At 44.1% G+C, this 72,089-nt stretch overlaps 2 protein-coding genes and 1 long non-coding RNA gene across 6 annotated transcripts in view; all 3 read right to left on the bottom strand.

Moving 5' to 3' along the window:
• LOC109765433 (NDR1/HIN1-like protein 12) overlaps positions 1-806 on the bottom strand; it is a 1,162-nt gene extending 356 nt beyond the window's left edge. The window contains exon 1 of the mRNA XM_020324219.4: positions 1-806. This exon is cut by the window's left edge and continues 356 nt beyond it. Coding sequence (XP_020179808.1) covers positions 1-489 — 489 coding nt within the window. The 5' untranslated portion in view covers positions 490-806.
• Positions 807-26,736: 25,930 nt separating this feature from the next.
• Positions 26,737-34,405, bottom strand: LOC109782394 (exocyst complex component EXO70A1). Of its 4 annotated transcripts, XM_020341022.4 has the most exons (13): positions 34,121-34,398; positions 33,933-34,028; positions 32,663-32,868; positions 32,364-32,564; positions 32,120-32,258; positions 31,825-32,037; positions 30,871-31,076; positions 30,555-30,755; positions 30,371-30,470; positions 30,126-30,253; positions 29,880-30,026; positions 29,008-29,154; positions 26,737-27,324 (listed from the first exon to the last, which is right to left on the bottom strand). In XM_020341022.4, the coding sequence occupies exons 1-12, from the start codon at positions 34,289-34,291 to the stop codon at positions 29,049-29,051; spliced, it is 1,914 nt and encodes a 637-aa protein (XP_020196611.1). In that variant the 5' UTR covers positions 34,292-34,398; the 3' UTR covers positions 26,737-27,324; positions 29,008-29,048. The 4 variants fall into 4 exon arrangements, with proteins under 4 accessions (XP_020196611.1, XP_073365476.1, XP_020196610.1 ...); XM_073509375.1 differs by having other exon boundaries at positions 32,120-32,564; XM_020341021.4 differs by lacking the exon at positions 26,737-27,324 and having other exon boundaries at positions 28,753-29,154; positions 34,121-34,404.
• Positions 34,406-41,462: 7,057 nt separating this feature from the next.
• LOC141042142 (uncharacterized) lies at positions 41,463-42,321 on the bottom strand. Its single transcript, XR_012203958.1, has 3 exons — positions 42,028-42,321; positions 41,824-41,937; positions 41,463-41,732 (listed from the first exon to the last, which is right to left on the bottom strand). It is a non-coding gene; the product is annotated as an uncharacterized lncRNA (long non-coding RNA).
• Positions 42,322-72,089: the final 29,768 nt, after the last annotated feature.

Below are 72,089 nucleotides of genomic sequence, written 5' to 3'. Positions count from 1 at the left end.
CACGCGCACGTCCACCAGCACGTACCCGGCCGTCTCGTCCTGCGCCAGCGCCACGGCGAGCTGCGGCGGGAGCACGACGCTGTCCATGGACCTCAGATACGGCGACCACACGGACTGGTCGCGGTGGCCCTGGTAGGCGACGGGGAGGCGGGTGGGGACGGTGATGGCGACGCCCTTGTACTGCGCGTACATGTCCGCCTCGTCGTAGTAGACGCCGACGCGGTCGTTGGGGTTGCGCGCCGCGACCGTGGCCTGCATGGTGGTGAAGAGGTAGGCGGAGGTGGGCGGCGTGACGTTGAGGCAGAGCACCGCCAGGTCCTGCAGGTAGAAGCGGGGCTTGTGGGGGCGGAGCACCAGGTAGACGATGAGGATGATGAAGAGGGCGAGGAGGACGAGGGCGAGCAGCGCGCCGCAGCACTTGCGGTAGAGCCGCCGGCGGTGGCACTCGCAGCCCCCGCCCTTGTGCCCGCCGCAGTCCTTCACCGCCATGGATGGCCGGTCGGTCGCCCCAGCAGCAGCAGCAGCTAGCGTGTGATCGGTGCTGGCTGCGGGCACGAAGCTAGCTGCAGGGTGGTCGATCAGGGGAGGAGGTGTGAGGCTGTGATTCGAGGATGTGTGGGAGCTAGCTAGGAGAACGGAGAAGAAATGGCAGTTGGGGACGAGGTGGGTTATATATCGGGGCGGGGGAGGCAGCGGCAGAACGGAGGTTGGTGATTGATTGGGGGGTCAGGAGGAGGAGGAGGAGGAGGAGCAGAGGATCAGCATTGGTCAGTGTGCGGAAACCACTGGCGCAGCTGTACTTGTGCAGACTGCAGAGCGTGTGGGTCACAGTGGGTGCTGTTAATTACTCCCTGGTGGTACTTGAAGTTTCTTTTCATCCATGTTAGTAGTTGATACGCCACTGTCATCAGAGTAATTAGCAGTGGTGGAAGCGTAAGGCCTGAGGGGCAGATGAGAGGTGGTTAATGGTGATGGTGGTGGGGGTGAGAGCTCAGTTCCAAGCTAGCTAGAGCAGCAATGATTCGCGGCGAAAAAAGAGCGCCTTTAGTTCCTCCGATATACGATACAAAAAAGCGGAAAAGCCAAGGAAGCAACCAAAGCGAAATTTCGCATGTTGCGCAAGTGTGAGCGGCCGCCCATGAATCCGCACTACGCGAGCAAGAAGAACACTTCGTTTTTTTTCTTAGCCATGTCAAGCCATGATTGGTGGATACTAGCAGGGTTTCTTTTTGCATGCGCGTCTCGGCTCTCGACACGAACACGGTTGTGAGGCTGGGTTGTGTGGCAGTCAAGAACAGCACCGAGAAGGGATTGCGCGTGAACTATTCGGCGGTGATGGCAGTAAGTAACATCAGAGCTACTCCCTCCGTAAACAAATATAAGAGCGTTTAGATATTTGTTTACGGAGGGAGTAGCTTGCAGTGCAAAGTTGAAAGGGAAAACGTCGAAAGTCCAAAGGGAGAGAAAAGTGTGCTGCCGGCTCTACGTACGTGGGCCTTGAGAAGTTACGCCGTCACTTTGTAGAGATCAGATGCTATACTCCCGCTGAGCCTGAAGATACTCCACTTTATATATGTTATTTTTTTTCTCTTTGGGGATGATGATGCATGAATTCATGAAACAGCCAGGAAATTAACGTTGGCCTTCCTTGGCAACATACATGTGCGTGTGTGTGTGAGGGAGCGGATCAGTTTTCTTTTTTCTGATCAGTTTGCAACGCAAGTGGGTGGCGAACGGAGGGTGAGGCGTCCACATCAGGAGAGCCAACATACATAATCCCAACGGAAAGCACGCTTAAAGCAGAGGAATAAGAAGTACGTACAAGAGGAATCGTACGCACACTAGTGTATATAGGCCCCCGTCAGCGTCAGCGTCATCTTCATTCCGTGTGGGCTACCGATCGACGGGAAGATTAACTCACCGTGCCAGCACGCATACAGTATAGGTATAGCAGACAGAGCGACGAAATATTAACCGCAGTATTCTCAGAGAACTTAAAAAAAACCTTGCTGCCAAACGCAGCCTTAGTATGATGATACGTCATACACCGGCGTGGGATCTCATAGGTGAGAAAAGCGAGCAATTCAAAGCCACGTCTTCTACTTATCCACTCCTCCGTATGCATGCATGCATGCATGTGCCAACAGGCAACAGGGGAGGGTCGAGTCGATCATTATTATTATTATTATTATCAAAACTACCAATCATAGGAGGACGAGACGCCGATGATGATATGTACGCTACGTCCGTCCGTCCGCCGGATTCAAGGACGCACGGAATCGGAAGCTTCTCCTTCTCCTCCTCCACCAACACGTTTGTGCATGCGAATCATCCGTCAATGGTGCCAAAAATGAGATAGGGGAAAATTGGTGCCAGCAACTTGCTCGGTTTAATTGGGTTGGGTCGTGGTTGTTGGCACATGGACTACTAGTCCAAGTTAAGGACGATTCGGAGAGAGAGCAGACGCTGACAGAGAGGGGATCAGCTGGCTAGCATGTTAATCAGGGACGGATGTCTCCTAACGCTATATTACGGGTGGGCTCCATGCGGAAGCACATGCCACGATGCATGCAATTTGATCAGCAAACGACATGCATGTGTACCGAACGCAGAAGCAAACATGCAATGCAAGCCACACGTTCCACAACCATATCAAATGATCTAATGAAATTGTGTGCCTCGGAGAGAGAGAAAAAAAGAACCGGGGAGTTGTTCACAGTGGACTGGAGAATCATGCCCACACGCGCACAAATTCACACGGAAAATGGATAGAGAAAAGAATAATATCCATCTGTTATGGTCATTTTTCATGGCCTTTAGCAACTGTCCTAGACTTGAATAACCAATCTCTTGCCATATGAGGTTCATGGGTGGGATGCAGGCGAAGAGGTAATCATACCTATATAGACAGATAGATGGTAAAGCAGAGAACATGAATTCAGGTACTATATATAGTTGTGATTGTTTCAATAAGGAAATCTCAAGGATGTCTAGGAGAAACTGATCACGGAGGCCAAGGATGACAAAGTAAAAAACAGGCAGCGAAATAGCTAGTCTGCTGGGGAGGAGCCAGACAAATCTGCCGTCCATGTGGTGCCCACACTAGGCCAGCCCTGGGGAACTCGGCAAACAAACGGTCGTTTACAGGGTTAATTAGTTGACGAGAAGAAATGGACAGACCTCGCACAACCTATTTTGTACTTTCTCAAAAGTGAAAAAGTAGTAGTAGTAGTATGATTTTCCAATGACAGGCCGTGTGGCAAAAAGTATGCAGAAGCTTTCATGGACCAACGAATCCTATCGGCAGAAAAATGACAGCCAAAGCCAAAGTAGTACTAGCAGCAGTCAATAACATTAGAGCTAAGGATGACGGGTGAACTAGATACTTGGCGGCGACGGTAACGTTGGAGCTTCCCGTGTCAAAGGAATAAAGGCAAATGCTTCTAGTGCAAAGTTGAACGGGAGAAAAAGAATTAATGGTGTCGGCTGTACGTGGGCCTTGACAAGTTACACTGTCACTTTGTACTTTGTAAAGATGCTACTACCCCAAGATACACTGTACTTCACTGTAAAGACACTGTGTTAGTAGAGTCGTAAGCCTGTTAAATACTCTCTCTGTAAAGTAATATAAGATCTTTTAGATCATTAAAGTACTTAAATCTGAGGCGGTCAATTGATGAATGGTGTTGGAGCTATCGGTGATGGAGCTGGTGGTGGGGGGGTGGGGGGGGGGGGGGGGGGGGTAGATAGATATTCCCTTCGTTCGCAATTATAAGATGTTTAAATAGTTCAATATGATCTACATATACAGACTAAAATGAATGAACAAACACAGTAAAACGTTTTCATATATATCCAATCCAAAAAAAGTTAGAACAAGTTTTATATTTGTGAATAGAGGGAGTAGGCTCCAAAACTGGCAATGATTGGGGCAGAGGTCGAGAGGATCAGATTAGGGAGAGAAAAAGCACAACTTTAAGTTCCTCAGATATGTTTGTTGCAAACAAAATATGGGGATAAAATGATGATCCATGGAGAGGAGGAAGGAAGTTAATGTTAGCCTTCCTTCGCACCATGTGCATGGGGGTGGCAATAGGAGGGTGGGGCGTCTATGTCAAATCACATGGGATGAAGCCAACATGATCCCAACGGGGAGCTCAAGAGGAGGGATACAAGGAGCAAAATCGTACGCACTACTCCATAGATCACCGCCACCGGATCGCTTCCGCAACACAGGCTCCGATGCCACACGTTAGAGCAAGCTTTCAATCATTCGCACTCATCAGAGGACGAAGATAACATCGTGGGGAAGGAGAACACACACGAGCACATAGTGGACAAAGATTTTTTTGTTTGTTTGCGAAACGGTTCAACTTGCGTCGAACAACCTAGGGACTGATTGTGGCCAACAACTAATGAACACAGAAAGGTAAACACTAGACCTATTCTGCTGTAGCATGGGCGCATCGTGCTTCAAGCTGTTATTTAGAAACTGTAAAACTGAAAAACCACATGGCAAGTTCAACTGCTTCAGGGTTTATCGATAAGAATAAGCTCGATCTCACTCCTTTCAGGGTAAGGTGGTCGGCCAGTGAGTTTTAGGAAGGTGTCTGCGTCTTGGTTGGCCATCATCATCAACTGGTTGCTATAGTGGAAGTCGTCTTGGCGGCCCTCGCCGGTCGAGAAGAGTGGCAACGTCTCGGCCTCCTGTGTCGAATGGGACGCTGCACCTCAACATGAGGTATCACGGGTGCCATTTGAACTTGCTTTTACCACGCTTACCGCGCGGTCATCATAGGTGTTGTTAGTTCATAGTGACTTGGAGCTCCCGCCCTAGCATTATGGAGGCCTAAGTGCGAATGAGGTACAATGGACATAGTTATTATAGTGACATAAATACTTTCAAAACATGAAAATCATTATAAAAGGCATAAACATTGAAAATGTAATTTTTAATAAGCAAATAAAGTCTTAATACACCATGTATATATGATATAAATGATGATTACGAAATACATGCAACCAACGATAAATGCGCGCGGGGGCGGGGGGGGGGGGGGACACACTTGCTACGATTATATTTTGTAAATCATTTTTTTGTAATTTATTTAGGTATGTACATGTATTGGCCCTTATTTGAGATGGGCCACTGCACCTTTTTCCATGGTTTACGACCGGTCGTGGAGAGAGAGGAGACCGAGGTGGCCTACATCGTCAGATAATCACGCGCAATACACTTTAAATTTGAAATGCATTTATAATGAAAGTTACATTACTTTTTTTAATATATTGCGCCTAACAGGGAGATTCAAACCCAATCCCCACACATATGAGAAAAATTAGAAAACGGAAAGTGCACGCTTTAACAGGTTAATTTATTTGTGATACTCTCATGGACTACTTATTTTCATGTTGCAGCCAATCAGGGGAGGAGGAAAAACCATTTGGCTATGTTAGTGGGAGAGGGTGGTCCTGTGACCACAAATAATGATATAAGTGGCTACTGATTTTTACAAAACCCTTTTTGGTTTAGAGATAAACGATAACATCCATTTGGACCCTGCCTTCTTGTTTGAGCAGGAAAAACTCACTCCTGCTAAGGTAGAGGCTTTAGAAAAACCTATCTCAGAGGAGAAAATAAAGAATGCCATTATGGGATCTTATTCTTGTGGTGCCCCTAGTTCTGATGGTCTTTCTTTTCTTTTCTATCAAACCTTTTAGGATGTTATAAAAACATGATTTCATGGCTTTAGTTAGGGACTTTGAGAGAGGTGTTCGAGATACTTCCAGACTTAACTATGCCATTATTACTTTGATTCCTAAAGAACCCGATGCTAAGATTATGAAACAATTTAGACCGATCAGTTTGGGTAATGTCTCTATAAAAATCTTTAGTAAGGCTATGAGTAACAGGGTTTCCCCTATTAGTGATAGACTACTCTCCTCTTGCAATTCTGCTTTTGTCAAGAGGAGGTATATTTTGGAGAGTTTGGTGACTTCCCATGAAACTATTCATGAACTTCATCAATATAAAAAGCCCGGGGTTATACTAAAACCAGGCTATGAAAAAGCATATGATAGAGTCAACTGGGATTTCCTTGTGGAGATGCTCACTTCTAGGGGTTTTGGTAATAAATGAGTTAAGTGTGTGATGAGTACTATTCAACACTGCTCTTTTTGTGTCAGGTTGAATGATTGTAATGGATCTTTGTTTGCTAGTGGTAAAGGTATGAAACAAGGAGATCCATGTCTCCCATCCTTTTTTAATGTAGTAGCTGATATTTTCTCCAAAATACTAATTAAGGCTTCTAAGGAAGATGTGATTGCTGGGGTTCACCCAGCTATTGTCCCTGGTGATATCATTAGCTTGCAGTATGCTGATGATACATTATTGTTTCTAGAACCTAGTGTGGTAAATGCTAGGAATGTCAAGTGGTTACCTTCCTGTTTTGATAGGCTTTTTAGTATGAAGATCAATTTCAATAAATGTGATTTGATTACCATGAATGTTGAAGAAGAAGAGTTTTCCAAAACTTTAGCACGTATTTTCTGTTGCAAGCAAAGTTTTTTTCCTTTGAAATACTTGGGTGTCCCTCTACATTTTGCTAAACTGAGAAGAGAGGACAGTCAACCTATTATTGACCAAATCATTAAAAGGATCTGTGGTTGGAGAGGAAGACTACTTAGTTATGAAGCTAAACTTGTGCTTCTGCGTGCATGCATTGCTAGTATTCCTACTTATCTGATGTCTATTGTTAAATTTCCCAAGTGGGCTATTAAAGCTATCACATCTCAGATGGCACATTTCCTATGGAAGTAATTTTGGAGATAACCATAAACACCATCTGGCCAACTCGGGGCTTGTTTCTCAGAAAAAAGATGTTGGTGGTCCGAATATCCCTAATTTGAGAGAAGTTAATATGTCTCTGCTTGCTTCCTGGGCTAGGAGATATTTATCTAGCAAGGAAAAAAACTGGGTGGCCTTTGTAGATTATAAGTATCAAACTGGGAAACCTAATCTGCTTTGGTGTAAAGAGGGGGTGGGATCTCCTTTCTGGAAAGGTTTTACACGGGCTTTAGCTGGGGTTAGGCCTTTTTATAGGAGGATTCTAGGAGATGGCAACAACATCTATTTTTGGCATGATATTTGGGTGGGAGAGTGTTCTCTTAAGACTCAGTTTTGGGTTTTGTTTGATTTGTGCCAGTAGCAGAATTGTACTTTTAGGCAGGTGTGGGATGGGCATACTTTGAAATTAACCTTTAGGATGTGTGGAACCAGAGATTATGCAAATGTGGAGTGATTTGCAAATGACTATTGCCAAGTTCATTCCCACTGCTGGTAATGATGAACGTGTGTGGATGTTGGAAGCTTCTGGTGTTTATTCCACCAAGTCTTTTTATAAACAGATTAACTAGGGGGGGAGTTTGTATTCCGGGGTGGCACCAATTTTGGAAAATTAAAGTCCCTCGTAGGTATTTAGTTTTTGTGTGGCTAGCCATTCATAATAAGTTTTTTAACCAGAGACCATCTTATTAAAAGTCAGCACCTAGACGACACTTCCTGCCTTTTTGTGCTGAATGGGAATCTGTTCAACATCTATTCTTTGATTGCATTGTTGCTAGGATTATATGGATTGATATTGCTGATATTTTTGGCTTTTCTGCCGATTCCATTCTTTCTGCTACCTCCAATTTTTGGAATGGAAATAAATAAAGAAAATATGATTGGCATGGTTGAGGTTGCTACCATATGGAGCTTATGGACTTCTCGCAATGATCTTTGTTTTAAGGGGGTAGTGTGGAAGGATGTCCGGACTGTTCTAGGAAATTAAGTCTTCTTCTTCATTAGTGGATTGTCTTGTGCTCGGACCGCCAATAAAAGTTGCTAAAGAAATTTCTTCAGCTACTGGACCGAAAAAGAGGGGAGCTTCCGAGGATTGATTGGTAAGGAGGAAGAGCAAGGGCCGCCGAGGGGGACACCAAGGCTTCTGTGTGAGCACTCATTCTGGGTGATAGCTGCTACTTCTCGAGCTTGCGTTTGGTTTTCCATTGAAGAGGTAATGGTGATGCAGCAAAATAGAGATAATTATTTCCCTCAGTTAAGAACCAAGGTACCAATCCAGTAGGAGGAACACACAAGTCCCCAATGATCACACCTACACAAACAAACAAATACTTGCACCCAACGCGAAAAAGGGGTTGTCAATCCATTCGCGGTTACTTGCAAGGATGAGACCTGATAGAGATAGATATAAAAGATAAATAAAAGTGCAAAATAAGATAAAGGTAAATAAATTGCAACAAGGTATTTTTGTGTTTTTGATTTTGTAGATCTGAAAAATAATATGATAAAAGATTGACTCGGTGGCCATAGTTTTCACGAGAGGCTTCTCTCTTGAAAGAAAGCATATGGTGGGTAAACAAATTACTATTGAGTAATTGATAGAAAAGCGAATAATTATGTAGATATCCAAGGCAATGATCATGTATATAGGCATCACGCCCGAGACAAGTAGACCAACTCCTGCCTGCATCTACTACTATTACTCCACACATCGACCGCTATCAGAAATCCTTCTTGCTACCTCTTGAGCATGCGTTGGTTTTCCCTTGAAGAGGAAAGGGTGATGCAGCAAAGTAGCGTAAGTATTTCCCTCAGTTTTGAGAACCAAGGTATCAATCCAGTAGGATACAACACACAAGTCACCTAGTACCTACACAAACAATCAAGAACCTTGCAACCAACGCGGTAAAGGGGTTGTCAATCTCTTCACGGTCACTCGCAAAAGTGATATCTAATAGAGATAGTAAAGTAAATATTTTTGGTATTTTTGTTGTATAGATTGGAAAGTAAAGATTGCAAAATAGTAAACGAGATGCGATGTAAATAAAAGAGATGCAATATAATAGGAAAGAGACCCGGGGGCCATAGGTTTCACTAGTGGCTTCTCTCAAGATAGCATGTATTACGGTGGGTGAACAAATTACTGCCGAGCAATTGATAGAAAAGCGCATAGTTATGAAGATATCTAAGGCAATGATCATGAATATAGGCATCACGTCCGTGTCAAGTAGACCGAAACGATTCTGCATCTACTACTATTACTCCACACATTGACCGTTACCCAGCATGCATCTAGAATATTAAGTTCATAAAGAACGGAGTAACGCATTAAGCAAGATGACATGATGTAGAGGGATAAACTCAAGCAATATGATATAAACCCCATCTTTTTATCCTCGATGGCAACAATACAATACGTGCCTTGCTGCCCCTACTGTCACCTGGAAAGGACACCGCAAGATTGAACCCAAAGCTAAGAACTTCTCCCATTGCAAGAAAGATCAATCTAGTAGGCCAAACTAAACCGATAATTCGAAGAGACTTGCAAAGATATCAAATCACGCATATAAGAATTCAGAGAAGAACCAAATAATATTCATAGATAATCTTGTTCATAAATCCACAATTCATCGGATCTCGGCAAACACACCGCAAAAGAGTATTACATCGAATAGATCTCCAAGAACATCGAGGAGAACTTTGTATTGAGAATCAAAGAGAGTGAAGAAGGCATCTAGCTAATAACAATGGACCCGAATGTCTGTGGTAAACTACTCACACTTCATCGGAGAGGCAATGGTGTTGATGTAGAAGCCCTCCGTGATCGATTCCCCCTCTGGCAGATCGCCGGAAAAGGCCCCAAGATGGGATCTCACGGGTACAGAAGGTTGCGGCGGTGGAAAAGTGGTTTCGTGGCTCTCCCTGATGTTTCTAGGGTATAAGAGTATATATAGGCGAAAGAAGTATGACGGTGGAGCTACGAGGGGCCCACGAGGGTGGGGGCGCGCCCTCCTGCCTCGTAGACGCATCGTGGCGGTTCTGACTTCAACTCCAAGTCTTCTAGTTTTCTTTCGGTCCAAGAAAGATCATTGTGAAGGTTTCATTCCGTTTGGACTCCGTTTGGTATTCTTTTTCTGCAATACTCTAAAATAGGCAAAAAAACATAAACTGGCACTGGGCCTCCGGTTAATAGGTTAGTCCCAAAAATAATATAAAACAGCATACTAAAGCCCATTAAACATCCAAAACAGATAATATAATAGCATGGAACAATCAAAAATTATAGATACGTTGGAGACGTATCAAGCATCCCCAAGCTTAATTCTTGCTCGTCCTCGAGTAGGTAAATGATAAAAACAGAATTTTTGATGTGGAATGCTACCTAACATAATTATCAATGTAATTTTCTTTATTGTGGCATGAATGTTCAGATCCGAAAGATTCAAGACAAAAGTTTAATATTGACATAAAAATAATAATACTTCAAGCATATTAACAAAGCAATCATGTCTTCTCAAAATAACATGGCCAAAGAAAGTTATCCCTACAAAATCATATAGTCTAGCTATGCTCTATCTTCATCACACAAAGTATTTAAATCATGCACAACCCCGATGAGAAGCCAAGCAATTGTTTCATACTTTTGATATTCTCAAACTTTTTCAATCTTCACGCAATACATGAGCGTGAGCCATGGACATAGCACTATAGGCGGAATAGAATGGTGGTTGTGAAGAAGACAAAAAGGAGAAGATAGTCTCACATCAACTAGGCGTATCAACGGGCTATGGAGATGCCCATCAATAGATATCAATGTGAGTGAGTAGGGATTGCCATGCAACAGATGCACTAGAGCTATAAGTGTATGAAAGCTCAACAAAAGAAACTAAGTGGGTGTGCATCCAACTCGCTTGCTCACGAAGACCTAGGGCAATTTGAGGAAGCCATCATTGGAATATACAAGCCAATTTCTATAATGAAAAATTCCCACTAGTATATGAAAATGAAATCATAGGAGACTCTCTATCATGAAGATCATGGTGCTACTTTGAAGCACAAGTGTGGTAAAAGGATAGTAGCATTGTCCCTTCTCTCTTTTTCTCTCATTTTTTGGGCCTTCTCTTTTTTTATTGCCTATTTTTCTCCTCTTTTTTTTCGTCCGGAGTCTCATCCCGACTTGTGGGGGAATCATAGTCTCCATCATCCTTTCCTCACGTGGGATAATGCTCTAATAATGAAGATCATCACACTTTTATTTACTTACAACTCAAGAATTACAACTCGATACTTAGAACAAAATATGACTCTATGTGAACGCCTCCGACGATTTACCGGGATGTGCAATGAATCAAGAGTGACATGTATGAAAAAATTATGAACGGTGGCTTTGCCACAAATACGATGTCAACTACATGATCATGCTAGGCAATATGACAATGATGGAGCGTGTCAAAGTAAACGGAACGGTGGAAAGTTGCATGGCAATATATCTCGGAATGGCTATGGAAATTCCATAATAGGTAGGTATGGTGCCTGTTTTGAGGAAGGTATATGGTGGGTGTATGGTACCGGCGAAAGTTGTGCGGTACTAGAGAGGCTAGCAATGGTGGAAGGGTGAGAGTGCGTATAATCCATGGACTCAACATTAGTCATAAAGAATTCACATACTTATTGCAAAAATCTATTAGTTATCGAAACAAAGTACTATGCGCATGCTCCTAGGGGGATAGATTGGTAGGAAAAGACCATCACTCGTCCCCGACCGCCACTCATAAGGAAGACAATCAATAAATAAATCATGCTCCAACTTCATCACATAACGGTTCACCATATGTGCATGCTACGGGAATCACAAAATTTAACATAAGTATCTCTCAAATTCACAACTACTCTACTAGCATGACTCTAATATCACCATCCTCATATCTCAAAACAATCATCAAGAATCAAACTTCTCATAGTATTCAACGCACTTTATATGAAAGTTTTTATTATACCCATCTTGGATGACCATCATATTAGGACTAGTTTTATAGCCAAAGCAAATTACCATGCTGTTCTAAAAGACTCTCAAAATAGTATAAGTGAAGCATGAGAGATCAATAATTTCTATAAAATAAAACCACCACCATGCTCTAAAAAGATATAAGTGAAGTACTAGAGCAAAATTATCTAGCTCAAAAGATATAAGTGAAGAACATAGAGTATTCTAATAAATTCCGATTCATGCGTGTCTCTCCCAAAAGATGTGTACAGAAAGGATGATTGTGGTAAACTAAAAAGCAAAGACTCAAATCATACAAGACGCTCCAAGCAAAACACATATCATGTGGTGAATAAAAATATAGCCTCAAGTAAAGTTACCGATAGACGAAGACGGAAGAGGGGATGCCTTCCGGGGCATCCCCAAGCTTAGGCTTTTGGTTGTCCTTGAATTTTACCTTGGGGTTCCTTGGGAATCCCCAAGCTTAGGCTCTTGTCACTCCTTATTCCAAAATCCATCAAATCTTTACCCAAAAACTTGAAAACTTCACAACACAAAACTTCAACAGAAAATCTCATGAGCTCCGTTAGTATAAGAAAATAAACCACCACTTTAAGTTACTGTAATGAACTCATTATTTATTTATATTGGTTTTAAACCTACTGTATTCCAACTTCTCTATGGTTCATACCCCCCGATACTACTCATAGATTCATCAAAATAAGCAAACAACACACGAAAAACAGAATCTGTCAAAAACAGAACAGTCTGTAGCAATCTGTATCATTCGAATACTCTTGTAACTCCAACAATTCTGAAATAAATTGGTGGACGTGAGGAATTTGTCTATTAATCATATGCAAAAATAATCAACCTAAAAGCGCTCTCCAGTAAAAAAATGTCAGCTAATCTCGTGAGCGCAAAAGTTTCTGTTTTTTACAGCAAGATCGCAATGACTTCACCCAAGTCTTCCCAACGATTCTACTTGGCACAAACACTAATTAAAACATAAAACCACATCTAAACAGAAGCTATATGAATTATTTATTATTAAACAGGAGCAAAAAGCATAGAACAAAAAATAAATTGGGTTGCCTCCCAACAAGCGCTGTTGTTTAACGCCCCTAGCTAGGCATAAAAACAAGAATAGATCTAGGTATTGTCATCTTTGGTATGCAATCCATAAGTGGCTCTCATAATAGATTCATAAGGCAATTTAATTTTATTCCTACGAAAGTGTTCCATGCCTTTCCTTAACGGAAATTGGAATCTAATATTTCCTTCTTTCATGTCAATAATTGCACCAATCGTTCTAAGGAAAGGTCTACCAAGAATAATAGGACATGTAGGATTGCAATCTATATCAAGAACAATGAAATCTACGGGCACATAATTCCTATTTGCAACAATAAGAATATCATTAATCCTTCCCATAGGTTTCTTAATGGTGGAATCCGCAAGATGCAAATTTAAAGAACAATCATCAAATTCACGGAAACCTAGCACATCACGCAAGGTTTTTGGAATCATGGAAACACTAGCACCCAAATCACACAAAGCATAGCATTCATAATATTTATCACCCAAATCACACAAAGCATATCATTCATAATCTTTAATCTTAGTTTTAATAGTAGGTTCCCACTCATCATAAAGTTTTCTAGGGATAGAAACTTCTAGTTCAAGCTTTTCTTCATAGGATTGCATTAAAGCATCAACGATATGTTTAGTAAAAGCTTTATTTTGATTATAAGCATGAGGAGAATTTAACACGGATTGTAACAAGGAAATACAATCTATCAAAGAGCAATTATCATAATTAAATTCCTTTAAATCCAAAACAGTGGGTTCATTGCTATGTAAAATTTTGACCTCTTCAATCCCACTTTTATCAATTTTTGCATCAAGATCTAAAAACTCCGAATCATTGGGACGCCTTTTAACTAAAGTTGAATCATCTCCAGTCCCATCTTTATCAAGATTCATATGGGAGAACAAAGATTTAATAGGAGTCACATCAATCACTTTTAGATCTACATCATTATTATCATGAAAACTAGAAGAACATGCTTTCACAAAGCAATCTTTTTTAGCACGCATCCTAGCGGTTCTTTCTTTGCACTCATCAATGGAAATTCTCATGGCTTTGAGAGACTCATTGATGTCATGCTTAGGTGGAATAGATCTAAGTTTCAAATAATCAACATCAAGAGAAATTCTATCCACGTTCCTAGCCAACTCATCAATCATAAGCAATTTTTCTTCAACCAAAGCATTGAAATTCTTTTGCGAACTCATAAATTCTTTAACACTAGTCTCAAAATCAGAGGGCATCTTATTAAAATTTCCATAAGAGTTGTTGTAGGAATTACCATAATTATTAGAGGAATTACTAGGAAACGGCCTAGAATTAAAGTTTCCTCTATACGCGTTGTTACCAAAATTGTTCCTACCAACAAAATTCACATCCATAGATTCATTATTATTCTCAATCAAAGTGGACAAAGGCATACCATTAGGATCAGAAGAAACATCTTTATTAGCAAACAATTTCATAAGTTCATCCATCTTTCCACTCAAAACATTAATCTCTCCAATTGCATGAACTTTCTTACTAGTGGATCTTTCGGTGTGCCATTGAGAATAATTAACCATAATATTGTCTAGGAGTTTAGTAGCTTCTCCTAAAGTTATTTCCATAAAAGTGCCTCCCGCGGCCGAATCTAAAAGATTTCTAGAAGCAAAATTCAGTCCGGCATAAATTTTTTGTATAATCATCCACAAATTCAAACCATGTGTAGGGCAATTACGAATCATTAATTTCATCTTCTCCCAAGCTTGTGCAACATGCTCATGATCAAGTTGCTTAAAATTTATAATATAGTTCCTAAGAGAGATGATCTTAGCGGGAGGAAAATACTTAGAGATAAAAGCGCCTTTGCACTTATTCCATGAATCAATACTATTTTTAGGCAAAGAAGAGAACCAAGTTTTAGCATGATCTCTAAGAGAAAACGAAAATAACTTCAATTTAGCAATATCATTATCCACATCTTTCTTCTTGTGCATATCACACAAATCAACAAAGTTGTTTAGATGGGTAGCGGCATCTTCACTAGGAAGGCCAGAAAATTGATCTTTCATAACAAGATTCAACAAAGCGGTATTAATTTCACAAGATTCAGCATCGGTAGGAGCAATTGGAGTGCTAATAAAATCATTGTTGTTGGTATTGGAAAAGTCACACAATTTAGTATTATCTTGAGCCATCGTGACAAACAATCAATCCAACACACAAGCACACAAGAAGCAAGCAAAAAGAGACGAACGGAAGAGGGGCGAAGAAAAGGCAAAGGTTTTCGAAAATCATTTTAGAAGTGGGGGAGAGGAAAACGAGAGGCGAATGGCAAATAATGTAATGCGAGGGAGAAGAGTTTATGATGGGTACTTGGTATGTCTTGACTTGGCGTAGATCACCCCGGCAACGATGCCAGAAATCCTCCTTGCTACCTCTTGAGCACGCGTTGGTTTTCCCTTGAAGAGGAAAGGGTGATGCAGCAAAGTAGCGTAAGTATTTCCCTCAGTTTTGAGAACCAAGGTATCAATCCAGTAGGAGACAACGCACAAGTCACCTGGTACCTGCACAAACAATCAAGAACCATGCAACCAACGCGATAAAGGGGTTGTCAATCCCTTCATGGTCACTCGCAAAAGTGAGATCTAATAGAGATAGTAAAGTAAATATTTTTGGTATTTTTGTTGTATAGATTGGAAAGTATAGATTGCAAAATAGTAAACGAGATGCGATGTAAATAAAAGAGATGCAATATAATAGGAAAGAGACCCGGGGGCCATAGGTTTCACTAGTGGCTTCTCTCAAGATAGCATGTATTACGGTGGGTGAACAAATTACTGCCGAGCAATTGATAGAAAAGCGCATAGTTATGAAGATATCTAAGGCAATGATCATGAATATAGGCATCACGTCCGTGTCAAGTAGATCGAAACGATTCTGCATCTACTACTATTACTCCACACATCGACCGCTATCCAGCATGCATCTAGAGTATTAAGTTCATAACGAACGGAGTAACGCATTAAGCAAGATGACATGATGTAGAGGTATAAACTCAAGCAATATGATATAAACCCCATCTTTTTATCCTCGATGGCAACAATATAATACGTGCCTTGCTGCCCCTACTGTCACTGGAACAGGACACCGCAAGATTGAACCCAAAGCTAAGCACTTCTCCCATTGCAAGAAAGATCAATCTAGTAGGCCAAACTATACCGATAATTCGAAGAGACTTGCAAAGATATCGAATCATGCATATAAGAATTCAGAGAAGAACCAAATAATATTCATAGATAATCTTGTTCATAAATCCACAATATATCGGATCTCGGCAAACACACCACAAAAGCGTATTACATCGAATAGATCTCCAAGAACATCGAGGAGAACTTTGTATTGAGAATCAAAGAGAGAGAAGAAGCCATCTAGCTAATAACTATGGACTCGAAGGTCTGTGGTAAAATACTCACGCTTCATCGGAGAGGCAATGGTGTTGATGTAGAAGCCCTCTGTGATCGATTCCCCCTCCGGCAGACCGCCGGAAAAGGCCCCAAGATGGGATCTCACGGGTACAGAAGGTTGCGGCAGTGGAAAAGTGGTTTTGTGGCTCTCCCTGATGTTTCTAGGGTATAAGAGTATATATAGGCGAAAGAAGTACGTCAATGGACCTACGAGGGGCTCACGGGGGTGGATGGCGTGCCTATCCCCCCTGGGTGCGCCCTCCTGCCTCTTGGACGCCTCGTGGCGTTTCTGACTTCAACTCCAAGTCTTCTGGTTTTCTTTCGGTCCAAGAAAGATCATCGCGAAGGTTTCATTCCGTTTGGACTCCGTTTGGTATTCTTTTCTGCAAAACTCTAAAATAGGCAAAAAAACAGAAACTGGCACTGGGCCTCCGGTTAATAGGTTTGTCCCGAAAATAATATAAAAGAGCATATTAAAGCCCATTAAACATCCAAAACAGATAATATAATAGCATGGAACAATTAAAAATTATAGATACGTTGGAGACGTATCACTATCCAGCGGGCTCCACTCGAAACCACATGCCACGATATGCGAATGGCGCCACTAAGCAGATGCAATAGGCAAGCAAGCTAGCTAGCTAGTAGATGTTTCACATTCATATCAAATGATATAATCGAAATGCATAATGTGTAGTATCTCAGAGCAAAAACCGGAGAGTGGATGCCGGTGGACTGCTCAAATTCAAATTGGTATTGGCAAATGTGTCGTGGTTACTTTCCGTGGCCTTTAGCAATTGAACATACTTCACTAATCTTTTAGGTAAATCATAGCGAGAAAATCAGAAGGATGCCTAAGAGAAAGTTTTTATTTGAAAAATCACCGGGGGGGGGGGGGGGGGGGGAGCTCCCCACCTGAATATATTTCTCAAGTTTCGTAATCCATCATATGACTGATTACAAAGAGGTGAATTACATAAGTACGTGTAAACGTGAGGACAGGTAAGAACGCCACGAGGAGGCGGCCTATTTTTCTTCTGGCTTCTTCATCCGGTGGATCCAAAGCATAAGGTCTTGTAAGATGTTCATGATCAAGTTGCTTAAAATTTATAATATCGTTCCTAAGAGAGATGATCTTAGCGGGAGGAAAATACTTAGAGATAAAAGCATCTTTGCACTTATTCCATGAATCAATACTATTTTTAGGCAAAGAAGAGAACCAAGTTTTAGCATGATCTCTAAGAGAAAACGGAAATAACTTCAATTTAGCAATATCATTATCCACATCTTTCTTCTTTTGCATATCACACAAATCAACAAAGTTGCTTAGATGGGTAGCGGCATCTTCACTAGGAAGGCCAAAAAATTGATCTTTCATAACAAGATTCAACAAAGCGGTATTAATTTCACAAGATTCAGCATCGGTAGTAGGAGCAATCGGAGTGCTAACAAAATCATTGTTGTTGGTATTGGAAAAGTCACACAATTTAGTATTATCTTGAGCCATCGTGACAAACAATCAATCCAACAAACAAGCACACAAGAAGCAAGCGAAAACAGACGAACGGAAGAGGGGCGAAGAAAAGGCAAAGGTTTTCGAAAATCGTTTTAGAAGTGGGGGAGAGGAAAACGAGAGGCGAATGGCAAATAATGTAATGCCAGGGAGAAGAGTTTATGATGGGTACTTGGTATGTCTTGACTTGGCGTAGATCACCCCGGCAACGGCGCCAGAAATCCTCCTTGCTACCTCTTGAGCATGCGTTGGTTTTCCCTTGAAGAGGAAAGGATGATGCAACAAAGTAGCGTAAGTATTTTCCTCAGTTTTGAGAACCAAGGTATCAATCCAGTAGGAGACAACGCACAAGTCACCTAGTACCTGCACAAACAATCAAGAACCATGCAACCAACGCAATAAAGGGGTTGTCAATCCCTTCATGGTCACTCGCAAAAGTGAGATCTAATAGAGATAGTAAAGTAAATATTTTTGGTATTTTTGTTGTATAGATTGGAAAGTATAGATTGCAAAATAGTAAACGAGATGCGATGTAAATAAAAGAGATGCAATATAATAGGAAAGAGACCTGGGGGCCATAGGTTTCACTAGCGGCTTCTCTCAAGATAGCATGTATTACGGTGGGTGAACAAATTACTGCCGAGCAATTGATAGAAAAGTGCATAGTTATGAAGATATCTAAGGCAATGATCATGAATATAGGCATCACGTCCGTGTCAAGTTGACCGAAACGATTCTGCATCTACTACTATTACTCCACACATCGACCGCTATCCAGCATGCATCTTGAGTATTAAGTTCATAACGAACGGAGTAACGCATTAAGCAAGATGACATGATGTAGAGGTATAAACTCAAGCAATATGATATAAACCCCATTTTTATCCTCGATGGCAACATTATAATACGTGCCTTGCTGCCCCTACTATCACTGGGAAAGGACACCGCAAGATTGAACCCAAAGCTAAGCACTTACCCCATTGCAAGAAAGATCAATCTAGTAGGCCAAACTAAACCGATAATTCGAAGAGACTTGCAAAGATATCAAATCATGCATATAAGAATTCAGAGAAGAACCAAATAATATTCATAGATAATCTTGTTCATAAATCCACAATTCATCGGATCTCGGCAAACACACCGCAAAAGAGTATTACATCGAATAGATCTCCAAGAACATCGAGGAGAACTTTGTATTGAGAATCAAAGAGAGAGAAGAAGCCATCTAGCTAATAACTATGGACCCGAAGGTCTGTGGTAAACTACTCACGCTTCATCGGAGAGGCAATGGTGTTGATGTAGAAGCCCTCCGTGATCGATTCCCCCTCTGGCAGATCGCCGAAAAAGGCCCCAAGATGGGATCTCACGGGTACAGAAGGTTGCGACAGTGGAAAAGTCGTTTCGTGGCTCGCCCTGATGTTTCTAGGGTATAAGAGTATATATAGGCGAAAGAAGTACGTCAGTGGAGCTACGAGGGGCTCACGAGGGTGGAGGGTGCGCCTATCCCCCATGGGCGCGCCCTCCTGCCTCGTGGACGCCTCGTGGCGTTTCTGACTTCAACTCCAAGTCTTCTGGTTTTCTTTCGGTCCAAGAAAGATCATCGCGAAGGTTTCATTCCGTTTAGACTCCGTTTGGTATTCTTTTCTGCAAAACTCTAAAATAGGCAAAAAAACAGAAACTGGCACTAGGCCTCCGGTTAATAGGTTAGTCCCAAAAATAATATAAAAGAGCATATTAAAGCCCATTAAACATTCAAAACAGATAATATAATAGCATGGAACAATTAAAAGTTATAGATACGTTGGAGACGTATCACTATCCAGCGGGCTCCACTCGAAACCACATGCCACGATATGCGAATGGCGCCACTAAGCAGATGTAATAGGCAAGCAAGCTAGCTAGCTAGTAGATGTTTCACATTCATATCAAATGATATAATCGAAATGCATAATGTGTAGTATCTCAGAGCAAAAAACGGAGAGTGGTTGCCGGTGGACTACTCAAATTCAAATTGGTATTGGCAAATGTGTCGTGGTTACTTTCCGTGGCCTTTAGCAATTGAACATACTTCACTAATCTTTTAGGTAAATCATAGCGAGAAAATCAGAAGGATGCCTAAGAGAAAGTTTTTATTTGAAAAATCACCGCGGGGGGGGGGGGGGGGGGGGAGCTCCCCACCTGAATATATTTCTCAAGTTTCGTAATCCATCATATGACTGATTACAAAGAGGTGAATTACATAAGTACGTGGAAACGTGAGGACAGGTAAGGACTCCACGAGGAGGCGGCCTGTTTTTCTTCTGGCTTCTTCATCCGGTGGATCCAAAGCATAAGGTCTTGTAAGATGTTCTAGAGGGTGGTGATGCTATGGTGATTCTGCTGCCTGAAGGTCATGTCATTCCTAGAATCCCATATGTTCCACAGAATGATGAGCACCATTGAGTTCCAGATTCTGTGATCAGTGTTGGCGGGTATGTGGCAATCCCAAAGATCTTCGATGCAGCCGGTGGGAGTGAAGCCAAGTCTAAGCCATACACGCCGCGCTAGGGGCAGTTGATGAATATGTGTAGGATGTCTTCGCCGTCGAACCCGCATCTCGGGCATAGGGCATCCAAAATAGTAAGCTTACGCAAAAGATTGACCTTACAGTTTAGCCGACCGCGAAACAGGAGCCATGCGAAAATCTTGACCCAATTGGGGACTCGTGACGACCAGATAGGCATGGAGTGGAGGTCTACCGAGTCCTCTCTCAGGGCGAGCTTGTATGCCGCTTTAGTGGAGAAAGGTAGGACGCCAATGAGAAGCGCTCATCTGGTTCCTGGGATGGCTGAACGTCCTACAACAACGACACCAAAGATGACAACTCGGATGCAACATTAGAGGTTAGGCGAGTCCGCAGGAAATATTCTAAACCTTGATTCAAAACAACAGCCACGCGAGCAAGTGGGAGAGTGGTGTGTGAGTATAGGTAGGGGAACAATTCTGCAAGTGGTCTATGATGTAGCCAAGTATCTAACCAAAAATATGTGTTGGTCCCCGAGTTGGTCAGAACAAAGGAGATGGGATGTAGGAAGGGGAGTTGTTGGTTAATGGTTCTGTAGAGAAAGGACTCATTCCTTTGTGGGTTAATAAGAGCATTGGGGTGTTGGAGAGCAAGCCAATCAAGCCATGTGGCAAATTTCATGGTGTGTGTTGCGGTAGTAAAGCTTTGGCGGCAAATTTCATGAGGAGACAACGATTTTGTTGTGCCAAATTTGTCGGCCCTAGACCACCGAATTTCTTAGGTTTGCAAACATTTTTCCAAGTAACTAGACAGTCAGCACTCGTGCATGTTTCTTCAGCAGCCCAAAAGAAAGCACGGCGGATCAAATCTAGAGTTGTGAGTACACTTTTCGGGATGAGAAAGACGGACATAAAGTAAACCAGGATGGAGTCAATTACTGCATATAGGAGGATTAGTCTATCCCCTTTAGAGAGTAGTATGGTGCGCCAACCGAAGAGAATTTTTTTGCATTTGTCAATGATATGTAGGGATGCATTGGCGGGCAGGCAAGTAGGCACTAGAGGGAGTCCTAGGTAGATCTGCGGGAAAGAGGAGACTGGGCATTCTAAGGTGGATGCAATGGAGGAAACAATGTCAGGCGTGACATGTAGTGGGACGACCGTAGTTTCTGAGAAGTTGATATTAAGGCCAGTTGCTAGAGCGAACATGTCCAGAATGTCTTTAAGTTGCAGTAGATGCTTTGGCTACGATTAGCGTGTCATCAACGTATTGGAGGACAGTGGGTGGGAGGTGGAAGAACAAGGGGTGGGTAAGGTGAAGTAGGTTGCAGTCTTGTTGGATCATCTGTTGTAGCAAGTCAGCGACAATGATAAATAGATATGGTGATAGCGGGTCTCCTTGTCTAAGACCATTCTTACAGTTGATCCAGTTTCCAGGGACCCCATTGAGCAATACATCGGTTTTCCCAGTGGTCAGAAGATCGGTAATCCAAGTGGAGAATTTTTGAGTAAAGCCTCGGGTTTGCAGAATGGTGAGAAGTGAGTCCCAAGAGAGGGAGTCGGAAGCTTTTCAAAAGTCAAGTGTTATGACCATGTTTGGTGCTTTCTTGGAGTGGCAGGAGCTGACGAGGTCGGCTGGGTAGACAAAGTTTTCAGCAATGCATCATCAGGTGATGAACCCGGTTTGGTTGTCATGCACGAGTAGCGGGATTAAGGGTTTTATTCTATTGGTGAGGATTTTAGCGACAACCTTGATAGGACAGTTTTGAAGGGAGATTGGCCGGAAAGTATTTGGTGTGGTGACGTGTTCTTTTTTGGGAATGAGAACGATATGAGCTCATTCGGTCTGGGCTGCGCAGTTCTGGAAGGCATGCATGAAGGTAAGTATGTGTGGTTTGATGAGGCTCCGGAATTTGCGGTAGAACAGAGGGTCGAAGCCATCTGGCCCTAGACTAGCTAGTGGGTTCATCTGAAGAAAGGAGTCTTTGATTTCATCTTCCGAGAAGGAGGAGTCGAGGGGTAGTAGCTGTAGTATCGCTTGTGGGTGGTATTTTTTCATCTTCCGAGAAGGAGGAGTCGAGGGGTAGTAGCTGCAGTATCGCTTGTGGGTGGTATTTTTGGGGTCAAAGGACCAAGAAGTTTGTGGTGAAGTTCCGATGATAGTTGTGAAGTGGTCTCTGAGTATGGTTGCCTTTTGGTGATGTGAGTGAAAATCGCCCCCCCCCCCCCCTCCGAAGAGTGCGAAGTGATTGTGTTTTTTCGAAGGCGCTGCGAGGCCATGGCATGGAAATATTCAGTGTTTTCTTCTCCATCGATTGCAGCATGGACCTTGCCGCGCTGTTTCCAGAATGCCATTTTTTCTCGAGCGGTGATTTGGAGAGCGATCGTGGTTACTGATCTTAGCATTTTTTTTCAGCTCTGGAAAGAGGTCTAGATTCTCCTTCGAGATCAACAAGGTTAATGATCCTTTTTGCGGCGATTTCTCGCAGTTGGGCCGAGGAACGTTGTCGAGCCCACCTTTTGAGCTAGCTAGCCTGCTGGGGAGGAGCCAGACAAAGGTTGAGGATGGCAAGGTAAAAAACAGGCAGCGAGCTAGCTAGCCTGCCGGGGAGGAGCCAGACAAACCTGCCGTCTATGTCATGCTCACACTAGGGCCGGGCCAGGGACTCAGCAAACTAACGGTCGTTTACAGGATTAATTAGTTGACGACAAGAAATGGACAGATGCACAACCTCCTACTTTGTACGTACTTTCTCAAAAGTGAAAAGGCATGATTTTTCAATGACAGGCCGTGTGGCCAAAAGCATTCACAAACTTTCATGGACCAACGAATCCTAACGATAGAGAATTGACAGCCAGCAATAGTAGCTAGGCGACCATGCCAAGTACCTAGGCCTATGTACAATTTGGTGATCATCAGGTCTTCACATCACCTTGGCCTGGTCTTGTCTTGTATGCGACTGCACAATCATTCCCTCATGCCTACCATCATTCATCAGTCAAGTTTAAGAGCGTGCTCAACTGCACCATGTAATGATATTTTTCTTTCTTTCAAATGCTATGCTATTAACTTCTGATATGTAGTAAAATTAAGCATTTTTTTAGGAAAGGAGTAAAATTAAGCATGTAGGCAGGAAGAATCTATCTGATTACCCCTGTTTGTCACCCAGTTTATACCGAGACTGGCCGGCACGAGTTTACTTAACAGGAAGAGACAATATTCTCCGAAAGAATAAGAACAAGTTCTACCATGGCAAGAAAACATAAAAGCAAAACCATGTTTAGATTCCACGGGTACTCGCCATCACCTATGACCCATGATAGTTCTGTGACCTAGTCCATTAGTTGTGACGATGTTACCACGAAATGACCAGAGAGATATCTATCACCCTTTTCCTCCCAAATCCCTATCTGATATCTACTTTCGGAGTACAACCAAAAACATCATGCGTCGCTAGACCCACACACTGAATTTGATACTTTCTCCATTCCACAATGTAGTGCACCCGCGCTTTCTGACATTTAAGTTTAACCATAAATTTAACCAACGAGACCGACTGCGGCGGGAGCAAAAAATTATACCACTAAATTCATATCGAAATACGAATTAGCAGTGGAACCGTAGGCTAGCCTGAGGGGCAGATGAGAGGTGGTTAATGGTGATGGTGGTGGGGGTGAGTGCTAAGTTCCAAGCTAGCTAGAGCAGCAATGATTCGCGGCGAAAAAGGAGCGCCTTTAGTTCCTCCGATACGATACAAAAAAAAGCGGAAAAGGGAAGCAACCAAAGCGAAATTTCGCTTGTTGCGCAAGTGTGCGCGGCTGCCCATGAATCCGCACTACGCGAGCAAGAAGAACACTTCGTTTTTTTAGCCAAGACATGGTTGGTTTGATGCTAGCACGGAGTGCTCTTCCTGCGCGCGTCGTCTCGACTCTCAATCGACACGAACGAGTTGTTGAGCTGAGGGGGAGCGTGTGGCAGTCAAGAACAGCTAGCACCGAGAAGGATGACGCGTGAAGTGTTGGCGATGATGGTAACTTAGCATCAGAGCCTCGGTGCAAAGTTGAAAGGGAAAATAGTTGCAAAAGTTCAAAGGGGAAAAGTTGCAAAGTCCAACGGGAGAGAAAAGGGTGGTGCTGGTGCCGGCCGTAGGTACGTAGTGCGTGGGCCTTTTCTCTTGGAAGTTACCCTGTCACTTTGTAGAGATGCTGCTGCATGCTGCCCAAGACACAGTGTGTGTAACAGTAAATGGGAGGCGGTCACTTAAATAAATGGTGATGGAGCTAGCAATGGAGCCGGTGGGGGTGATAGCTACACTACTTAGATACGTACTCCCTCCGTTCCAAATTACGACGAGTAAGTTGAAACGGAGGGAGTAGTTCCAAAAGCGGCAATGATTGTGGCAGAGATTGATAGAATTCAGATGAGTGAGAGAGAAGGAGCACCTTTAGTTCCCCACACATGCTTTGTTATTACAAACAAAAAAAGTGAGGATGGTCAAGTCATGGAACGATAATCTGTGGAGGAAGGAAATTAACGTTGGCGTTCCTTGGCAACATGATGCGCGTGTGTGGGAGGGAGCGGGTCAGTTTTGTTTTTGTAGATGAATTTGCGATGCAAGTGGGTGGCGAAGGGAGGGTGGGGCGTCCACATCACATGAGATGATGAAGCCAACGGAAAGCTTAAAGCGGGGGCATAGGAATAAGAAGTAGAAGAGGAATCGTGCGTTACATACTGCATATAGGCCCCCGTCAGCGTCATCTTCATTCCGTGTGGGCAGGGCAGGGCAGGGCAGGCACCTACCCTGATTGATTACTGGCCGGCGAGCCCCAGTCTTCCATCTTCAGAAACGACCGTGACATCGCAGCACAGCACATACATATAGGATACACATACACATACACATACACATACACATACACATCTGGTATTCAAGGACCAGATGGACGGACGCGACTGCACGCAGTGTGGGTGGGAGGGAAGGGCACGGCCGCACGGAATCGGAAGCTTCTCTTCCTCCTCCACCACCAACACGTAGCACGTTTTGTGCGCTCGAATTGTCCGTCACTTGTGCCAAAACTAGGGCAACGCAATGCCAGCTACTTGGTTTAATTGAGCGGTTGTTGGCAGATGGACTACCGGTCCAAGTTAAGGACAACTCAGAGAGAGAGAGAGAGAGAGACACCAGACACTAGACTGACAGAGAGGGGAGCTGGCTGGCTGGCCATGTTTGTTAATCAAGGACGACGGACGTCTCCTAATTCCCGACGCCACAAATGGACGGGTGGAAGCACATGCCACGATGCCAGTGGCGGCACTAACCAGATGCAGTATGTACACCGACCGAAAGGCCAAGCTGGAGGACGTTTCACAACCATATCAATGATCTAATAATCAAAAGTGAAAAACGGGAGACCCACAACCAGTGGCGGAGCTACACATAAGAATCTGGGCGGGCCAAATTGAAGGGACCGTTGCCCCATCTGCTCTCATATGTTAGTGTATTTTCACTAATCCTGGGCGGGCCATAGCACGGTTTTGCTTGGCTGTAGCTCCGCCGGTGCCCACAACATGCATGCATACCTGCTCAAATCCAAATGTGAAATGGCGGAATATATTTATGTGCCTCGGCTAATCTCCGTCGGGCTTCTACAACTGAATAAGGCGTCAACAATCTTTTCGACACACTAGGTTCATGGGGATGCCGCTCAAGAGGTAATCATAGACGTTTTTGTAGGCTAGTTTAGCCTAGAAAACGTGTAGTACTCCAGACGGTAAAGCAGAGTATAGTTGACATGTTTCTGTACGGAAATCTGAAGGATGCCTAGGAGGAAGTGATCACAGAAGGAGGTAAAAGAAAAAAAACTGGCAGCGAAATAGCTAGCGTGCTGGGGAGGAGGCAGACAAACCTGCCGTCCATTCATGCTCACACTAGGCTGGGCCAGGGACTCTAAACCAACCCTCATTCACCGAATTAATTAGTTGAAAAGAGATGGACAGATACAGAACCTACTCTGTACTTTCTCAAAAGTGAAAAGGAATGATTTTCCAATGACAGGCCGCGTGGCGAAAAGTATCCCAAAGCTTCCATGGACCAACGAATCCTAACGGCACAAAATTGACAGCCAGCCAAAGTAGTGGCTAGGCATTTGGTAATCATCAGGTCTTCACATCCCCTTGGCCTATCTTGTGTTGTACTATGCGAGTACTACTAATTATTCCCTCATGCTACCATCATTCATCAGTCAAGTTTAACAGCGTCCTCAACTCAACAATGTTATCAACTTTTTCTTCTACCATCTATTGCCATGTTATGAACTTCTGATAGTACAATTAAGCATGGCATAAAGTTATAGCCAGGAAGAATCCATCTGATTACCCCTGTTTGCCACCCGGTTTATACCGAGACTAGCAACCGACCCCGAGTTTATTTAACATGAAGAGACAATATTCTCCCAAAGAATAAGAACAAGTTCTACCATGGCAATAAAACATAAAAGCAAAACTATGTTTAGATTCCACGGGTACTCGCCATGACCTATGACCCATGATAGCTCTGTGACCTGGTCCATTAGCTGTGACGATATTACCACGAAACGACCAGAAAGATATCTATCGCCTTTTTCCACCAAATCCCTATCTGATATCTACTCTCTGAGTACAACCAAAAAAAATCATGCGTCGCTAGACCCACACACTGATTTTCGTAGCTCTGCTATCAACATCTAGATCCAGAACTGAATGCAGATTATATGTGACGCTATTGCAGCACGCGTGCTGGAGCACAGGAAGCCTTACGATAATGCTGGATTGAGATTTGGTTGGCTCGGGATAGGTTGACGACCTGCTCAACTCAACAGCATAAAAAATGACTCCCTGACCAACCGAGGCCACGACAATATCCCCCTAGTTCCTATTATGAGATCCACAGAGTTTGAGCCTTCCTACAGAAGCATTCGGAAAATAACGTTACTGTGCAGCATGCAATGAATAAATTGTGACCGAGAAGCAGAGCTGAGAGACCCAAAACAAAGCAGGTACTGGTGAATAATAAAGTTCATCTGTAGATACATTTTAGTACAGAAGTGCATACCATTTTTCAGGGCTGAACCAAGCATATCGGACAAAAAAGGAAGAGCATCATCAAGTGCTGCAGCCACAAAGTTTGTGGCAGCTTTTTTCTTATAGTTTACATATACATTCTCATCCATAATGTCATCATAAAGGCAATAAAGCAGAATTCTGGGAATTAGTTTATGTACATTAAGCTCCAAGGTCTTACAAATAGTTGATGGAAAGGCGCATGATCGTTATTCCAAGACAAATTGAAAAGTTATCGCTTCATTAGTGGGGATCACACATGTATTCCTCAGAGACCCAAACAGAATAATCCTACCTAAAAAGGATGGATATGAAGGGACTAGAATAATGGGAGCAGGTAGGTGTGCTGGTATATACTAGCATAACAATATTGATTTATGATTCCACTACACTGGCGCCAGGTGAAAGATTCAACTAGTTTGTGCTAAAGAAGAGAACTTTTGCACTGTATAATTTGGATAACATTTGATTCGAAGCAAAATCAAAGCACACTCACAGGAAATAAGGGATAAAAAATGGAAGGAGAAGAAGTTTGGAAACTGATGGTATATGTTAGTACTGTAATCACCACTCAACCTAAAGCTAAACACTCCCAGATATCTACAAGCCTATCCATCTGGTCAACATGGGTCTAACAATTATTGAGTGGACCACTAGTGACCAATATCCTCACACTCCTGCTATAGTGCATTATTAAGAAAGAGGATATGGTGACGATGTACACCATAAATGGTCCCTACCAACTGAAAATGAGCAGAGGATAATATAGAAAACCAAATATTTTCTGCTAAACTTGCCATGAGTGAGTTGTAGTTGCTGAAAAGTAAGAGTACATTCGACTCATTTGCAAATACGTACTACATTTTTCAGCCACAACGGATACTTATTACTGGCTACCCATTAGGGTCATGTATGGGGGCTTTTGAAAATGTTTAAGAATTCCCTTGCATCCATGGAACTAGATTGAAACTTTATTATTCTGCTAATATCCTTTTGTTTTGATAGGAGTAAAACCAAACTTGAGAACTTTCTATTGCAGAATATACTGCAGAACAGCACCTCATACGGTCAGGTATGCTATCTCAGTTCAGTTCACAGGTAGATTATGCAGTTGACAACTTTATATTTTATACATTTCTTCAAAATGAAAACATGAAAACTTGGTCTGAACCTCAAGGCTTGGAGAAACAATGAAAGATTTCATAACTCCAACATTAACATGCAGTGAATGTAGACAGCAACCAGGAGCAAGGGCCAAAGAGAATATCAGATTTACTGAAGTCAAAAGGTAAATTTGCTAAAAATATATATAATGCTCAGCTGAAAATTTAGCCATTGTAGAGAACGTGTAGTGGAGTGGAAAAAACATTCAGGTCGGAACACTCGTAATATTGTGATCGTCACAACCGCCACCGCCACCACCTCATCATAATCATAATCTAACTAGACACCGCCACGCCACCACCTCATCATCATCATAATCTAACTATAGCACATATACAATTGACAGGAAGCTTCTAACTTACTGCTAATTAGAATGCTTGGTGCAATCAGTGTCCCAGTTCACCTACTGTGGTAACTTCTTTGCAAATAGATTACCAAGTGTTTGCTCAAGTGCTTCTGGAGTGTACTTCATATATTTCGAAGCATGATGGCTGTTCTCGACAAGAGGCCTGGATGATAAATAAAAGAGTAATCACATCAATAGTACGACTTGAGTTTATAGGTTAGAGAAACTTGCATGATTCGCATTTAGTAATGAAACCTAGCAATGTGTGCTCTGTGTTTTGCAACGGAACTGGGCAATGTGTACAAGTAGTAACCAGATTTAGGAAGATATGCTGAGGATGTACATTATCCACCTGCGCTAAAAAAAATCTACCTGATTCACATGATACCTCTGTCCATAGAACTAAACGGTTTTATAATCAAACAATCAAAAATTTGTAAAAACTAGATCCAGTCCCCCCCCCCTCTCCCCAATAGAGCATGATCCACTAATACTGCTGAGCCAAGCATTATCAAAGCCTAGCTAGCACGCCAACTGGTATTGTGTTTGTTGTGCAAAGCAAATAATGATGCTAGTGGTGTTGACCAACGACTCGATCATTCACCACAACAGTATGCCCAGAATGGTTATGATATTTACTTGGTATATGAACTGCAATCCACCATTAAAGATGGACAGCTCGACTAAAAAATAGCGAAAATACTTGTATCATTACCACTTGATACAATTGCACCTGTAGGAAGAGAAAATAAGAACACTGGCCAGTTGCTATTCAAAATTTTGCACCCAAAAATTTATTAACCTCATTCATGATTAGCAAGGAAAAATCTAATAACACATCGCGATGAAAAGAAAGCAGAAGATAATCGAGCAAGATAGGAAAAATACCCAAAGCGTTTCAGGAAAGATCTATAAGCAGGTAACAGAACTTCAGCAACTGCAAGGATAAGGTTATCGCGTAACTCTTTATCGGGAATAGCCCAGTTCATCTGAGTCTGACAAACCTCTTCAAATTGCTTGTTGAAAGACTTGAATCTGATAATATTGGAAAGCAACACCATAAAAGAAATAGCAAGGAAAAAACACCAAAATAAACAGAGTAAAGTACACATCGCATTGAAACTTAGTTCTAACCTCGCCTTGATCACAGATGTGGAAGTTGTACTGCTGTGAGATCCGATACTTCCAACACTTCCTGCAATACCTTCTGTAGCAGAACCTACTGATGAAGTTAAACCCTGAGCTGAGAGACAATCCAATACCTGCAGTTAATGAAAAAGAGAAGGAAAGGGCAAATAGGTAAACAAACATGTTGATGGAAACTGGACGAGATGTGGGCATGCATTGTGCTGCCAAATTTGAGCTTTTGACCATCGGACCTTTCCCCAAGCAACTCTTTTGTACTGAGTAGCATGTTGCTGCACAGTCCTTCGGCGTCTTTGAATCCAATCATCACCAACTAAATCCTTGGCTTCTGAACTGAGAACAAGAAAATGATTATTCCATCCAATTAATGAGATCTCAATTTCTTGTGTTTCTCTCAATTGTATGCTTTTTATATACCTGCGGATAGATCTGACGATATAGTTGATGTTATTCATTAAGAACAGAATTCCCAGGGCATGATCCTTGTATTGCTTTGCTTTTACATCTAGGTTGGTCTCTACCGCATGTATAAGGCCAGAGATTTCAGAGACCAGACCAGACTTTGTTCCGTCTCCATTGCTGGATTCTTGAAAGATCAGCTTTAGTGATGACTGATAGCTGCACAAAATTTATATAGGTCTTAAGAAGGAATATTGTTGTTAATGGTAATGCACTGCATTTGTGTTGGAGGACATGTTGAAGAAATATATTCAATGCAGCATATTTCACTTACTCCATAAGATATTTGATATAGTTTCCAACATAGCTGGTAAGAGGATGCACATCTCCATCAGTACTCGTATTCTTAGGCGACTCCTTCACAATGCTGTCTTTGAAGTCAATGAGAGTCTTTTTTGCTGCTTGTGCTAAACATTTGACCAAAGTACTTGCAGATTTCCGGTTTTCAGCGCACTCATCTCCTGCAAAGACTGCCTCAACCTAACAATAGCCAAGAAATGAAAATACACATTCAAATAGCATGTAAATGCTGCCACGCCACACACACACACACATGCAGTACTATATAGAAATAGGGGCATATGCATTATCAAACCCGCAAAAATAAGTGTCACTGTTCTTTCATCAAGTACAATGTCAAATTGCTCAGTCACTGCAGTGAACATACCATGATAGACAGCGAGCAACAGACTACTTAAATTCACCGCAAATATAGTATACACCATTTTAACTGAAGAAATAAGGCCATGCATATATGAACCAGAGTCGTGGTATTTGCACCTTTAGACTGCACCTAGCCACCTACAATCCCATAATTCAAATGTATGTCGTTCGCCAACCTAAATCTATGACTACCTATCTGAATATTTTCTACATCCAATTCACCATATATGGATTGGCTTGAAAACGGTAATTTTCCTTAAATTAGCACAGGTATTTGGTGTGTATTAGAGAGCGTATGTTTTCTTTGTAAAGGTCTAAGTGTAATATTGTCAGAGAGATAAAGGATGTATGGTCCAAAGGGACATTCTCAATTATTGCCAAAAAAAATATATCTACATCATTTGCAGTGCATGTAATAAGCATCACAGAAAAAAATGGAAAAAGATGCACAATACGAGCATTCTGTTAGGGAACAGCAATTAGTCTAGGTATGTTACGTACAAATAGTGTCATTCACAGCATTTGCGGCAATAGACAAATGGACTACAGGTGGCTGAAACTTCACCTCAGATTGAAGTTCCAATGTTCGGTCAAACATATCTAGCAGCAAAAATACTTTGTCTGGTGATGTCTTAGATTTAGAAATAGCTTGTCCAAAGCTGAGTAGATTCAGGAGGCTTTTGGATGTTGCTGCAGCAAAGCAATGGTCTTTCCATGCATGCTTCCCTTCAAAAATTTGATCACACAGTGCGCGTTCACTAGGAAAAAGCAACTTTACCTGTTGAACAAATAGTCAGCTATTATTAGCAAACATCATTTTACAGTCCAAACCTTATGTGGTCAAAAGTCAAGAGCCTCACCGCAATCTGCAAACATCGGATCCAGTGAGTAATTTTAGCGTCCCGGCTCTCAGCCTGCGCAGTCTGTACTTCTTCTGCCGTAACATATTCAACTCCCAACTGCTTAAGGGTCAGTTCCAAAGTTGAACTGCGAGTATCTCTGGAAGAATGAAGGAAAATGTCATGGGCAAGCAAATCATGAAATATAGTGGTAACACTGCACTGCAAGTATGTCAGGCAATTTGAAACTTGTAGAAGCTTGCACCTATATATCTTCACAAACTGTTTATGGCAACCAAGTTGGACTGATTTCTGAGCTAACTTTGAGAGCCGAGGCACGTAGCGCGGATCAATGAGCGTAGGAAGAGAGAGCACGGCACCCGGATTTGGCTGGCTTTCAGCAGAATCTTTCGCTGATGAACGGCTTGGAAGACATTTGAGAAGTTGCTCAAGCTCTACCGGTTTGCTATAACCAATCATCCAAAACAGAATGTTAGTTCCCCGTGAGATCATGTATACATACACAAGTGAGAATATGGGCCTAAGCAAATGGGCAAACTGAACCTGCATTCTGATAGCACCCTACTGAATTCATTCTCCAACTCGGCAGCCGCCTTACGAAGCAATTCATCGACACGTTTGAGCGCGTCGTCACCGGCTTTACCGATTCTCTTTGAAGTGAAGAAGTCCTCGGCGCTTTTTAAGTTATCGACCGCGTCGAGATATGCAGTAACACCCTTGCTTGCACTTTCCAATATCACCGACTCTGCCTGTACAAATGAACTTCGGTGAAACATTAGCATGATCTGGCAGCACAACAGTGACAATACACTCCCGCATCTATGAAAAGCCCACGGGGAAAGTGACCCCTGTTTCTCTAAAATAAAAGGGCCAGTTCTGCTCAGCTAATACAGTATGTTAGACCACGCATACAGAACGAGCAGCATCAGTGGAAATCGTCCACCAAATGTCCCACCATAACCAAACTAAGTCTAAGACTAAGACTAGATCCTATCACAAATTCAATACAAGGATGCGCCGGCCTGTCGAATTTCTGCTCTTCTGCAGGAATGCGCAGTTGTCAGTTAACCATGACATTGCACCACTCCATTTTGGCGTAGTGCACGCTCGAAACATTGCAGCAGTTGCAACGCATACGCTAGATTCAGAGCCCACTGACGACTCGAGAGGTCAGGCGGGCACGCCGCCGCACTCGAAACCGCGAGCAAAATCGCTAGGCACTACGGCGTCCGGCGAGAGGCGCAGAGAGACGCAAACCTAGCGCACGACTTGGGTGCCACGCCGGGGCGCACTCCGGCCGAACGACTCAGGGCGGAGGGGCGGCGGCGCGAGTGGCGCTGCTACCGGCCCCCTCGCGCCCCGCACGCCGCCGCGCTCCTCGGGAGGACGCCACCCCGCCGGAGTAGGGGCGGCATCTTCACCGGCTCCGAGCCATCTGGGGAATGGGGGCCGGCCACCGCCGAGCCGGGGCCGGTGGGGAGATGGGAAACAGATCGCGCATTCGGCCCAGCACGACGCACTGGGACGGCCTCGCGACGGCAGCGTCGGCCCGACACATACCTGGGCCTCGCACCGAGTAACACTAGTACTGGGCCGTCCCAGGCCAGGAGATTCGCGTCGGAAATTGCGTGTCCGTGCCGTGCCCGTCGAACCGATCAACGACGCGGAGGACTCTGTTGGACCACGACTAGTCGACCGATGCTCCCTCCGGTCTAGAAGCAGACACGCAGACGCGGAATCGCCATTGCCGCCGCCGCCGCCGGCGCAGGACGACGGCGACAAGCAAATCAAGAAGACGAACCAACGAACGTACCTCGCGGACGGCGTCGAGGTGCCGCACGACGGCCTCCACGGCGCGGAGGCTCCTGGCGACGTTGTCGTGGGCCCTGTACGCGCTCCACGTCCTCGCCTGCAAACGACACAGAGAACGGCGAGCCATGTGATCGATCGAGCCGAGCGGCGTGTACGGCGAGACGAGGGGAGAGCTAACTAATCCGGAACCTGGGCGGGGCGCACGGCCTCGTCGACGGCGGCCATGCGGCGGCCGATGGAGTCGACCGCCGCGGCCGACCCCTCGCGCACCGCCTCGCTCCTACGCATCGACTCCCGCAGCAGATTCGCTTTCTCGCGCAGCAGCGCCGCCTCCGCCTCCGCCGCCGCCGCACGCTCCATGTCTCTGTCTCTAGTTGTCGACCGCGGTTGATTGAAGAAGAAGTAAAAAGGAAAAACAGACAGAGGAAAATATATGTATATAGCAGAGATAATCGAGGAGGAGTTTTTCTCTTGGTCTCGCGCGCCCCCTTCCTCTCAGATTCTTATATATCTCCTTTTTTTAAGCATAAACCGCCTTTTTTTTCCCTTGCTTGCTCTACACAAAATCTGCATTGTTGCATCGTAGTAATTGAAACATACTCCCACTGTCCCATAGTGTAAGATGTATTTTGACATTATACTAGTGCTAAAAAACATCCTACATTATTACATTACGGGACGGAGGGAGTAATATTTAATTTAATTTCTAAAAAAGGAATCTAAAACAAATATTTCAAATTCAATGTTTGCCATTATTCGCTAAATCTTATTGCATTTACACGCTTCCGCAACCGCGTGCCATCGATGCGCTTCGTGCCATCGGTTTCCATTTCACGTGCATGTGGTTTCCAGCGGTGCTACCCGCCAGATTTTCAATGTAATTAAAGCATTTACTAATACAATGCTTACCATTATTCATAAAATCTTATTTTGCAAACGTTCTCACGGTTGTGCCCAAATGGTGCACGCATCGCCATCTAATTTTCTAGCACAACTTTCACGCGCATGAGATTGCCAGCGGTGTTGCTTGTTGGGTGTTTCATTTATAATTGAAGCATAGTAGTACCATATTTATCACTTATCATTATATTCGGTAACATCTTATTGTGCTAGCATTTTTTAGGCTGCGCTTTGGTGACATGCTTAGCGCCATCGGTTTGCCCGCACAGCTTCCACGCACATATGGTTGGCCAGCGGTGCTACCCGCTAGGTGTTTCAATTATAATTAAAGCACACGTCGATGCAATATTCACAACTATATTTGGTATAACAAATGCGCTATGTTTCGACAATTGTGTTCTAGCGGCGCACTTAGCGTCCTTGGTTTGTATGCATGGTTGCATATTGACATTGACTTATTTTCATGCATGTGTGCATGCTGAGATGACATGCTCGCATGAGAAATATCTTAGTCGGGGCTATATTTATATACAAGATTATCGTCTAGAAAGTCTAGGAATAAACATTACTTTCTATGATAACTAATGGTGCAATTAGAAAATCATCATTCATCTTGTACTAAAAATTCAAATGATGATTTAATGTAATCCCTAAAAGAGAGAATTTAAAACTTATATTCCAATATATGTAATGACAGAGATAATCGAGGGGAAGTTTTTATGTTGGTCTCGCGCGCCCCCTTTCCTCTTATATTCTTATATCTCCTTTTTTTTAGAGCATGAACCGCTCTACACAAAATCTTCATTGTTGCATCGTAATAATTGAAATATAATATTTAATTCAATTTCTAAAAAAAAATCTGAAACAAATATTTCAAATTCAATGTTTGCCATTGTTTGGTCGCTAAATCTTATTGCACTAACGCTTCCACAACCACGCACCAGCGATACGCTTAGTGCCATTGGTTTTCACATGGCTTTCACGTGCATGTGGTTTCCAGCGGTGCTACACACGGGATGTTTCAATGTAATAAAGCATTTACCGATGCAATGCTTATCATTGTTCATAAAATTTTGCTAACGTTCTGACGGTTGTGCCCAAGCAGTGCACGCATCGCCATCGGTTTTACTAACACAACTTTCACGCACATGGGCTTGCCAGCGGTGTTGATTGTTGTGCATTTCATTTATAATTAAAGCAAATAATAGTACCATATTTATCAATTCTCATTATATTCGGTAACATCTTACGATGCTAGCGTTTTTGTGGCTGCGCATTGATGACACGTTTAGCGCCATCAGTTTGCCCCGCACAACTTCCACATGCATGTGGATGGCCAGCGTACTACCCGCTAGGTGTTCCAAGAGCCATGCTTCGGTACACCCCCTCCACAAACCGTATAAGGGTAGTATGGTCATTTGACCATAACATATACACACCTCCGTATGTGAGGCATACGAGCTGTACGTAGACGTACGTAGCAGATCCGCTGGCCCATCAGACAAACTGATGTACGTCCCCACTCCATCCTGGGCCTGGCCCATTTATTATTTTATTATTTGTTTAAGCTTCAAAAAATATGTGGGTGAGGCAGATTGAACACCCAACCTCTTGGTTTATCTCTACCTGCACTAACCAACTAGGACAGCGCATCTCTTGTGACTGGCTTCTTCTTTAATTCGATTTATCTCTTGTGGCTGGCCTCTTCTTTTATACTTCTTGTTGTGCATCTTATCAGTCTGTTTTTCTTTTTTCTTTTTCTTAAATTCATGAACATTTTTTAAATCCGTAAACTTAACTTTTTTCATATGAATGAATATTTTTCAATGTCACAAACTTTTATCAATTTCATGATTTTTTTAAACTTTTTTACAAATTCTTTAACCTTTTTTCAAGTCGATGGACTTTTTTGAATTTCACAAACTTTTATCAAATTTGTGAACTTTGTTTTGTCAAAATTGAGATTTTTTTTATTTTACGAACTTTTTGTTCAGATTTGTGAACTTTTTTGTCAAATTCTTAACCATTTTCAAACTGATGAACTTTTTCCAATTACACAAACTTTTGTCACACCAGTAAGCTTGTCTTGCACGTCTCGGCTAACACATGTAATCATATGTAGGATAACCGTCCCTAAAAATAATAGGTTAACCTTTTGAAAATTTGAAATTTCACACGAAGTGTATAGTACCTACTCCCTCCGTTCCAAAATAGATGACCCAACTTTGTACTAACTTTGTACATACCAAAATTAGTACAAACTTGAGTCGTCTATTTTGGAATGGAGGGAGTATTTCTTGGCATACATAATTTGAAATATCATTCTTCATAAATCAATATTCCTTTCATGTACATTTCTTGAATACCTTCTTTACTCAAGAAAACAATATGAATACTCTTTTTATTGCATGAGCCAAATTTAGAGTGCATGCTTTCTAATATGCTATCTATTTAGGAATAGACATAGTAGTTCATAACCAGGCTGATAGCAAGATTAACTCCCACTTGATTCAAGCGATTGTAGTACTCAGACAATCTGAGCACATGCTCACTGCTTGAGCTATTCTCTTCCATCTTGTAGGCAAAGTACTGTCAGAGGTCTCATATCTCTCGACACGGGCATGAGTATGAAATACCAATTTCAACTCTTGGAACATCTTATATGCTCCGTGGCGTTCAAAACATTTTTGAAGTCCCAGTTCTAAGCCGTAAAGCATGGTGCACTTAACTATCAAGTAGTCATCATACCAAGCTTTTGTCAAAACATTCATAATGTCTGCATCTGCTCCTGCAATAGGTCCGTCACCTTGCGGTGCATCAAGGACATAATACTTCTGTGCAGCAATGAGGATAAACCTCAGATTACGGATCCAATCCGCATCATTGCTACTAACATCTTTCAACTTAGTTTTCTCTAGGAACATATAAAAATTAAACGGGGAGCAACATCGCGAGCTATTGATCTACAACATAGATATGCTAATACTACCAGGACTAAATTCATGATAAATTAAAGTTCAATTAATCATATTACTTAAGAACTCCCACTTAGATAGACATCCCTCTAATCCTCTAAGTGATCAGGTGATCTATATCAACTAAACCATGTCCGATCATCACGTGGGATGGAGTAGTTTCAATGGTGAACACCACTATGTTGATCATATCTACTATATGATTCACGCTCGACCTTTCGGTCTCAGTGTTCCGAGGCCATATCTGCATATGCTAGGCTCGTCAAGTTTAACCTGAGTATTCTGCGTGTGCAAAACTGGCTTGCACCCGTTGTAGATGGACGTAGAGCTTATCACACCCGATCATCACGTGGTGTCTGGGCACGACGAACTTTGGCAACGGTGCATACTCAGGGAGAACACTTTTATCTTGAAATTTAGCGAGAGATCATCTTATAATGCTACCGTCAATCAAAGCAAGATAAGATGCATAAAAGATAAACATCACATGCAATCAATATAAGTGATATGATATGGCCATCATCATCTTGTGCTTGTGATCTCCATCTCTGAAGCACCATCATGATCACCATCGTCACCGGCGCGACACCTTGATCTCCATCGTAGCATCGTTGTCGTCTCGCCAACTATTGCTTCTACGACTATTGCTACCGCTTAGTGATAAAGTAAAGCAATTACAGGGCGATTGCATTGCATACAATAAAGCGACAACCATATGGCTCCTGCCAGTTGCCGATAACTCGGTTACAAAACATGATCATCTCATACAATAAAATATAGTATCATGCCTTGACCATATCACATCACAACATGCCCTGCAAAAACAAGTTAGACGTCCTCTACTTTATTGTTGCAAGTTTTACGTGGCTGCTACGGGCTGAGCAAGAACCGTTCTTACCTACGCATCAAAACCACAACGATAGTTCGTCAAGTTAGTGCTGTTTTAACCTTCTCAAGGACCGGGCGTAGCCACACTCGGTTCAACTAAACTTGGAGAAACTGACACCCGCCAGCCACCTGTGTGCAAAGCACGTCGGTAGAACCAGTCTCGCGTAAGCGTACGCGTAATGTCGGTTCGGGCCGCTTCATCCAACAATACCGCCGAACCAAAGTGTGACATGCTGGTAAGCAGTATAACTTGTATCGCCCATAACTCACTTGTGTTCTACTCGTGCATATGACATCTACGCATAAAACCTGGCTCTGATACCACTGTTGGGGACCGTAGTAATTTCAAAAAAATTCCTACGCACACGCAAGATCATGATGATGCATAGCAACGAGAGGGGAGAGTGTGTCCACGTACCCTCGTAGATCGAAAGCGGAAGCGTTAGCACAACGCGGTTGATGTAGTCGTACGTCTTCACGATCCGACCGATCAAGTACCAAACACACGGCACCTCCGAGTTCAGCACACGTTCAACTCGATGACGTCCCTCGAACTTCGATCCAGCCGAGCTTTGAGGGAGGGTTCTGTCAGCACGATGGCGTCGTGACGATGATGATGTTCTACCGATGCAGGGCTTCGCCTAAGCACCGCTACGATATGACCGAGGTGGATTATGATGGAGGGGGGCACCGCACACGGCTAAGGAGTGGAGGAGGGGGAGGGGGCCGACCACCCTTGGCGCGCCCCATGAGGATTCCTACTCCCACTGGGAGTAGGATTCCCCCCTTCCATGTTGGAGTAGGAGAGGAGAGGGAAGGAGAGAGAGGGGGAAAGGAAAGGGGGGCGCCGCCCCCTCCTTGTCCAATTCGGACTTGGGGGGAGGGGCGCGCGGCTGCCCCTTGGCCGCCTCTCCTCTTCCACCACTTGGGCCCATGAGGCCCAATAACCTCCGGGGGGTTCCGGTAACCCCCCGGTACTCCGGTATATATCCGATAACCCCCGAAACCATTCCGGTGTCCGAATATAGTCGTCCAATATATCAATCTTCATGTCTCGACCATTTCGAGACTCCTCGTCATGTCCGTGATGACATCCGGGACTCCAAACTACCTTCGGTACATCAAAACACATAAACTCATAATATAACCCTCATCGAACTTTAAGCATGCGGACCCTACGGGTTCGAGAACAATGTAGACATGACCGAGACACGTCTCCGGTCAATAACCAATAGCGGAACCTGGATGCTCATATTGGCTCCCACATATTCTACAAAGATCTTTATCGGTCAAACCGCATAACAACATACGTTGTTCCCTTTGTCATCGGTATGTTACTTGCCCGAGATTCGATCGTTGGTATCTCAATACCTAGTTCAATCTCATTACCGGCAAGTCTCTTTACTCATTCCGTAATACATCATCCTGCAACTAACTCATTAGTTACAATGCTTGCAAGGCTTATAGTGATGTGCATTACTGAGTGGGCCCAGAGATACCTCTCCGACAATCGGAGTGACAAATCCTAATCTCGAAATACGCCAACCCAACAAGTACCTTCGGAGACACCTGTAGAGCACCTTTATAATCACCCAGTTACGTTGTGACGTTTGGTAGCACACAAAGTGTTCCTCCGATAAACGGGAGTTGCATAATCTCATAGTCATAGGAACATGTATAAGTCATGAAGAAAGCAATAGCAACATACTTAAACGATCAAGTGCTAAGGTAACGGAATGGGTCAAGTCAATCACATTATTCTCCTAATGATGTGATCCCGTTAATCAAATGACAACTCTTTGTCCATGGCTAGGAAACATAACCATCTTTGATCAACAAGCTAGTCAAGTAGAGGCATACTAGTGACACTATGTTTGTCTATGTATTCACACATGTATCATGTTTCCGGTTAATACAATTCTAGCATGAATAATAAACATTTATCATGATATAAGGAAATAAATAATAACTTTATTATTGCCTCTAGGGCATATTTCCTTCAGTTTTGCGCATAAGAAATGAGAGCAAATTTAGATATGCACGCAAACAAGGCATATGTATAGAGAAACAAGCAAACAAGGCATATGTATAGAGAAACAACCATGGTAATTGTAGGCTATCAAGGGTGGTCTTCACTGCATTTTTTTTCATATATGTGCAGATAAACTTGTTATATCAACCATCAAGTATTTATATGCATTAGTAGTCATTTCTCTTAGGTGATATAATCCTTTAGAGGAATGTGCCCATATAGTTAACCATGCATTTATTTTCACAAATCTGCAATTAAAACAATGAAGGATCTGCTGCCTCTGCTACTACTATCCATGACCCATATTCCTGCACCTAACTTGCACACACAAATTCTTTCTTGATATCGTCTAAATGTGCTAATGTGCAAAGAGAAAACAAAATCGGTGGAACAAGGGGGAGGTCATCCGCAGACTTGCAGGTATGACGATAATGAACTAACCTTTTCAGGTTCGCTTTGATGCACATCACCTCGTCCCCTACGAGTTCCGCCTTCCGAATCTGATGTAGACTGTGTATCATACACAGAAGACACATCACTTAATAGTTCCATTGCTGCAAGCCTACCATCGAGATGGGTTAAACTTACCAAGTCAGCCGCAGCTGATTGCATTATGCCATCAAAGTCCACTCCCCCTTTCTCAGCCAATGACTATAAACATCAGCATGTCAGCACAACCCTATCCACTTAGACTCCAATTTACAAGAGAAGGAAAGATTACCTCCACAACAAGCTCAATGCCTCGAAGACGCTTGTTCTCCCGCTTCAAATGTTTGTTCTCTCTTTCTAGACGGTCCTCCCTAGCAGACCGCACCGGTTGTGAGGCCATCACCCTTTTAGACTTAAACTTTGCCTTCTCTGCTTTGTTAAATAACTCATTAGCAATTCCCAGCCTGCCATGTGGGATTCTACCTGCTGCTTCATAGATGACTTGTCCATCTAAATCTGGGCGCTCCTCTTCCCAATTTTCTCCATGAGCATTTTTCATTGCCTTATCAAAATCCTCCTTTTCAAATAAAAAATTAATGTAAACTAAAGTGTTGTGCAAATAGTTGTCATGATGATTAAAATGAGCTAAGTCGCAAGATTTCGCTAACCCAACGATCGGCAGTTCTTTGACTGCAAATCTTCTCTTCGTCGGTCCCTCGATGCAAATTGTGCGTGTGAAGCCAAGCACCGGAAATTCCAGGGTCTTTCCCTGTTTTGAGTGTCTGCATTTCAAGAGAGTGAAACATCATCCAATGTAAATGAAACTTTCCTATTAAACATAAGCAGGAAGATGCTTGACGAAGATAGAATACCAGGAATTGACGTGTGGCGATAGCATTTCTCGCACCGCTGCAATGGAAGATTGTATCCCCATTAGCAAGTCTGTTCCTCTTGTTTCTTAAGGGTAACCCTCTAAATTCAGCACCACTCCAATGCTCACATAGTAGACGCCAACCAACATCGGTACCAAAGTCAACTTTCTTTGCAGAAATTAAAGCTTCCTTAGTTGGCCAACGGTTACCATTCTCATCCACTTCTGTTAGTTGTGCAGGCAATTGTCCCTTCTTCATTAATCTTTTGATGACTGCCGCCTTTTCCTCATGTAGCATCTGCTACACTTTCCTAGTCAAGTTCTCCTCCAAAACACCATCTGCCTTCTCTTGCTCCAATGGGCCACACTTGAAACGCCACTGCCAAAAACCATCCCAAAATATTTTTGTTAGTTACTTGTGCATTTGTGAAAGTGAGCATACGCACAAAAAATCAAAGCTTCCAACACTTCATAGATAAACCAAGTAGTTTTTTCATGTTTGTGACCAAAACAAAGAATTGTAACTACCACCCATCCACCAGTTTTAGAATCCTTATTTCTAAATATAATATGGTCACCGCGCACAATTTTTTTTCTTTTGCATGGTAATACGTGTCTCATTCATATCATGAAGATCAAAGTACAAGCCACGTAAGGATCGACATGACAAAACTGAAAAGATAGCAAAACATCTCTGAGCTAGACACCAACGCTCCATCACCTGCTCCCTGGACGACCACAACAGCCACCGAAGAGAAGAACGACGGATCACCTCCTCACCCAAGCTCGACGCGGCTCCGTCGCTGATATGCAGCTTTGTGGACCTCCAAGGTGGCTCACCAAAACTGAAGTTATTGTCGCCCGAACACGCTATCGAAGTCAAGGTCTGGAACCCCACCACGACTAAGACGCCGAAGGAGGAAACCACACTTTCCATCCATCGACCACGAACCCAGCACACGTTCTGTCTTCCAGATGTCGTCGATGCAGTCCACAATCTGCATCCGCTCCTGGACTACGTACCTCCCAAGCTCCACGCTGATGTTGGGACAGACGCCGGGCCGAGGACATATGTCCACCACGAGGATGCCGCTGCCACACCATCCTTGCTTTAACAGGCTGGTTTTCAAAACCACCCCCAACCGTAGGGCCGATCGACTTGTCGGGGAAGGAACTGAAGAATCTTTATTCAGCGCCGTCATCGTCGCCGCCGAAGCCAAGACGATGAGCAACCTAAAAACAAAGCTACTTTAGCCTAAAACTATATATCCACACACACACACACACACACACACACGCGCGCGCGCGCGCACGCGCGCACGGATCCAGCGACCCCCCAGCACCGACGATCGAGGTCATCGGCGGAGGGGAGCCGCCGAAGGACGGCGGCGATCGAAGGAACTGTCCTTGGGAGAGACGCTGGCGAGATCGCCCTTTTTCTTCCCGAGGAAGAAAGAATGACCACCGCTTAATGTTTGATTTGTTGTGTTTGTGGTGTCTGATAAGGATTGTACGTAAAGAATCATATGTATATATATATATATATATATATAATGACTCTTTTTTTAGTTTTGAAATACAGAACTCGGGCTTGTAAGTCACGATAGTACTAATACTTCATGACCAGCTATATGTGTTTACTAAGGACCTAAAATGGTGATGAAAAATATATACGAACGGGTTCATATTGTAGGAACATAGCCTCACCGATGCAGGGGACGGCAGCACTTTGAAACGGTAAGGCCTCTGTGGCTCCATGTGGCATACTCTTTGTAGAAAGGGTGATGCCTCCCTTTTACTTTCTTGGTTGGGAGGAAAAAGAATGGTCGCACTGCTTCGGACAAAAAGGATCATATGTACGTATAGGATCGTATGCATAGCATTCCACTTTCTTAATTTTAAAATACAACACTCATCCTCGTTATAATTCAAGATGTAATTAATACTTCACGACACATTTGCATTTAATTAATAATATACATGAAGGTCGGGTTCCTTCTAGACAAAATTGCATTTATTAGAAAAACTAAAGATACGTGCAAGGCAAGTTACAAAAGTACATGACCAAGAAATTAGCAAACTAGTACTTTTGTAAGTGCAATTTTTTTAAACATCATATTTGTATTATCCTGTACCATTTTTTTAAGCATTGTGAAAAAGAACATAATGCATTCGCTTACAATAGCAATGCTAGATGTTAGTTCTTGGAATCTTCTTATACCGAATTATCTGGAATATAACATTGGGCATTCTACATATGTTGTCCATTGAAACATATCATCCAGCGGGAAAGTCAAACGCCGGTTATCACTATACACCGTCGGGTATTTTCTCAAATAACCTAGAGGCACATATCTACCGCCGGCCATGTCCTCTCATAGGTGAGGGTTTTGTTTTCACCTTCGGCTATTAAATTTCACCGTCGGGCATTACATGTAATCCCCTGGGTATGGCAAAAACCGTCGGGCATTACATGTAATCCCCGAGGGTGTACCAAAAACCGTCGGGCATTACAATTAACCGTCGGGCATTACATGTAATCCCCGTGGGTGTAGGGAAACCCGTCGGGCATTACATGTAATCCCCGTGGGTGTAGGTCATTTTTATATGTTTATTATTCGAAAACTTTGCACATACAGATTTTGCTTAGTAATGCGCCAAAAATTTACAAAGTGCCAACAAGGAAATTATCATTAAATCAAAAACAAATATAAGAAAAATAAATCAGTGTAGTGATAAGAGATTGGAATCAATTATATTCTTTCCCGCGCACCCATTTACTAAGGTTTTTATTTAATTTATTGTCTTGTCTAGTATTTCATAAAGAAATGAAATATATTTTTCTCGAATGCGCATCGAGTTCTACAACAGACTCGGATTCTCGCACCGCGGTGCTACCTCCGATGTCGCCGCTATCTGACCCTCTTCTATGCCATCACACTCATCTTACTAAACCCGCCAACCTCTGTATAAATTAGTTTTGACGTTCATATATTATTGTAAAGTATCAAAATTCAAACATGTCTTAGAAGAAAATGAAAAGGACTAGCGCAACTAGACGGTAATAAGATTACATCTCACCCTCATCCTTGGCTAATCATAATTACACAAGTGACATGTTAAATTTACGCCATAATGTCGATGGTTTTTGACTTGATTGGGTCACATGGAAGTATTCAAATATATACATGCATAGGAAATGTCATGAGAATTTGGTGGTGCAAACAATTACTAGGACACATACAAAAATATTACCTCCGTCCTGAATTACTTATTTTAGATTTGTCTAGATATGGATGTATCTAAGACAAGTAATTAGGGACGAAGAGTGTAATAATACCAATGTCTTGTATTCTCAGACAACGAATCTCTATTTTGTTTGGGGTGTACAAAAAATACATATTTGACACCAAATTCTAAAGAAATGTGTATTTGGGTAACATTTGTTTGAAGCTTTAAATCTTTCATGAACCCGACACGGTCAGTTAAATATGATAGTATCGAATATCTGACAGAATAATGGCATCCGTGTAACCGGGGACTTGAATTAGCCCTAAAAAATTGCTACGCGTCTCGGCTGAACTTCACAAAGATCGGCTGGTTCGCCAGCTGTCCAATCCGATCTCATGATTGCAACAAGACCCTTGTTGCACGAAAAAATCTTGCAACAGAAGTCTTGTTGCAAAAACAAACAAAAAATACTGCAGCTCACATCCGTGTCGTCGAGATTGCAACAAGAGCCTTGTTGCAATTGCAATAGGCCGCCTGTTGCAGAGCAATGAGGCTGCAAGGGAGGTAGGGCACTGTGGCATCGGCGACCGGAGCCAGCCGCGGTGGCTACCATGATGGTGGGGGCGTCGCATGGTGAGACAACCCGACGATGATGTGTCGTGGGTGGTTGTGCCTGGCTAGATTCAGTGACGCCGCATTGTCGGTGGCCGCACTTGGCCAGATCTGGCGACGTCCCATCGTCAATGACCTTGGCGCGCAGCGGTCAGAACAGGAGATCGACCATGGCGGTGTCTGGCGTTTGTGGTTGGTCGCGAACGCGAGGAGAACAGGGGCGGAAGAGGAAGAGAACCGGGGCGGTGGCGGATGCGCTGCTCACCGGCGACGACTCTCCCAGATGGAATCGAGCGATGTGGTGGATGTTTGCTCTCGATCCGACCAGCATCGTGGAAGACGCTGGGTTGACTTTGTTTACTTGTCTCAAACAAACTCTCTATTGAGCTCCGTAGAATTGCAACAAGGGACATGTAGCAGAAAGTTGGCCCATGGTGTGGTTGTTGTGAGCCATCTGATTAAAGGCAGGTCGAACGGTGCTGGAGGGGGTCGACGTCCACACTGTTATTAGCGTGGTGAAGGGAATCATTTCCCAAAAAATAATAGTGCCGCGCATGTGAATTGCTCTTTGAAACAACCTGACGCAGTTGTACGCGTTGCTTCTACAGCAAGGGTCTTAACGTGGCTTCTTTCTGGACATAATAAAATAATCAGTCCTGAACCAGTCCTTGAAGGAGAGATCTGCAACTTTGTTTATAATAAATTCAAATCCAAACTTTCAGCTTACAAGGCGAACAGACTCTCCCATGCTGTGTATTATATGTCTAATATTATTTGTCTAAGAATTTCCTAGGAAATCTCACTGCAATTATAAGAAACTTTTGGTGGACAGGCGTAAGAGATGAACCTACTACAAAAAGCTTGTGCCTAAGGGCATGGGTGGATATTTGCGTTAAGAAAAAAATTGGCGGCTTAGGCATCAGGAACTTGCAAGCAATCAACCAAGGACTTATTCTTTCGGTGGCATGGAGGTTGCAAAAGAACCACATAGCCAGATGGTTTTGATCTTCAAGGCTAAGTATCACCATGAAACATCCATTTGGAGAGCCAAAGCAAACAAGTTGAAATCAGCTTTCGGGGCTGCAATACTAAATGTGAAGCCTCTCTTAGTTTCAGCTTCTACCTATCAGATTATAGATGGTAATAGTTCTGTGTGGAGTGCTCCTTGGTTTTCGAGATGGGAAGGAATTTACGATCATCTAATTATACAAGAGCAATCTTTTGTCTATCCTGCTATTGTTAGAGATCTTTGGTTGCCAAATCAAAAAGTTTGGAATGCGGATCTAATTAATTATCTGTTCTCTCCTGAGACAGCTAATGATATTCTTCAGACTCCTATAGTTGTTGTTGCTGTACAAGATGCTTTGATTTGGAAACTAACACCTGCAGGAAATTTCTGCTCCAAGAGTGCATATAAGCATTGCTTCAACAATCTTGACCTACCAGCTAGACAGCGACCAAAAGAGGTTCATCCTCAAATCGTTGCTCTTCTTAATTAAGTTTGGCAGGACAAACTCATGGCGCCAAGGGTACAGACATTTGCTTGGAGACTTTTAGGAGAGCGCTTCCTACAAGTAAGAGAGCAAGTAAATTGTCTAAACACATAAATGAAAACTTCTCCAGGTGTGGCAATATAGAGGATGAAATGCTCGTGCTTTTTCTTTGCCCTTTCTCTAAGGCCGCCTGGTTTTGCTCACCATGGTTTATTAAAACGAAAATCCTTATTGCTGTTAACCATTCTATTCCTAACTTGATCCAAACTTTGCTTAACTCTGGTCATCCACATATTAATCTTTCTAACTTGTATACTTTTCTGTGGTGCCTGTGGAAATCTCGAAATGATGCTCTCTTTGCTAGGAAATTTTGCAGGCCCTCTCAGGTGTATGTAGCGGCAAACGCAATCATACAAGGAACCAAATTAGGAGAAATCCCTGCTGAAGCTCATGCTGTGCATTGCTTACAGGACCAACTGGTGCATCCGACAATACAAAATCCAGACTCTTTTTCAGGCAACACAATCTTTTGTGATGCTACGTGGGAAATACATCCAGCTCACACTCCTAAACACGCAGGAATTGGAGTCTTCATCCAGGTTTAGAATAATGATCGAATCCATCAACTTCACATTACAGCTATGTCTCCTATGGCTTCTTCTCCTCTTCAAGCTGAGACTTTTTGTCTCATGCTTGCAACCAGACTGGCAGAAAAACTCAATGTTCAGGATCCACATTTCTTTACGAATTGTTCAGTGCTAGTTTCGGCAGAAAAAGCGACGAACATTCTCTCTGCTCCAGGTCCATGGGACAACAGACCACTGCTTGCACAGATAATAAACACTCCTTCTTTTCAGCGTGGCAAACTTGCTCACATTAGCAGGGGAAACAATGTCAAGGCGCATCATCTTGCACGCCTAGCTTTGAAATTTGAAAATAGCCATGTACTGTTTCGTTGCTTATGTCTTGATGCAGGGCTTTGTTCAACTAGGGATTCCCTCTCTGTATTAAGCGTGCTTCCTTTCACGCTTGTCTCTGTAAAGTGCTTCTAAGTTAATAAAATCTTTATGTTAAAAAATCACCAAGACCAAGGCGATGAGTAAACAAAAGGGACCTGCAACTCATCGATGCGGACAACTCGAACACAATCCACCCGCATAAAAAAACTCTAACACAATCCATAACTGAGCCATCGATCACTCTAGTCAGCTTGATTTCCACTACGCCCATGGCAGATTGCTGCACGGTGCTGGTGCCAAAATAGACTAATAAGAATTTCAGCATTCCATCTGCAAAAATTGAATTTGAGCGCACAGAAAACCCAGACAAAACATACAACTAGATTGAACTGTGCAGAGAGATCATGCATTGTCACAAGGACCGATAGCATTGGCGGCAATGCCAAACAAAAATTTGAAAAAACATTTGCCTCTGCATCAGCTCATTAATCATATATTATTAATTATACCTATACATTAGTTTTAGAAAGTCAAACTTTATACACTTTTACCAATTTCATAGAGAAAAATATCTATATTTACTATTTGGAATTCCAAATATATATATCATTATATACATAATAAGACATATTTTATATTAAAATATATGTTTGGTATAGTAGATATAGGCAATTTTCTCCCTAAACTTGATCAAGCTTCGCAAAGTGTGACTTTCTAAGAAAATCTGCAGGTACTACGTTATGGGACGGAGTGAGTACTGAAGAATAATGTCAAGCAAAGTCAAGCATTCTGCTGAACAAATTGGCTTACTCTGATTTTCTTTTCCTTTCATCTTTCCCTTCTCCTTTTGATTTTCATATCATTATTACTATTACTTTGGTTTCTTAATATGTGGATGATTAATAACGTAACCCTACCCTGTTTACTTTGGTATTTTCTGAGGAAAATAACTGTTTATTTGGACCAAACAGAAATTAAAACCCGAGGGCATCCATCGACATTGGACGTGCCTCGCGGCTTGAAATCTTACCCGGAAACCTACATGCGAGAAGTTAGCATACAAAGAATGCATTGCTCCAAGAACACATTTTTCAAGGAGGAATATAAGCTTCCTCTTCAATGCTGGTTGGTCTCCCCAGACTTCAGACCAAGGGCCATATCTTCACATCAATACCTTCAACAAGATAGTTGTGTGGATGTGGAAGCTACTTCATATGGGATATGGCCTTCACCAGAAGAGAATACATATGTAATGTCTACCGCCATAGTCACCGCCCACCACTCTACCAGCTTGCTCACTTAGAGCTAGTCGGCCAAACAGAAAAAATCTAAAGGGAAGAATGCCATCACGTCGCTTCTCGTCAGTACTGCACCGATGACTTTGCAAAGGTATCAGTGCCATCATGTTATGGTACTCTGTCACAGGGAGGAACCATTGCCTTGTTTATCAACAACGATCTCCACTACCCCAGATGAGGTGTGGGTAGTCCATCCCCTGAACTACAGGTTCTTAGAAGTTTCTATGTACCATCTTCTCTCTCCTTCTCTCTCTCTCTCTCTCTCTCTCTCTCTCTCTCTCTCTCCTCTCTCCATCTCATGCCATAGTATAGTGATCATATGAGTTGCATAACATGGTTAAGGTTTATTCGATGTAATCTCTATGGTGATTCTATTTGTTTTGTTATGAATTATTATTTTATGATCCAAGTATACATGTTGCTTTGGATGAATTATGGATGTGTATTGCTCTCTCATTATTTACTCTAATCATTGGTCAGTTAGGCGGAAGATGAATAGAGAGCAGGGTGTGCATTATATAGAGTAGATCCCTATAAGTGAAGTATCTTGCTGACAGTAAGATAAAATCTTAGAGTGGATTTTCCCCCACTAAAGGTAAAAAGATAGATGAATCGTTGTCCCTGTGTTGAGCACAGGGTGAGGATAATATTATTATCAACTACACGACCTCTTACTCAATACAATGCTATGCTTTATCACTTCATACAATACTTGAGGATGCAATATGGATTTTGGTCTCTATGTGAAGTATGAGCTATACATGGAGATAGATTCCAGCCTTTAAATACATGGACATACTGCTTATACAAAGTCATCACAACACATGTTATAATGTGTCATCAATGCTTTGATCATTCGTTACACACACCTACACTTTTATTTTCATGTCACTATTATTTTGAGAGATGGTACAAGTGAACCTATGAACTCCGTTCCAAATTTCCTCATAATAACAACCACAACTTTACTTTAACATGCAAATTTATTTTGGCATAAAAAGACGAAAACACTTACAACCACATTATATGCTCATAACTTGTAGCAACTAAAAAACCTAGTGAGACTAACAAACTCACTAGAGTTACTGGTGGACACAAGTGAAGTTCCTTATCTGTGTTGCATAGTTGTTGACTAAGGCTACGGGTTGTATCTATGGATTGGTACCTTGGACTACAAAAAAAAATACACTTCCGTGATGATACGTGTTTGTCACAGTAGGTCGCGTTTTTTGTCATCCATGTACATCCATGACAAATTTATGACAGAATCAAGATAGTCAAACCTGTGCTGTCGTAGAAGTGTTCCATGACATTACCAAAATTATCATCACGGAAGTGTCCACTTCCATGACGATAAATCGCGCGTCACAGAAGTGCTTTCGTCAAGGGTGACTGACACGTGGCATCCACCGTAACGGAACGCCGTTAAGCTATCGGGTTGGATTTTGGATCCGATAACCCGTTAACAGCCCCGACCAATGGGGATTTTCCACGTGTAAAATCATCATTGGCTAGAGGAAACACGTGTCGGCTCATCGTTGGGACAGATGTCATCCACTCACTGGACAGAAGACGCCTATGATACGTCGACACGTGGCACGGCCCAATAGTGGCCCATTCCTATGAAAAGGCCGGCCCGTTTGACTTGGTCAAAAGCTGGCGGGCCGGCCCATGGAAAGCCTGTTAACGGCCGGTTCGCATATAGCCCATTTACAGCCCGCTAACCCAAGGCCCGTTACGCCCTATCCGAATTAGGCCCAGTAGCGTCATCTAGGCCATCCAATATGATTCCAGCCCGTTTTCACTTCTAGCCCATGTATAGCCCATGACGTCTTTCGGCCCATATGGGGCCCTTTGTAACTCTTGGCCCATTAGCGGCCCGTGCTGAAACTGGCCCGTAATGAACAGTGTATTACTTTACACCCATTAACGGCCCGTGGTGAAACTGGCCCGTAATGAACAGTGTATCACTTTATACCCATTAACGGCCCGTTATTCCGTTGGGCCGTTTCCAGCCCAAGTTAACTTTCGGCCTTCTGAGGGCCCATTTATTCTTGGGCTCATTTGCAGCATTCGGTTACTTACGGCCCGTTACTGCCATTTTCTGCTTGTGGGCCAAATTCAGCCCGTCGTTACAGTCGGCCCGTTTGTGGACCGTTAGTCTGTTGGGCCATTTTCATAGCATCACCAAATACGGCCTATTAACGATGGCCCGTTATGGTCGGCCCATGAACGGACGATTCCAACTCTAGCCCGTTTACGACCATAATGCGGTCTATTTGGCCCATGTTTGGCCAATCAATCATACGGCCCGTATAAGGCCCATTGATGATGCGGCCCGCAAAAGGCCCATTGTTTCTATGGCCCGTAGAAGGCCCATTGTTTCTACGGCCCGTAGAAGGCCCACTGTTTCTACGGCCAGGAGGAGGCCCAGTGTCACTACAGTAAATATTAACCCATGGTTATTGTGTCCTAGTTTTAAAAAATAGGTTATTGCAGCCACTAGCTAACCGCGGAAAAAGAACTGCAATGACTACAAGCAAATAAATAAACAAGACAACAGGGAAATAAATAAGCAAGCAACTAACGCTAGGCTATCACGGCTATTACACATATTACATCCACTGGGCATCAAAGTTCACCACCAGTGCAAACATAGGGAACAAAGCAGCATATCATATACACTGGTTGTCAAAGTTGGCGACCAGCGCAAATAAACACCGCAGCAAAACAAATCCAGAACTGAAACCACTTCAGAAGATCTCAAGAAACAATATCCTGGGTACCCATAATGCTGGCAAGATGCTTAGCAAGCTTATTAACTTTCTCTTGTTTGGCGCTTAAATCCTCCAGCGCTTGCTGTTGCACCAGAAAATATGCATCTGAATTCTGCAGGGACTTCCTCCGTCCTTCAGCTTCCTGTCGTAGCACATCTGATCGATGTCTTTCAACTTGAAGTTGAGACTCAAGAAGACGAACTGATTCAGGCAGCGAGTTCGAAGAGCTTGTGCCAGCAGTAGTGGCCAGTAACTCGAACACTACATCAAGACAGGACTTTTGGGTTCCCTCACTGTCGTCAAGATAGTTTTTATCAGCTTTCTTGGAGACCAACAGGGATGTCTCACTATCTTGAACCTTATCTGCATTACTTGCTTTACCAGTGGATAACGCGGTGCTGTTCTCCAATATTTTGTCCGCATTCTAAAAGAGAAATAAGTAGACACATCACATGTTTACCATGTTGTATATGAAACTCATTTTGGTAAATGAGTTCAGTAGTAAAGTGGACAGGATAACAACATGAAACAAACATATATCTATGTACCATGGTCACTTTATGGTCTATATCATTCTAGTTTTTGTTGCCAAATCAAGATAGAGACACAGTTCAAATAATATTTGCTCAAGACAAAGCAGAATAGACAGAATATAAGTGTGGGTAACTATAGAGCAATAACAACACTTGTAATGTGCATGACATGAGAACATAACTATTTATTCAATTGAAACTGAAATCAACATAGAGCAGGTTACAACAGCAAACCAGTTAAAGAAACAGGTTTAAAACATACCTGTTGCACCATTGGAGTTTCAATTCCATCCTTCAAATTTGAAAATAGTTGGTATGAGTAAATACAGTAATGCAAGAGCAAAGGAGTATGAACCATAGCTACAGAACCTGACCTGAGAACAAATCTTCTTCTCCTTTAAGCGTTGAGTTGGGATTCGGAGTGGTGGTCCTTGTGCTTTGGGCACTGCAGTTCCCTTACTAACTGCTCGTGTTTGGGTGCTCTGTGGTGGAGACGGTGCTATGTCAACTGGAACTAGGTTACTATCTGCCGGGGTTGGGGTTAGAAGGTGTGTAGCTGGTTCTCTGTCCAACTGGGTAGGGGTACAATCTGCGAGAGTCTGGGTTATGTGTGGTGGATCTGGTCCTTGGGCAAGTGCAACCGTGGTTCTATCAGCATCAACTCGTAGCACTATCTTTTCTGAAGACCGTGTTGTTACTCCCTTAGATACTGCCATCACGCTCTCCAATTCAAATGGCTGATAAACAAGAAAAGTAATTGAAAGTATAGACATTGTATGATAGACAGGTGCAATGGATAGTGGGGAATAAAAGAGGGCATGAAATAATTCATATTTATGTTGTCTAACCAAACAGGATATCATGACACAATTTCACATATATGATGGCTAACTAAACAGGATAGCATGACACAATTTCACATTATGATGGCTAACTAAAAAAGATGGAAAGACATAGTTCAAAATATGAGACTATGTAAACAGGATGACATGACATAACTATATAATGTGTTTATTAAATAGGTTGGCATGCCATAATTCACATACATTCACGGATAGAATGCCATAATTCAAAATATGATGACTGTAAACACTAAACATGATGAGATGATATAACTATATGATGTCTTTATTAAATGGGTTGCCATGCCATAATTCAGATAGATGATGTGTATGTACTATGTAAACATGATGGCATGATATAATTCAAATATATGATTTATATAGTAAGCAAGTAAGCAGATGGCAATCCATATATGATGTAAAAACTAAGGAATGCAAGACAACATGCATGACATGGGTAATATAACCCTGCCAAGTTTGAGCATAGACCTCAGGGGGGAAATAGGACTGGTCATCAGTCTCTGAATCCTCCTCTGAGGAGCTCTCTGTAACCAGCAAGATGTCTGCTTCAGCAGGTAGCATTGTCTGCTCTGAATACCTTGTTTTCACTCCAGATACTTCCATCACTGCTTCAAATGGCTGATGCACAGGAAGAGTAGTTAAATATACAAACGTTGTTGACAAATGGAACATGTAATACAAAAAAATGATAGCATGATATAATTCACATACATGATGATTGGCTAAACAGCATGGCATTGCATAATTCACATATATAATGCCTTTGCAACAAGATAGCATTGTATAATTCACATATATAATGTCTTGCAACAAGATGGCAATGCATAATTCACATATATGGTAATTAGACACTGAACAGGTGGCATTCACACAAAGCATGTCTAAACTAATCAAATGACATAGCAATGCGAGACACCATACGCACGATATGAGCAACATAACCCTGCCAAGTTAGAGCATACACCTCGGGGGGGGGGGGGGGCGAATAGGACTGGTCATCTGTCTCTGAATCCTCCTCTGAGGAGCTATCCGTAACCAGCGAGATATGCGCTTCGTCGGATAGCATAGTCTGCTCTAAAGACCTTGTTTTCACTCCAGAATTTGCCATCACCGTGTCAAATGGCTGATGCACACGAAGAGCAGTTGAATGTACTAACATTGTTGACAAATGTAATATGTAACAAAAAAAAGGATGGCCTGATATAATTTACATATAAGATGACTAGCTAAGCAGGATGGCATTGCAAAATTCACATATATGATGCCTGGCTAAACAAGATGGCGTTGCATAATTCACATAAACGATGAATAAACTAAACAGATGGCATTCGCACAAAGGATGTCTAAACTAAGCAGATGAAATATTTGATGTATAAAGTAAGCAATGCAAGAAACCATATGCATGATATAACCAACATCAGCATGCCAAGTTAGAGCGAAGACCTCAGGGGGTAAATAGGAGTTGTCTTCTCCTTCTGAATCCCCCTCAGAACAGATATCTTCCTCTCGATTACAATCCGAAATGCGTGGAGGGGGGCTGCCTTTGCGCCTACCATGGAGCGACGTGTGCATGAAATTTTATTGCCACGCAAGGCTCGTCTCTTTTGCTCTACATGTTCAGTTCCATTGTTTACAATAATTGTCATGCATAGGAATAAAACATAGTGAGATTATGTAAGGAGTGCATGCAGAAATCCAGAGTGATGGTAGCAACCTGTGGATAGACCCAAAACCAATAATAGCAGGCAGATAATGGCTTCAGTTAAAAAATACAGATAATGGCTTCTTTACTGTTTGTTTCCCACCCAACATGAAACTCATAGTAGACACCGGAGATTAACCAGATAGTAGATAGATACTATTGATAGCGGCCCCGATATGTATCCCACAACCATTTAAAAACTCAAGTTTGACCATTAGTTTGGAGCTGACTCAGAGTCTAATCGGTGAACAGGACGATAAAGTAGCATGTAATATTAAGCGATGCATAACGTAAGCAGACACGAAAGAGTGCGACCTCTCTTGCGGACCCGTGTAGTCCTCGAGGTCATCTGGTCGGTTGATGATGGTAATGCAGTTTTCATGGCTGCCAGCGACGGGGAAGAAGATCTGAGGTGGCGAAAGACAGTCTGGAGGCCGGATCCCTGCTGTGCTGGACCCTTCTGTCGTTGGAGCAGCTGAGCTGGGGTGGACGACGGCGCAGCAGGAGCGGGACAAACCACGCAAGGTTTTCTTTGACAACTATCTGTAAGAGAAGTAATTCTGTAAGGGCTCGTTTGAATTGGAGGATTCAACAATGCAGGGATAGGAAATAGACAGGAATAGGATAGGAATGCACGTGCAAAACAGAGAATTTAAAAACACAGGATTTCTGCCAATCTGGGTGTTTGATTCACAACAATTGGAAGATCCCAGGATGCAAAGAAGCATGGTGAGATTAAGTCAAACCACAAGAAAATGTACGGTTATAATGCTATTATGCTACTATCTCTTAGTCTTGTGCTTCATGAATAGGAATTTGAAAAGGAGGACAAGTGAAAATTAAAATTCCTACGTTTTTTCTTTCAAGGAGACACTAAAGGAACAAATCCGTCTGCTCAGTGGACAATATATATAACATGTAGAGTAAAAAAGAGATGCAACAAGTGTACAACCTCTTTGGCGAAGCCATGGCGATCTCAGCGTGATTGGGTTGGCTGGTGAGGATGCTCCGGCTGACTTTGCTGTCGGAGGAGGGGAAGAAGATCTTAGGCGTCTGGAGATGGAGCCTGAGGTACTGCTCCGCTGTGATGGAGGGTTTCATCGTTGGAGCAGCTCCGGTGAGTTGTACGACGCCGAGGCTGAAGCAGGACAAGAGAGACAATGAACAACGTTAACCTCAGTGGAATTCTAATAGCATCTCCAATACATGACGTAAAATACATAACCACAAAGTGCTAGATGTAAAATACATCAGCCGCTCATCTCTGAACTTAACTGTCGAAACTGAACTTAACTGTCGAAACTGAATTTTGCTGTCGAAACTGAATTTTGCTGTCGAAACTGAACGCACTAGCAAGGTGAGGCTACACGTCGGTCGACTGACTTTTTCATCTCTGGTCAGTCGATTTTGCAGCCGTTGGATACGAAATCAAGGGCCTACGGTTCATCTTCAACCTCCACCCCCCTGAGCCGCCAGCCACCACCGGCCAAACAGGAGCCCACCGCCGCCCGCGGCCGGCGGTGCGCCGCCCCGGCCGCCCCGAAAACACTCCCCACCGCCGGTCTGCCGCCGCCCCGGCCATCCCTCTAGGCCCCCCCGTGCCGAGCTTTTTCTCCGGCGATCCCCACGCCACCGCCCCGCCAACGCGCCGCCACCGCCGACGACCACTGCCCCCATCCTGAACCCTAAGATAGATAGTGGGGTACCTCTCCAGCGAGCCCCCCTCCCCGCTGCGGCTGGTTCTTCCTTCACCCCGGCGAGCCCCCCCACCCCCTGAAAATCGACTGACCCAAAAGTCGATTCAGTCGACTGAAGTGTAGCTAAATTGGAGCAGCATCGCAAGCAAGAGCAAGAGCGAGAGCAGCAGCGCGAGCAAGAGCAATAGCAAGAGCAGACCAGGCAGGGGACCGAGAGCAAGAGCAGAGCAGCGGCGTGAGCGAGAGTTAAAGCAGCAGCATCTCCTACTGATGTGGACGTCGCCGCCGAGGGAGCGACGCCGTGGAAGAAGTGGCCGACGACGCCGCCGTGGATGGAGCCGCGCCGTGTCAGCTCGGGACCGAGCGCCGGCAGCACCGTGAGATCGAATCAAGAAGAAAATGCGGCAATTAGTGTACAACCTCTTTGGTTGCGCCGATTAGGCCACAGCTTCATCCGAGAAACGGTGATGATGATGCTCTTCCGGTGGTGCAGGTGAAGACAACGGTGTGGGAATGGAGGTGGCGCGAAAGACGAGGGGAACGTCGGGGCAGCTCCTTGGAGGTGGAGGACGGGGTGGTTGAACCGGCGGGACGATGAGATCGACGACGGATCCTCATCCGGTACGGTGGATGAGGGACGTCGAGGTGTTGCTGTGGACGACGTCATCGGGGAAGAGGCTCCGGCTGGGTGGCGGACGGAGCAGGGTGTGGGGTTTCATCGCGGGTTTTCGCGGCCTCGGTGTACGAATGGGTGGGCAGATGGGATGGCAGTGGGGAACCATGGCTTAGAGACGCGCTTGTCCGAAATGTGGGGTAAGTTACGAAAGTACCCCCACCGATTTGAGGCGGTTCTTTCGGTTCAGGGGTACCACGGGCATTTCGCGTGTCGGGATTTCACAGGAGGTGGGAGTTTTCGCGTGCGTTGTAATTTCGGAATAGCAAGGCGCGGGTTGAGATGGAGGGAGTTGTCGGAGCACAACGAGACAAAGATATATCTTAAATATTTCGGGCTAACAAGGCGCGGGTTGAAATTTCCGGACAAGCCTAACGTGTACTGTACCAAATCAATGCGCACTACAAATGTCATTCAAAACTTTGAATTCATGTTATGTTCAATTAAAATATTTCGCTACGTGTATAATGAATGCAACCTACTACTCAAATGAACGTTTTAGTGCATTCCAAACGTATATACTACTGCTTCAATATGAACTAAATTTGAATTCGTTTCTCTATTTGAATAAGATCTACAGTAATGATTGTTGTGAAGTCAAAGCATTTGAATTCGTTTATCTGTTTTAATAAGATCTGCAATCATCATTATTGTCAAGTTAAACCATCGTTTGTGTATTATCTTCACAGCACACCACATGATTAGTCTCGAGTTACATATGAACTATGTGTACTATATGAACTCAAACTAGATTTTTTGAATCCAATTTATTTTGATTTCAAATCACATTACATTTCTAGCTCTAGCTAGATCTTCATAATCTAAACCATGTCTCATATGTATAATGTGTTTATCACATTATGTATGGTGCCCCGCCCCCTACGCCTACAAGTATTTAGATGTGAGTTCCAATCACCACACATTACCACAAATTCAAATAAAATGTGAGAATGTTCGATATATAGTATTGTTTAGATTGTTCGATATTTACTTGTAAGCTGCAAACGCCACACATTATCACAAATTGAAATAAAATGTGAGATTGTTTGATGTATAGTATGGTTTAGATTGTTTGGCATTTAGCCGTGAGTTGCAAATGCCATGCATTATCACATTATGGTATAACATGTGCACAGCACGTGTATCACCGCTATATTCATGCATGCAATGTTTAAAACACTATGATCTCCTAGTCAAATATATGAATCCGCTTTCATATCAAATTATGATCTTTGTTAGTCTCTTACACCCACACAATCCTCTAACCTTTGTAGCTACCACTAACTTTCTCTCGTGCATGCACACGCCCTCCTCGCCCTCCCCCTCCCTCGGCATTCTATCCACCGGGCACATTCATTTTTTTCTTTAGGTCGTTCTCCCAGAGTCTCCACAACTCCTTTCCGACACACACCGATCGATAAACCTCTCCAGTGATGCCTGCCTACAACATACACACACATCTTCAATCTCCTCCTTTATGTGTCCTTGCCTCGTGTCTCTCATACGGTCAGACACACGTGTAAACTCTCGCCCCTCTTTTCATCGATCTCACAACCGCACACTCCTCCCCCTATTTAGCTAGTAGTTGGGCCTCTCGCACCACCTCCTAGCTCCATTCTCTCTGTCTATCCGTCTCGCTGGGCCTTATTTGCCTCTAACAAATGGACGTAGACCGACCGATCTCTCGCTATACATATAGCTAGCTAGGTCCTTATAACTCGTTTTTACCCACACGTCAATCGATCTACCTCATTAGTTGTGTCTCTCCCTTCCTCCGACAAACAATGATCTACCGATCTAGTTAGGTTTGCTTACCAAACACATGGTTCCCCTTCATCATCCATGGATGCGCCCCGACAGATCTATCACGCACAGGCACACACAGAAACACATCCCCACTCTTATTGATAACATTGCAGTTCCACCCTCAGTTTGTCTAGTAGGCCTCTCCCACCATCTTCGAGAAGCAACTCCATCACCCATCCAACACTCTACCCCTCTCCCTCCCTCTCCCTCCCTCTCTCTCTCCTCTCTCTCTCTCTCTCTGTCCCATCATATTTCCCGTCCTTCAGTTATGTATGGATGTCGACCGATCTCCCTCAAGACATAGCTGGGTCTCTCCTTCTCAACACATATACGAGTCGTTCTACCTCTATAGTTAGGCCTCTGCCTACCCCTCCCCCCACCCCCCTCCCCCCCACACACACCGATACATCGAGCGCTCTACTCATGTCTCCCTGCCACACACAAACTTGACATGTGCCCTCTAACGTTCCGGTAGGCCAGTCGCCCTATATCTTTGACTTGCACACACACACACACACACACACAATTTCGATGGCTCTCTTCATCGATCTCGCACCCACCCACTTGATCCTCTCTTCGACTCTATCGATAGCTATGACCGCTCCCTCTCTTCTCGTGGATTGCCCGACCCTCTATGTATGATATGGATAGGCCTCCATTTCACACACATTGCATGCAAAATTTTGTTTGAGATGTCATCGACACATATTCCCACAAATAATTCACGCAATCAACCCCCCACCCCACCCCCACCCCAAAACAAAAAACACTCATGAACGCGGTTTGTATCTCTCACACACATCCACGTAGGTGGGGGACGTGCACGAAGAGAAGAGGTGCATGCACGGCGCACGTACTCCCGTCTCTTTCCCAACCACACCCGCGCGGGTACACGGTGGAGCTCATTTTTGTACGAAAAAGGCAGCCCACGTTGTAATTTGGCACGTGTACTGGTTGTCCACTTGGTGGAGGGAGGATCGTCTACCACGGGTGAACAAACAAATTGCGACTTGACGTGTTATGTTAAAAAAAGAGGCAAACCATGTGGGGCCTACCTTAGAGGCAAGGCTCTATACACTGGAGTACTTTTGATGTGTCCTGTCAACTCGCAGAACGAGGAGAAGCTTGCTTAGTACGCCGTCTCCCCCGCCCACGGGCGCGGTGGCTCGCATGATGAGGTGAAGCTTGCTTCGCCTTACGCCCGCTCCCTCGCCCATGCGTGCGGTGGCTCGCAGGACGAGGAGAAAAATTTACTACTCCCTCCGTTTACTCCTCGTCCCTACTACCTTGGCTATAGAGATTATATCATATTGTTTGGAATATATATGTCCTTTAGTAGATTTCAATATGAACTAGTAGTACATACTCCAAACACTGATGTATATAGACGTATTTTAGAGTGTAGATTCACTCATTTTGCTCCGTATGTAGCACTCTCCCTCGCCCCTCGACCCTCGCCCACGTGGTGGACGTGCAGCAATTCATTCGGTCTCATATAGCCAGAACGATATATACTGCACTACCATTATTGCTCGACTTCCCGAAGAGGCGAAGAGCCAATCACAAGGTTAATATTTTGGAGATGCCAAGCGCAAGGTTATAGGAGAACGAGTAGTAGGTGCCGCGTCATTTATAAATAAAGTTTTTTTCTTCAGTGGCACGTACGCAATATGATAGGTTCATATGGAGAGAAAAGGAAACCGCTCCACTATATACATAGTCAGGACGGGCCAGCCTACACGGTTGCTTGCTGGGGTTGCTCTCTTCACACTCTCTCGCACAAAATGACTGTGGCCACAACTCTAACATCCCAACGGATCACGTCCGCATGGGGAAGGGGTGGATGCTTAGTGTAGATGCGGTGGCCGTCGCCGACGGCGAAAACCCACTGTCGGCACGTCCCGATCAGGGGTCCCCGCCGTTCCCTCTCACAAAGTCGGTGAGGTTGCCTTCGTCCCTTGCTCACTGCCGCGACGTGGGCAGTTGCCGCCTCCCGCCGCCCTCCTCAAGGTTGAGCTACGCCCCTCAGGTACAACTCCCTTTACAGCCGGCTTGCACCACTGCTCCAGCTGCCCACATCACTCCCTGTGGATATTTCTCTACTTCTTTGCCCCGCACATACCTCTACTGGCTTCTACGTACTATATTTGTGATGAGTTTATGTCTCATCAACTAGTCCCAGTAATCTTATTCTAATCACGCTTCTTCAATTTCTTTGCCACAGGGATGCTCATCTTGATTTTGGTGAAACTGCACAAAATGATCCGATGGTCAAAAGTTTCAAACTTCATTTATTAGGAAGCTCGAACGTTGCCAGCAAATTGAAGCCTGGTCAGGGTTCACGGTTCAAGGGCTAGGGACTGCATGGATCTTTTTTTCTTTAGCTGCCTCTGTTCCAAAATAAGTGTCAACTTTAGTAGTAGTACAACTTTGTACTAAAGTTTGCACAAAGTTGAGACACTTATTTTGGAACGGAGGGAGTACATATTTGCTATGATCTGTCAATCATTGAGATGCAATAGCATGCATGTTAGTCTCCTTTGTATTTGATGAAATGTTGCAACGGGCAACCTTGGACGCTACATGTAACAGAAGCTGGAAGCTTCATAGCATTGTACAAATTTATCTCGCTGATAAATTACAGTACGTACTATACTAGTACTTCCTCCGTTCCTAAATATAAGTCTTTCTAGATATTTCACCATGAACCACATGCGGATGTATATAGATGCATTTTAAGTATAGATTCATTCATTTTGTTCCGTATGTAGTGGAATCTCTACAAAGACTTATCTACTAGTAATAGCTAGCCCCCACTACTAGGAATTCTCTATCCTCTCCTTGAGCCACATCATCAAAATTGATGTAGCCGTTAGATGAAGTAAATCAGTCCATAATAGCCGTCTGATCTAGACGTTGAGAGGCTCCGCACTAAGCCACATGCAAGCATGCAGAAATACCGTGGCACATGCATGTGAGTGGGTTTTAAATCACATCAACATGTCTGCATGCAAGCATGCACCGGTAGCATGCATGTAAGTGAGCTTTTAAGTCCCATTAACATGTCAAAAGAAAAATATAATCCCATTATGCAGTAGGAGTTGGCTGATCTTTTTTCCTTACGTGGGATGATCTAAATGATGATGGGAGTTTATTTAGTTTGGCTACCACATTTGTCATGCGGTTATAGAGTTTTTTTAGTTCTATGAAATCGATAATTTTGCGCAGAGAGATATACCGTTGTTCTGCGGCAACGCGCGGGGACTCATCTAGTAATATTTAGGAACGGAGGGAGTACTATGTAAAGAGTTAGGTGTCGCACGGTGATAGTGTGAGGTGGGCCATGTAATCACTGAGCCTGCGTGTTTTCACTGCTCTTGCACGCCTCCGCTGTAAGAATGGAGAAAATTGTAATCTAGTAGTAGTACCTCCTTTCGCCGAAAGCGTGGGACATCCAGCAGTCCTACCACCTCAGTAATAAAGACCAATGAGTCGTCAAATCACATAGACCCAGCAGTAAGTTGGACGGACGAAGCAACCATCACTCTTGCGCCAGTGAGAGGTCGCGTCCGCTCTGCCCGGGCATGAATGCGGCACCGATTCTTTGGAGCGGCGCTGACCGTTTCGGGCGGGAAGCGCGCGCGGGCGATGGAGGGGCTTTGGGTGGGCCAGGCTGGTCAGGAGCGGGCGTGGCAGCTGTCCGCATGTCCCTACCGGACACGCCCGGAAACGAGAGGATGCATCGACTCTCGCGGCTAAAATCATACACTACACAACATCTCTCTGTAGGAGTAGGTCGATCTGTCGCTCTCTCTAACACACACATGCTGTTAAACACACACACGCACACACACGCACACACACGCACCTTGGTCCCGTTGCACCTTCTAACGTGACTTATTACACCTAGACGGAGGGAGTAGTAAGTATACGAGATACGGTGGCACACTGACTTAAGTCAAATACAAGTGCCCAAAATTTGTGTGCATGTTATAATAAGGATTCACTTAAAATAGTATGTGAGCGAACAGAGGGATCAATTGGACAGTGTTCCCGAGCAGTAGCGAGATGTGTGAGGTAAGATACACCGCTGGCGCTTTTAATTTTTCTTATTAATTTGTTTGTTTCACCCTTTGACTGGTGGGACCCAATGTACTACGTGGAGAGAGGTAAGGTGACTAAGGCTGCATTATTTCTGCACCACTGTGGATAGTCTTACCACCAAAGCCACATGACATGATTATGATTGAAATCCCAATGACTCCCACACACACAAAAAAAACACGGCATGCTTGTCACACGAATGCAGGAATGTATAAAAGGTTATTTCCCTCTCGTTGAACATAACGGGAGGGTTGTGCAGCTGGTTAGCCTGTTCGCTCATCAAACTTGAGGTCTCGGGTTCGATAACTACTCTTGAGCATAATTTGTGCCAGGAGGATTCTTTGACTGGTCAAAATGTTTTCTAGGGTTTGCACGCTTCACACTCTCTCTCCAATATATATATACACGCTGGAGCCTCAACGCTTGTAGTTGCTCTCTTCACACTCTCTCGCCCTCTCCCGCTGGAGCCTTAGCGCTTGTAGTTGCTCTCTTCACACTCTCTCGCCCTCTCCGGATCTAAACAAGACTTTGTTGGCCTCTCTCTCCCCTCACTGCTGCTCAAAGAGCTGGCAGGATCCATCCGCCGGGAAGGGAAGGAGGCTTAATGCTGTCGCCGTCGGCGAGGGACTACCGGCGCAGCTGTTCACTTTCCACACAGCGGCGGCGCGGGAGGGCCTCCAACCCCTTCTTCTTCGCCGTCGTCCCGTCGCCCACCGAACCACGCCCCAAGAACCTTAAGGTATAATTTACTTACTCCACATGCATTGCTCTAGCTGCATGTATACCATGAATCTAGGACGTGGTTCAAAGAGGAAAGGAGTGGGGGGAAGTAGTGGGAAAAGTTGTATATAGCATGAATCTAGGACGTGGTTCAAAGAGGAAATGAAGGGGGAAAGTTGTATAGCATGAATCTAGGACGTGGTTCAAAGAGGAAAGGAATGGGGGAAAGTAGTGGGGAAAGTTGTATCGCATAAATCTAGGACGTGGTTCAAAGAGGAAAGGAAGGGGCGAAAGTACTAGTTCAAAAAGGAAAGGAAGGGACAAGGCTGTAGAGTTTGAGCAGGACTAGATTTGCTGCGCTCACATAGGGAAAGGTGTCTAAAGATAACAAAACTGGGACCAACACAAATATGCTCCTCGGTTGTTTGTTCTTTGTTGCAACAGACTGTGCATGACCACAGTACATCGGTAGATGCACATGGTGCTGGTGCGTCCACTGTCCCGTGCAACTCATTAGCTATTGTTAATCTAAGGCCCTGTTTGGTTAAAAACTCCCTAGTCCCTACCTGCTTGGTTCCAGGGACTAAACATGGACTAGAGGTTATTAAATGACATGCTAAAAGACCATGTTACCCCTAGTAATGAACTAATAGAGACAAGGTGCGATGCGTGGCAGGGGCAACTGTTGGAAAAAGTCCCAAAAAGACTCCCTCTGGGTCTTCTTTCTTTGGTCCCAAATGCCCACTTTTAGTCCCTAAAAGTCCCTCCTGTTTGGTTTAGATGGGACTGACACGGAGTTTTTTTAGTCCCTACACAAAAATGTCCCTGTAAACAAACACCCTCTAATAATGCCGCTGGAAAATTGATGCAATGCCACAGTTAAAAGAAAATTACATGTTTAACGAATTTTATTGTTAATATAATCTCTATGTTAATATTAATCAATGCCACCGTTTGAGAAATGCTACTGTCTTGCTTTCTTTCCCATTTAGCTAAGGTAGATGCTTCTTTTTGTTGGCTTCTGTGTCATCCACCGTTATTGACCACTAATTGTTTCCTTTGCACCTCTGTGTAAACAGGGTTATCTACTTCACCTCGTTGCCATTGTGACCTTTTGTTGCACTGCACAAAACACTTTTGTTTTAAGAGTGTTTTGTGCAGTTCAACCAAAATGTCACACCGACAATGTTGCTTGATTGCTTGATCTTAGTGGAACTGCACAAGAGGAGATCTTACTTCCTATCCGTTAAGGCGAATTTGGTTCAGATCTTATTCTTGTGAGTTGTTTGAATTCCGCATCATGAGAGGTCAGTACTAGCCTTCTTTCACATGATTCTGCAGTGTGCTTTCATATGTTGTGCTACTTGTACGATAATGTTGCTTGATTTTAGTGAACTGCACAAATGGAGACAAGACTTCCAATCTGTATGTGCACCGTAATATCCCATTGAGGTAAGATAAGGATATTTCACAACTGCTGGCCTGTATTTTGCCACTTTTGTCAGAAAATCAAGTTTAGTACTATACTTGTGCTCCCTAATTGACATGCCAAATCTTACATTGAAGGCGAAGCTTGTCTGTTATTGAACCAAGTGATGAAGGGGAAGAACAAGCAGAAGAAAAACAAAAATCAACTCCCGGTGCTGTAATGAAGCACTGGAACTGTGATGACACAAGTAATGATATAGTTTTGCATCTTAATTTATTGCTATGGCTGGAACGAGCAATTGTTTTGCCACTGATTTGAAGCCACTCTTAATGTAATATGTAATTATCTCTACTTGTGCAAACAGGGATCTTCTTTGAAGATACCATATATTTTAGTGGAACTGCACAAGAAGATGTTGGAAACATTAAACTAATCGAGGAGTATATAGTAAGCATGGCCACCACCGTAGATAGCAACAGATGGTTCCGGAGAAGTGCTTCATCGGTATGCTCTACACAATAAGCCTCCTGACAAAGGTTGGTACTCGCCCACTGATTTCATCCATATGATTGAGCTTTGTCATCTCTATTGGTGTTGTGCTACTGTTTAGATACTGTCATGAAAAAGTGGTATTGTCCTTGAGAAGTGCTTCATCTGTGCTGTTTTAAATATTTCCTTTCCTTTTTTTTGAGCAAACAGGGATGCTAGCATTTAGTAGTCCTCTTATCTTTGCACAACAGGATCATCTTCCTCTGAAGAAGAATATTGAGTACGTGAAGTGACTAGTTCCGATTATGCCAGGATGAAGAAGCCCTGTCTATCTTCTCATCAGAAGGAGCAGTTGAAGGATGGTTACATTACTCCCCACAAGACCAAACTAACTTCAGCTCACAGGGGACTGACAAATCTCCATTTTTTTGCTATGATGCGCGAGTACAATATTGTTCTAGGATTCTTTCTGGTGAGTTCCATTTTTCTAAAAGTGTGCTCTACATGGACCATGTATGTGCCTGTTGAAACTGTCAATTCATAGTACAGTTTGCTTTATACTAATCACTTTTTTGTATTTGTGTAAACAGGAGTGCTCAGCTTGATTTCAATGGGAACTGCACAAAATGTTCATGAATACATCGAATCATTCATTTCCACCACAAGAAAGGAGGTGCCGATAAGTTCAAGGCGTTGCAACATATAAGGGCGAAATCATACAAGCTACGCGCGAATTTGGTTGATTTTGGTGGAACTGCACAAAAAGAACTGCTGGTTTATTTAGCACGAGGTGCCATGTCAATGTCCGAACTGATGGCAAACCCTGCCCATTCCACAATCGTAGGCATTTGATATTTTGGAATGGGACAACCTTGTCAAATTTTGCTCATTGATTTTAGCAAGACATGCGTTTGATATTTTCGAATGGGACGCCCTTTGCTGTCAGCAGCGTCGACCAATTTTTTCTTTATTCTTTAGTTGTGAAGTAAATATTGCCTCTCACATGTGAGTCGCTGAGATGCATAATCATCGATTGTTTTGAATGTTCTCTATGAATTGCCAGGCTTGTGTGTTTGATTGCAATGTACAGAAACGCTAAAAAGCTGCTCAAACTCTTTGTACTCCTTCTGTTCCTTTTTACTTCGCACATTGTGAAAGTGCATACTTTTTTGTATAAGATTGGTCAAACTAGAGATACTTTGACTGCAGACAAAACTTGTATGCACGACTAGAAAGGACCGGAGGGAGTACATGTGAAACTGCTGCAAACGAGGTGATCACCCTGGGAATAATGCTAGTACGTATTGTTTTGCATGTTCATCCAATGCCAGTGATACAGGAATTCGAACTAATCGAAATAAATTCATAAATACACGGTCGGATTTCATATAAACATGCCGGATTTCATTACATTTCATACATTCTTCAACTAAAAAGGGGTGCGCCGGAGGTATAATTAATTAACCGAAGCTACCCACCTGTGTCCCGCTGAGCCGAACAGAAGCTTCAGTGACTTAACTACAGGTGCAGTTGCGTAACTAACATGTGGCCTATTGGGCCCACGTGTCAGTCAGCCAACTGCACCAGCAGTTAAGTAGAAGCAGCGTTCTTCTCTAGCGCAGCTCTCCGACTCAACGTCGCCGCCAAGAAGCTAACCGGCCGTCAATGGTCAACCCGCCTAGCTTGGCTTCAACCGGAGGGTAGCAGCGGTGGCCTTACTCGGACCCGAGCGGCGGCGACCTACCGTGTTCTACTCTTCCTCGTTTTCTGTGTGGCGCGACCTTGTTGGCAGCGGGGCGGGGCCTCGGCGGAGCCGGCGATGTCCTCTGTCTCATTGCCGGCGGGCGGCGCCTCAGCGGAGCGGTGGAAATCCTCCCCCACGTTGCCGGCAGGGTGGGGCCTTGGCTGAGCCGGCGATGTCCTCTGCCTCGTTGTTGGCGGGGCGGGGCCTCGGCGGAGCCGGCGGTGTCCTCTGCCTCGTTGTTGGCGCCGCGGGGCCTCGGCGAAGCAGGGCCTCGTCGACGCCAGCTGAGCGGGGACTCGTCGGAGCCGGCATTGTCCTCTGCCTCGTCCTCGGTCTCGCCAAACAGCGCCTCGCCCGCTTCATCGCCCTCTTTGCTAGCCTCTTTGTAGGCGGCCGCAGCCTCCACCACCCGCATGCGGTACCGCCAGCGCTCGAGGCGGCCCTTGCGGGCGGAGCGGTACGAGTCGAGCAGCGCCTCCTGCTCCGCCCGCTCCGCGGCGATCTGCTCCTCCGCCTGCAGGTGCTCTTAGAGGAGATGGTGGTTGTAGGCGGCGTCGGCCTGCGCCTCCCAGAACTGCTCCTCACGCATCTGCCTCACCCTGTCCATATATTGGGCACGGGCCTCGCCGATGGTCATGGTGCAATGCACCGGCGAGGATGGCACGGAGGAGGGGGTTGGCGCCGGATCGTCGACTACCATGTTCTCCATTGGGACGTCGTCGTCCTCCGGCTGCCTGCCGGCCAGCCGGTCGGCAACAATGGTTGCCATCTCCTTGTGGTCCATCGTCCGCCCGTCCGGAAGAGCGCTGGAGCGCGAGGAAGCCATGGTGGGTAGTAGTGGTGTGGACAGGAGAAAGGGAACGGATGCGGATGACTGCGGCTATGGCCGGCGCAGCAGTTTATATAGCAATGGTGGGCGGGCGGAGGGACGGACGTGTGGCGCTGGAGTAGCCGCCTCGGCAACCGCGTATCATTAATGTGGGAGGCAGATGGACGGACGGACGACACTTGTGTCGTTTGAAGGCGGAGCAATCGCCTGCACCAGGAAGCGGGGCGGGCGGCGCTGACTGTTTAGCGCGCGGGCGAGGAGATGACTTTACTTGGAGAGGATGACAATGGGGACCCACTAGGTCCATAGCCTCACGTACGCAAGTGCCTCCTTATTATATATATATATATATATATATATATAACTATAATTTATTTTGCTTCCTCCTGGTTTCCTGACATCACGGTCCCACACCATTGTGAACCTATGTAGTAGTTAATAAACGAGAGAATTGCACAAGAAGCGGCCGACAGCTGGGACCAAGCAGCTCGAGCAGTATCTGTGTTTTTGAGGTGTGAGCACTGCAGAGTTTTTCGATGTTTAGCCCAGATATTAATTTTTCTCCTCTGAACAACAACGAAAACATCGCTACAGGTATTAACTGGGCGGGCTGTGGCCCATCTAGCCCAGGCCAGATATTAAATTTTTTCAAGCTTAAAATGGCTAGCCCAGCTATATTTTTTTAGGAATAGCCAGGCAAGGTCAAGTTGTTATTCTCGGCCCCGCTGGGCTGCAAATCTTTCCTAGGAGGGATGCATTAGGCTTAAAAAGAAAATGGGCTTTAAGAAATAATAAATGGGATGTGATTATAAAAACTGGGCAGTAACTATAAAAAAATGCACCAAACACGTGATTACTTTATAAAATATTATTTTTGGATATTGAAAATTTTAATTTCATTAATTGTTGAGAGCGCAATGTTTCGTTGGATTTTTATGTAATATAAATATATATTGAAATTGTATTTAATCTGACTAGAAATTTCGGGATAAAAATATTTTGGATCCCATCAAAATGTGGGAAATTTTATTGAATTCGGTTTTGAACGGTTGGTTGAAATGGGCTGTACTTTTAACAAACTGTAAATGGGCTGTAGTAAATTCCATTAGAATTCAAAAATGGGCTAAACATTCTTACAAATCTCAAATGGGCTATAAGTTCTCAGCCACACACTTCTGGCCTTACTAAGTTGACGCGTCCCCTAAAAAACAGAGTTGACACGTATGCAAGGCTTTGTCAACTTATAGTTAACACACGGTTCTAGCAGCAGTGGCCGTTGGATGTCCATCCAACGGATGCCGTGCTTCTTCTTCAATCTCGGACATTCTAGCTTCACCCGCCCAAAAAATGATCCCCCCCTGACATCTGGGGCGCACCGTTTCGGAAGCTGACCTGTGGGCCTACTAAGTTGACGTACCAAGGGCTTTGTCAACTTAGTCAATATAAACGATTCTAGCTGCAGTGACCGTACGATGTCCATCCAACGGCCGTCGTGCTTCTTCAACCTCAGGTCTTCTTGCTCCAGCTGCCCAAAGCAGCGCCGGTCATGCCGCCTGCTCCTGCCCCCCGTGGCCGGCTGTGCTGCGGCGGAGGCCTCACCGCCCCCTACTACTCCCACCGCTGGCCAGGCCATCCCTCCACTCACCCACACCCCCTGTTATTTTGCGGCGACGGCAGCGCAGCCGAACCAGTGAACCCTTGTACTCCTCTCCGCGCGTGCATCCACTGCCGCGTCTTCCCCGGCTCCGCGTCGTCCCCTTCCTAGGCCTCGCCGTCGTCCACCGCCCTGGTGCTCTCGGCGCGGCGTGGTCAACGTGGTCAAGGAACGACTTCCATCGGACGTGGACTGTACGTGGAGAGGCTGACAGCTGGGTCCATGGCAGCCGCAAGGAAGTGCCTCCTTATTACGCGCAAAATAATTATTCCTCCACCTGACAGCAGGGACCCACCGGACGGGCCACCGTATTTCGCGAAAAAAATGATTCGCCCCCTGACTGCTGGGACCCACGAGCTACATCTTCGCACGCAAGGAAGTGCGTCCGAAAAAAAAACGATTCGCCCCCCTGACTGTTGGGACCCACCAGCTACATCTTCACACGCAAGGAAGTGCGTCCGAAAAAACAACGATTCGCCCCCCGACTGCTGGGACCCACCAGCTACACCTTCGCACAAAAGGAAGTGCGTCCGGGCAAAAAAAACGATTCGCCCCCCTGACTGCTGGGACCCAGCAGCTACACCTTCGCACGCAAGGAAGTGCGTCCGGGCAAAAAAAAACGATTCGCCCCCCTGACTGCTGGGAGACACCAGCTACATCTTCGCAGGCAAGGAAGTGCCTGACAGTCGGGACCCACCTGGTCGAAGCGTACGTAGCGTTGTCATTCTGGTCGCGAACGTGTACGTACATACTGGTCGATGTAGAGGCGCGCACGTGTCGTAGTAGAGGTGCGCACGTAGCATGTACACGTACGTATAGCGGCCAGGGTGCAAGAAAGAAAATACGGCCACGTATGTGTACATACGGGCAGGGTCTCGAACGCCTACTCGCGCATACGTACGGCCAGGGCTCGTGTACATGGCTGGGTCGGAACGGAGAAACAGCGTCGTCGTCGTGTTCATGGGGAGGCAACGGAATGCGTCGTGTTCATGGGGAGGCAACGTAATGCGTCGTGTTCATCGGGAGCCAACGGAACGCGTGGGAGCCAACCGGCTGGGTCGGAACGGAATGCGTGGTCGTGTTCATCGGGAGGGCTTGGACGGAACAGGAGATGGAAACGAGGCCTGGCGTACCGCAGAACGGAGGAAACGGACCTCCTACGTTCGGAACGGGGTCCTGTTGATCGGGAGGGGTGTGGCGTACCGCAAAACAGCGGAAATGGACCTCCTACGGTAGAAACGGGGGTCCTGTTGATCGGGAGGGGTGTGGCTTACCGCAAAACAGACGAAACGGACCTCCTACGGTCGAAACGAGGGTCCTGTTGATCGAGAGGGGTGTGGCGTACCGCAAAATGGACGAAACGGACCTCCTACGGTCGAAACGGGGGTCCTGTTGATCGGGAGGGGTGTGGCGTCCCGCAAAACGGACGAAATGGACCTCCTACGGTCGA

This window comes from Aegilops tauschii, chromosome 2 (genome assembly GCF_002575655.3).
Source record: "Aegilops tauschii subsp. strangulata cultivar AL8/78 chromosome 2, Aet v6.0, whole genome shotgun sequence".
In the NCBI taxonomy this organism is placed as follows: domain Eukaryota; kingdom Viridiplantae; phylum Streptophyta; class Magnoliopsida; order Poales; family Poaceae; genus Aegilops; species Aegilops tauschii.
This window is presented reverse-complemented; position numbering and strand designations above follow the sequence as displayed.

Coding starts and splice junctions, on each gene's coding strand:
- LOC109782394 (XM_073509376.1), bottom strand. CDS start 34,291: ATGGAGCGTGCGGCGGCGGCGGAGGCGGAGGCGGCGCTGCTGCGCGAG. Junction 32,565..32,662: donor AGGGTGCTATCAGAATGCAG/GTTCAGTTTGCC, acceptor GATTGGTTATAG/CAAACCGGTAGAGCTTGAGC. Junction 30,756..30,870: donor TATATCAAATATCTTATGGA/GTAAGTGAAATA, acceptor AATTTTGTGCAG/CTATCAGTCATCACTAAAGC.